General features: G+C 38.7%; 2 protein-coding genes and 1 long non-coding RNA gene across 4 annotated transcripts; all 3 read left to right on the plus strand.

Annotated features, from left to right (window-relative positions):
- The first annotated feature begins 4935 nt into the window (after nucleotides 1–4935).
- On the plus strand, nucleotides 4936–18857 carry LOC117595710 (NLR family CARD domain-containing protein 3). 2 transcript variants are annotated; one of them, XM_053237037.1, is made up of 9 exons: nucleotides 4936–5049; nucleotides 5150–5330; nucleotides 5791–5907; nucleotides 6345–6399; nucleotides 6631–6835; nucleotides 7464–9228; nucleotides 16172–16345; nucleotides 17229–17405; nucleotides 17560–18857. In XM_053237037.1, exons 2-9 carry the CDS (start codon nucleotides 5278–5280, stop codon nucleotides 17624–17626), a joined length of 2613 nt encoding a protein of 870 aa, XP_053093012.1. In that variant the 5' UTR covers nucleotides 4936–5049; nucleotides 5150–5277; the 3' UTR covers nucleotides 17627–18857. The 2 variants fall into 2 exon arrangements, with proteins under 2 accessions (XP_053093012.1, XP_053093011.1); XM_053237036.1 differs by having other exon boundaries at nucleotides 5209–5330.
- Nucleotides 18858–25654: 6797 nt separating this feature from the next.
- Nucleotides 25655–26628, plus strand: LOC117597953 (uncharacterized). Its single transcript, XR_004578689.2, has 3 exons — nucleotides 25655–25944; nucleotides 26041–26198; nucleotides 26289–26628. It is a non-coding gene; the product is annotated as an uncharacterized LOC117597953 (long non-coding RNA).
- Nucleotides 26629–31319: 4691 nt separating this feature from the next.
- LOC117597958 (NACHT, LRR and PYD domains-containing protein 3-like) lies at nucleotides 31320–46217 on the plus strand. Its single transcript, XM_053237025.1, has 12 exons — nucleotides 31320–32282; nucleotides 32448–32540; nucleotides 32700–32821; nucleotides 33282–33398; nucleotides 33822–33876; nucleotides 34128–34332; nucleotides 34526–36293; nucleotides 38127–38300; nucleotides 41498–41671; nucleotides 44150–44323; nucleotides 44548–44724; nucleotides 44888–46217. The coding sequence occupies exons 3-12, from the start codon at nucleotides 32769–32771 to the stop codon at nucleotides 44922–44924; spliced, it is 2934 nt and encodes a 977-aa protein (XP_053093000.1). The 5' UTR covers nucleotides 31320–32282; nucleotides 32448–32540; nucleotides 32700–32768; the 3' UTR covers nucleotides 44925–46217.
- Nucleotides 46218–51369: the final 5152 nt, after the last annotated feature.

Raw genomic sequence — 51369 nt, forward strand, 5'->3', positions numbered from 1 at the left:
CATGTGGCATCTTGGCATTTCTGTAGAGTTCTTTCTCTTTTCTCTTCCTCATCCTCGATTATATTTCCATCATTCTCTCTGAGGGCCTTTATGCTCCTCTTTTCCCCGCGGTTTCTCAGTCTTTAATACTGAGAAAAGTGGCTTTCCGGTGGAGGTCGTGTCCAGGCCAGCTTGCAACTGAACGTTTCAGAAGAAATCCTCCTTTAGCTTTGTTAACTCCCATTTCATTTTCTACACACAGTCATCTTCCTCCACATTTCTATTCTGTTTAGACTGAAGTTCAGCAGATTCTGAGAGAAGTTTGCTGTGCTAGTCCTTCTTTGCTTTGTTAAGTCACTTACATTTTCCTTTAAAGAAGGTTGTTATGTATTTTTTTTAAACTTCCCACATTTTATTAAATCTTTTAATAGTTTTATTGGTTGAATTTCTTTTGCCAGTTGGTCTGTAGTTTCTTTATGTAGTAAACATGTGGGATTTAGTTTCCAGAAGCTTCTCTTGCCGTGTGACTCCATCATTAGCTTCACTTTCACAGATCAGTGATCCGAGGCTACTGAGTGATCAGGTCTGTAATGTGCTACTCGGATGGTTTAGAGCTGGACATTCTGTCTCTTCTTATTATTATTTTTGAGTCGAAACAGTGAAACCAATGTCCTGAGGGAATTTCTGTCTAAAAGACTCTTTCAGTTCATGTGTTTCACAAACCTTTTGGAGTAGTTTCCCTTCTCTGGATGTTGGTGTGTTTGTATTGGGGAATTTATCCTTTTCATGTGTAATGGGATTGAAATCTCCATATAAAATAATATTATATCCCACATTTAACACTTCATATAATTTATAAAATATTCTCATTTTACCAGCTCTATCTGAGGGGTTTACACATTAATAATTCTCATGTTTACTTGTTTTATTACATTCTGTGGGTTTTCTGTGTGATTTATATCAAGACCAGTCTGGAGCTGGACATTTAGGAATAATTCCTCATTTATTCTGCATAATTCAGATTTTATTTTGGAGAAGAAATCATCATCTTCCACATTTTTGTTCTGTCTGGTTTGGAGTTGGACATAGTCTGAGACAAGCTCATTATAATGCTGCTTCTTTTACTGATTAAGTAACTTTACATTTTTGTTTTAAGGAAGCTGTTATTTATTTTTTGAAAATATCCCACATTTCAGTGCTTGATCTCATTAAAACCTTTAACTGTTTAATGTGTTTGACTTCTTTGGTTAATTCATGAACAGCTTGTTTGTTTGTAAGAATGTTGTATTGAGTATTGAGCTCTCTGCTTGTTTATGTTTAAGTTTATTCTCACTGAAACAGCTAAATGATCTGATTCAACTCAATACTCTGTTTTATAGGATTTCTACTCTGAGTTTCTGTTCCTGTGTCACATTCTTACAAAATGCTTTCTTTCATTTATTCCCTAATTCAGCTGCATTCAGTCCTCCTTGTTCTTTAGTTTTAAATAAAACTTCTCTCTTCATCACCTCTCTGTTATTTCCCCAAATAAAGCTCACATTTTGTTTAATGGCTGATATTTTTATCATCAAGTGGAAAAATGGTGATTAAAATAAAAGCTTAGATAATATAAACACTCCACTTTATTAGGAACACCCCGTACTCATACATACACACCACTTCATTAGGAACACCCCTTACTCATACATACACACCACTTTATTAGGAACACCCCTTACTCATACACACACACCACTTTATTAGGAACACTCCTTACTCATACATACCTACACCCCCACACCATGTGTACACCACCTCAGTGTAAGCGGTGATCCAAAAGAAAAATCCAAAAAGTAATGGCACTGATTTCATATTACACATTCTCTGAATTATAGAACTGTTTTAATATACAAGCTCCTTTACTCTCCAAGGGTTCTACATAGAACCATTCTTTTGGGAAAATGTTCTCTTGGCCAAGTACAGAACCAGAACAAGTAGAGAAACTGTGTTGAATGTATCGTGTGATTACACTCATGTGGCCACATTTCCAAACTTGACTCTCTGCATTTGCAGTAAATAACTTGGTTCAAATAATGAAATGATTTAATAAATTAAATGTATGAATGCATGTTGGTCTTTATTTGGGGTTTAATCAGAAAAATGTCATTGATGACAGCTGTATGATAATTACTTTTGAACATGAGATTGAATGTGATTGGTTCATTCTGAAGTATGTGTTCTTGTTATAAAAACATGTTTATCTTGATTTTGTGTACTTTGTTGTCTGTCATTTGTTTTATTCACGTCTCACAGTATTGTATAGAATCACTTTGTATCTACATCACTGGCCCTTTTTTAAATCAAATAATCCACCTTATAGGTAATGAATGTAATGCTCAGTGAGTCCAAGATGGGCTACATGGCAAGACAGGTTGGATAGACAATATCTGAACACATTATCTTCAATGTTCATCTCTGTCTATTAACTGAATTAAGGCCTCCTTGCTTGGGTAATTAAGCTGATTATTTGTTTCTGGTCACATTCTCTCAACTGTGTGGCTCTGTTGGAGGAAAATGTTGCTTAATATCATGTGCATATTAACAAAATAAAACATTCTATTGATATAAACCAAAAAATATACTTTCTCACTTTTTATACACTTTCATCCAGCAATCCCAAAATCACCTGTGCTGACTGAGTTTGCAGATAAGGCAGACTTGCTTGATTGTGGCTGTACTGTGCAAGCTGTTCTTGGATAAAAAGTATGAGATAAAACTCTTTCCCGTGATCGACTCTTACTTGGTCCCATGATCCAAAGGAGAGAAGTGCTGGTCTGCAGCACATAACAGGCACAGGCTTTCTGAATGGGATTACTAAGTCCAGTACAAATTTAACTGGAAAATACAACATTTTGATTCAAGTCTAGACTATAAGATTGTGGTGGTTAGTAGAGTAAGCCTGTTGTGTTGTTCATCTAAATGTGTAACCAAACGATGGCAGATGACCTGTAGACTTCTCTGTATATTGTGAGGTTATTCTTTACAGGCAGTGTAGAATACACCACAGTTTTGCTGCTATATCCATCAACTGCAAGGACGTGGGTCACCCCAAACATCCCAAGCTTTTCATTTTGATCCAAATGGATTTTATGCCCCATGTACTCAGCACTGTAGGGCACAGGATCGAGACTTCTTGCACCTTCAGTAATAAATCTAATCTTGTATTTAGCATGAAATAGTTCTGCTTACAGTCTAGCTATATAATGTAACTTTTTATATGCAGAATAAGTGTGTAGCCTGCATGCAACTATACACATATTGTAAGGGTTAGATCAGGATTTTATTCCATAAGTGTGTTTAAGCAAACAGCGCTGATTCAGAGATTTGACACAGGCAGGTAAATCCAGGCTCGTGAGACCATCAGACCTCAACTGAACACCTTTATTTGTGAATCCTGATACACACACTCATTTGGTGGGAAAAAAAAAATTGTCAGTGTTATATTTCTAAGAAATAACAAAACATGAAAATAAATAAAATAAATACACAATATAGAAAAAAATATACAGGAAAGGAAGTCATATTTCCATTATTTTTGTAAAATATTGGAATATGGAAATTGGATAGCTTAAGTAATACATTTTCTATGCTGTAATTACAAAATAAAAAGATTAGAGAGCCCCACTGTGAATATAAAACAAGTTTCATAACATGTGAAAATGCATGGTTCTATTTTTACTGTTTTCCTGCAGTCCAACAATCAGTTGTTGTGGCAATGTATGCAGCCTTCTTCATTGCTTCCTTCACCTGCTCCTTCATTGTTATTGTGACTGAATCAGTCTTGCACCGCACAGTAGTTCAAGACATGACCACTGGCTGTAAGTCCAGAACTAGTCTTTGGAATGATGGCTGTTCAACAAGAGAGAAGGGCTGGAGACCCTGAACTATGAAGCGGAGTATAGCATTGTCCACAGATATTTCAGACACCTGCTTTGTTTCTTCAAGCTTCATCTGTTTGGAGTTTGAGGAAGATGTCCCAGCCTCATGTTTTCTCTTGCAGGCAGCTGTAGTCAGTTCACTATATTTCTTCAATTGACATCCATTCTTCCTCTTTAAAAGACAGTGTATAATTTCAGTTAAAAAAGCCTCAAATCAACTGAGACTAGCATTAAAAAACACATTCAAATATATTGACCTTACAAGTCATCAATAATCAATAAGACTTACGGTAAATAACATGTAACTAGAGCTGCACGATTCTGGATAAACGGAGAATCACAATCTAATGATCTTTCAAATAAAGATCATGATTCTCCCACGATTCTGAACTAAACAAAATAACCTGTAATTTACTAGAGGTTCTGACAAAATATTAATTGCTGCAGTCTATTTAAAGATGTTTGATTTGAATGAATTATTTTTAAAAAATCTGTTTGAATGATTCCATGACTCACTCATAAATACTTCACTTGACATAGATGTCAAAATGACATACATTTTTTTAACAGTCACTTGTCGCCACCTGGTGGCGAAACAATGTAATCGGTACAATCATTATTTCAAGCGTCAAGTTCCTTTCAAAAGGTGTTTGCCCTGTTTTGATGGTAGACATCAGTGTTTATATGCCAACTGTAAACATTTATCCCAGTACTTCTGTGATCATTTGAATATTTGTAACGCAGAAAGAAATAATGATACTGTGGGGTTGAAAAGACTGTTTATGAAGCTGTTTCATACCTGTACATGATAACTGCTCTCTCTGGCGCAGCGGCAGCACCAACGCAGATCTGAATGTTCCGGTGGGATTTTTGTCAAAGGTTTAATAAACAGGCGAATCGTTATCATTTAGCAAAGAGATCGTGTGGGTGTCTGAATCGAAACTATACTGAAACCTTAGCTCTTTAGAGAGAAAAAAAAGATACACACATAAAAGATAAAAAGACATTAAAGACACACACACACACACACACGTCACACTGCCCCTCCCCCTCTGCAGAATAAACAAGTAGACGGAAGAGAAGGTGAAAGTGAAACTCAGCAGCGCCATTTTGTGACGAGGGAAAAATACACAATTTCTGGAGTAAAAACACAGTGAGTATCTAAATCTAAAGCTATAATATATAAACACACTGAAGTGACACTAGATGCAGAAGAGTTTTGTGGGTTTGTACTGAAGGTTTAATGTACACAGGTTGTGTTAGGACTTGATACCGTGACTATTTCCTGTAAGCGAACTCTGTGCTGATACAGGGTTTGATTTAACACACCGATGTTGGAGTGAAGTAAACGTGTGTCCTGCTGTAATCTGGAGAAGGAGACATGACCTCCAACATGAGTGTGTCTGGAAAACAGGACTTAAAGAAAGACGAGAGGTGAGTTACTTTTCCATTCACCAGCAATAAATACACACCGTCTCATGGGAACAGATCTGTATCTCTAAACACTCACTAGTTAACAGAGGAACTAAACTTTGCTTTAAGGTGTTTAATAGCAGTGAATATATCACTGATCTGATGTAAGAACAGTTTAGAGAAATCATTCACTGAGAGAAGAGTAAAAAGGACTGTGTAATGTGTAGCATAAGAGCAGCATAGCTTTGAGTCAGTGAACTCTACAGGCTTTAAGACCCAGCTGAGTCAGTTAGCTGTGATCGGGACTCCTGACATCAGAGTAATTCCTGAGGTATGAGGCGAGTCTCCTGTTTGAATAAGTGTGCAGACTGTAGCTGAATTAAAAAGATGGAATTATTGGTGTTTAATGATGAACACATTGTTTAACAGTGCTGAGACAGCAGAGTATTAATTATTGCTGATATTTCTGTTGTAATTCTAGAATGATGAAGAGAAAGAGATCAGACTCACCAGAACCCAGCTGTGTGTCCATGAAGAGTGACGCGTCAATGAAAGATCCACTATACTTCAGAGACAGAGACAGTTCTACTGATGTGAGGTCAGTATAGTGAGGTGTTTTACAGCAGTGTTCCACCTGATCAAACTCACTCGTCTCATTATGAAGCCCTTCATGAGCTTTATCAGGTGTTGAAGCAGTAAAACACTAAACTGTGCAGTGCTGCAGCTCTCGGACTGGCAGTGAGGAAAACTGCTTTAAGAGTTCAGTTCAGCCTGCAGTCCCTGAGCTGGAGGGTCTGTGGTGCTACAGAAGAACATTTACACCTGGGAGATTAATGACTGTATAACTATTTTATTCATTCATTCATTCAAACATTTGTCTCTAAATATGTTAGTGTCAGTTAGTAAATTCTGAAATCAGTGTATTGTGTTAAGAAGAGAGTGTTAAATATCTTTATCTTTGTATTCATTAGTGTGTGTTGTGCAGCTATGAATACATAGAGTCCATATTACATGATGTGTTTTTTTTGTTCACAGACCACAAAAGAAGAAATCAAACATCAGCAGAAATCAGTTGGAGTCCATATTCATGGTGTGTGTGTTTCTAATGTGTGTAACTTGTGTGAGCAGATTGCAGATTTTTATTCAAGATAATGACAATTTACAGATTTATCAATGTGCACCAGCATTATGGATAATTAGACAGAATTTCTGATGTAACTGTGGTGATAGAAAGAGACTTTTCTTCTTTTCATAAAATAAAAGCATGTCTCACTGTGTAACATTATAATATTTAGATCTGATCCTGTGTGTTTCTAACCAGGAGCTGGAACACAAAGTCATCACTCTGATAAAGAATGAGCTGAAGAGGTTTAGGAAGATCCTGAGTCCAGATTACCCAGCATGCACTGAGAGGGAGGTGGAGGATGAGGAGCATCTGCACAGTGTCAGAGAGGGAGCGCTGAAGATCACACTGCACGTCCTGAAGAACATGAACCACACAGATCTCGCTAACACACTGCACAACAGTAAGAGCTCTGAGTCATGACTTTATTCCATCAGGTTCACTTTAGAGAGAGGAAATTGTTTTAGATATTAACACTTTTAGTTTTAAGTTTGATTTTAGTATCATGTACTTCAGATGCTTTTCTGTTCTGTTTGTGGTCCAGCTTGTGGTTACTCTGTACAATGGTCCAATAAAAGCTCTGGACCTTCAGTTTAACACTGGTCCATAGTTAACACAATGACGTGTCATTCTTTAATAAATCCTGACTGCTGTGGTATAAAAGGAATAAAATCCGTATGTGCTGTAATAGGAAATGACTCAGCTTCAGGGAAGTAACTGTAACTCTGCTTCATCACATCACCACATCACTCAGAATTTTACTGTAAAAGAAACACACAGTGTCAATTACATGCTTATCAGATTAATATTAATTTAAAATCAGTTTTTACTTCTGTATTCCTGATGAATGCATCAACAGATATCAGAACTTTATGATAAATATGGGCTGCTGTGTCAGAACAATTTAATAGGTCATAGAGAATTTATTTTGTATTGTGGCTGTTTGTTTCATTGAGAAGATAAATTAGGGAGGTACAGGAGTTTATTCCTTTGTTTATTGCAATAAAAGTGTTAATTCCTTCATTGCTTAGAGTCTCTGCTGCCTGAGTGTCAGGACAAACTCAAATTCAACATGAGAGAGAAGTGTAAAAGAATTAATGAAGGAATCTCACAGCATGGAAGCTCAGCACTTCTGAATGAGATCTACACAGAGCTCTACATCACAGAGGGTTGGAGTGGAGACATCAATAATGAACATGAGGTGAGACAGATTGAGACAGTGTCCAGGAGACCAGCAACACAGGAGACACCCATCAAATGTAATGACCTCTTTAAAGACAAGTCCATCAGAACTGTGCTGACTAAAGGAGTTGCTGGAATTGGAAAAACAGTCTCTGTGCAGAAGTTCATTCTGGACTGGGCTGAAGGAAAAGCAAATCAGGACGTCTTCATGTTTCCATTTCCCTTTAGAGAGCTGAATATGATGAAGCATCAAAATCTTAGTCTGATGAATCTTCTTCATCACTTTTTCCCAGAAATGAGAAAACTAGAATTAATAGACTCCTACAAAGTGATGTTTATCTTTGATGGTCTGGATGAATGTCGACTTCCTCTAAATTTCCAGAGCAATGAGAGATTGTGTGATGTGACAGAGTCAGCCTCAGTGGATGTGCTGCTCACAAACCTCATCAAGGGGAATCTGCTCCCCTCTGCTCTCCTCTGGATAACCTCTCGACCAGGAGCAGCCAATCAGATCCCTCCTGAGTGTGTAGACCAGGTAACAGAGGTGCGAGGCTTCAGTGATCCTCAGAAAGAGGAGTACTTCACGAAGAGGATCAGTGATCAGAGCCTGGCCAGTAAAATCATTACACATATGAAGTCTTCAAGAAGCCTCTACATCATGTGCCACATCCCAGTCTTCTGCTGGATCTCAGCCACTGTTCTAGAGAGAATGTTGGGTGAAGCAGAGAGTGGAGAGATCCCCAAGACTCTGACTCAAATGTTCACACACTTCCTGATCTTTCAGATCAAACACAAGGACCAAAAGTACCATCAGAAATGTGACCCTGATCCTCCACAGACCAGAGAGCTCATCCTGGCACTGGGAAAATTGGCTTTCCAACAGCTGGAGAAAGGAAACCTGATCTTCTATGAGGAAGACCTGAGAGAGTGTGGCATTGATGTCAGAGAAGTGTCCGTGTACTCAGGAGTGTGTACCCAGATCTTCAGAGAGGAGTTTGAGCTTCACCTGGGGAAGGTGTTCAGCTTTGTGCATCTGAGTGTTCAGGAGTTTCTGGCTGCTTTGTACGCATTTCTCTCCTTCATCAGCAGAAATGTAACAGAACAAAAAAACACTAATCTGTGTGATCTTTTCACAAAGTCAAACATGTCAGATTTCCTCAGGAGTGCAGTGGACAAGGCCTTAGAGAGTGAGAATGGACACCTGGACCTGTTCCTCCGCTTCCTTCTGGGTCTCTCACTGGAGTCCAATCAGACACTCTTACGAGGCTTAATGCCACAGACAGGAAGCAGCTCTCACAGCAAACAGGAAACAGTTGAGTACATCAAGGAGAAGATCAGGGAGAATCCATCTCCAGAGAAATCCATCAATCTGTTCCACTGTCTGAATGAACTGAATGATCATTCTCTAGTGCAGGAAGTACAAACTTACCTGAACAGAGGAGATTACAGTCGTCTCAGTGGAAGCAGACTCTCTCCTGCTCAGTGGTCAGCTCTGGTGTTTGTGTTACTGAACTCAGAACAGGAGCTGGATGTGTTTGATTTGAGCAAATATGACCCATCAGAGGAATGTCTTCTGAAGCTGCTGCCAGTGGTCAAAGCCTCCAGAAAAGCTAAGTGAGTATTTTTATTTATAAATGTATTACTCCATGGTTTGTTATTTTAATGTAGCACTGAACCGTACTGTTTGAATTAATGTTAATAGTTGCTCTAATCATCTTTAAACAAATCTCTAGTGCTTTTACAGAAGATCGTTTCATTTTTTACACTATAACATTATGTCTGCACTGAGGACTGAGTGATATGGACAAAATCTTATACCACAATTTATTATGTTTCCTCTAAGATTGATGAAAAAATTATTTACAGAAAATAACTGCAACCATTCATGACTGCTTTTTGATAATTTTGATCTAAAAACCCAATCAAAAAAAAGAAGAAAGACTCTTCCACCGACCCAGAGGATCTACAGACCACTGAAATAGAGGTTAGACTCCTGGCAAGTATTAAAAAGAAACCCGACTTACTGACATCTGTACACGAAGAACTCAAAGAACACCGTGCTAGCTTGGAATATGCACATAACCACATTCAAACCATAGAGAAAGCAAACACTGAACTACAGTCAACTGTCGAATCATTAACTGAACAAATTGGAACAGTAAAAAAAGAAAATAATCCAATGAAGGAAACTATGTTGGACTTACAAACAAGACACATGCGGGATAATTTGATCTTTACAGGTATACCCGAAAATTCGTCCGATGACCCTGAGACACTGGTGAAAGACTTAATGAAAACACAGCTAAAACTCCCACCAGACATTATCGATAATATAACATTCCATCGAGTCCACCGCCTCTGTACAAGAACCCACAAAGGACCCAGACCCATCGTTGCCAAATTTGAACATTTTAAACAGAAATAACTTGTGAAAAGCAACGAAAGAGAATTAATGACAGACTCAACGACCAATTTCCAAGAAAAATAAATGAACGGTGGAAAATACTCTACCTGATTCTAAAAGACAACAGGAAAAATAATAAACACGTGTATTTGGTTGTGGATAGGCTCTTTATTGAAGGACAGCTCTTCTGAAACTCAAAGATCACCCCATGGCTCTTCTAGACCAAGAATTAGAACAATATTGATGATGACTATATAAACCTCATGCTGGTTGTCTTATAGGGGCACATGGACTATGACTCTGCCCCCTGCTCACACAAAAACATACATAGACTACATCTCTCTATCCTACTCCTTCTCATAATGGACTAAACAGGATTTTTTTTGTTTCTCATTCACATTCTCACTAAACACACACACAGACACACACACACACATCTATCTCCCAGTTACACAAATGTCAGGTTATTTTTCCCCACTTTTCTCTTCCTCTACTCTGCTCTTCTCTTTCATACCTATTTATCCTCTTTGCTGAATACTCGGCTTATTATTATTATTATTATTATTATTATTACTTTCTACTGTGGTGTTATGTTTTGTATTATGATTACATGTGCACAACACAACTTTAGTCATCTGTTGGACAAAACAGGGCTAACTGAGAAATGGGAATAGATTTTGCATACAGTATTCAGATATAAATTTAACAAACATAGATTTAGCTTTAATAAGTAGCAATTCCAATACTCAACCTGGTAACATGGAATGTGTGTGGGATTAGAACTCAAGCTAAAAAGACAAAAATCCTCAACCATCTTCTTAAGTTAAACTCGAATATTTGTTTATTACAGGAAACTCATCTGTCAAACTCAGAATTACAGTACATCAAATTTGACCAATATGATCAAATATTCTCAGCAACATATAACAGTAGACAAGGAGGTGTTTCAATTTTGGTGCATAAAAGATTAACGTTTAATCTACGTTTAATTATTACAGATCCCCAGGGGTGGTATGTCATTATCACTGCAACTATATATAACACTAAATTAACTATAATATAACATATATGGACCTAATAATGATGATCCTTCTTTTTTTCATTCCATATTTTCACTATTGAGTGAAACATGAAATATTATAATCAGTGGAGACTTTAATACATTTCTGAATCCAAAAATAGATCATACTAAATACGACTACTCAAAGATCCAGAATTTATTACATTAATACGAAGAGAGTGGACATCCTTTATGGAAGTGAACGACTCCCCAGAGTCTACAGCATCAGTATTATGGGAAACAGCAAAAGTAGTATTCTGAACAATAATGTCTTATTCATCATGTAACAAGAAAAAACAATTGGAATTAGAAACTCAGCTGGAACAGAAGATTAAGAATTATCAGGTAGATACATGGAGAACTTAGATGATCAAACACTCTCTGAATTGAGGAATGCCCAAAACCAACTGGAAGAAATTATACAAAAAGAAAACAAAGTATATTATACAGCAACTCAAATATAATAATTTTGAAAGCAACAATAAATCAGGTAAATACTTGGCAAATCTTTTACAATGTAAAAAAGACAAAACAAAAATCCCATCAATAAGAAATTCAACAGGAGAAATCACCCAAGATCCGCTAGAAATGGACAATACCTTTCACACATTCTATAATAACTTATATTCATCAGAACAAGAACCAAATCTAGGAGAAATGCAACCATTCTTACATAACCTAGATATATCTCAACTATCCAAAGAAATAGCTAACACTCTCGATGCTCCTCTATCACCAGAAGAACTTCACAAAGCCCTCTTCCAGATGTCAAATAATAAATCACCCGGAACTGATGGTTTCCCTGCTGAATTTTATAAACACTCCTGGGACTTATCAACATTATTCAATGGACTGACAAAGGAAATCAAACACACATCTAAAATCCCTTTGCATAAGAACACGGCAGCTATAAGTGTTACTTAAACCGAACAAAGACTCAACGCAACCCATCAGTTACCGACCCCTCTCATTAATGAATACAGATCTGAAAATAATTACAAAAGCTTTAGCCACCAGACTAGAAACAGTGACCCCCACATTAATCCACCCCGATCAGACAGGCTTTAAAAAAAAAAACAGGTACTCTTCAGATAACATCCATAGATTATTTAACCAGATAAATATTTCTCAACAGTCCAAAATTAATACAATCATTGCATCACCAGACACTGTGAAAGCATTTGATAAGGTCAATTGGACATTTCTATTCCACACATTACACAGATTTGGCTTCAGGGAGTCGTTCATCCACTGGATAAAAATATTGTACACTGCACCAAATGCCACAGTCACCACAAATGGGATCACTTCGCCCATATTTACACTTCACCAAGGAACATGGCAAGGATGTCCACTTTCCCCTTCACTGTTTGCCATTTTCATAGAACAGCTTTCAATAGCTATAAGACAGAATAGTAAAATCAACAGAATTCATACCATGAACACACAAGTTAAAATTAGCCTCTATCCGGATGATATCTTACTGTATATACAGAGCCCTAAATCTTCACTTCAGGAAACATTTAAAGTTATCAATACTTTTTCCAAAATATCAAACTACACTATAAACTGGAATAAATCTACCATCTTCCGCTCTCTGATGAGGCTTGGGATTCCGCAGCTGAGGATTAATTTCTTCCACTCCGTGTTGGAAATTTTAAGTATTTAGGCATTAACATCTCCTCCAGGCTGTCCGAGTTGTTCTCACATAACTACACTTTACTGCTTAAAACAATAACTGATGACCTTAGATGTTGGATGAATCTTCCTCTTTCATTAATAGAACAAATAACAACTATCAAAATAAAAATCTTCCTCAGATTAATTATCTCTTCTCACTGCTCCCTGTTATGCCTACAGAAAAATGGTTTCAGTCGCTTAATTCTTCAGTCTCTCATTTTTACTGGAGGAATAAAAAAGCAAAAACTGAATATTCTACATTACAAAAAAATAAATCTTATGGTGGTTTAGAAGCACCAATTTTTTGTATTATTATCTGGCCAATTAACTGCAATATTTAGTGAAATGGATTCATCAAAGAAATAACAATATTTCATGGATTCAACTGGAAGAAACATACTGTAAAAACCTCACACTTGCAGATTTGCCATTTCTCAACACTTAACTCAAGAACCACACCTGTTTTAAAAACAACAACAACTCTGACAGCGTGGTGGAAAGCTTTGAGAATCACCAATTCTACTCTAACACCATGTAAATATACCCCATTTGGCACAATCCAGACTTCCACCTTTACAAGACTCCTATTTACTACCACACATGGGAACAGAAGGGAATTATACATCATCATCTCTTCCACAGTAATCACTTCCTGTCATTCAAAGATTTAGCCCAGAAATTTTTCAATATATACAAATTAAATTAATTATTAGAAGTAAAATCGACATAACAGATAATACCCTCCAAGATATTAGATGACATAATCCCATTTAAGGATCAGAAACAAATAATTTCTAAATTATACAAACTACTAGTCAATACAGATAGCACCATATATGTCCCTAAAATTAAATGGAACCGTGATCTTCTTCTACCTCTCCCACATTCAATTTCTGGACAGGTATCTGTAAAAACACATTCACAATGACAACAAACACTAACTTACAGCTCATCCAATACAAAATCATTCATAGAATACATATTACACAATGTAAAAATTACAAAATGGGATTAGTAGATACTGATCTACTCACAATGTACCATGGGTTTCACAGATAATTATTTACAGTTGTGCTCAAAATTATTCATACCCTTGGTTCTTTATAGTGTTTTTGAGTTGTCTTCTGTGTTGAATGAGTTTTATAATACTTTCGTATATTTAATATGTGACAAACAACTGAGAGAATAACAACATGTGATATTTCAAGAAATATGACATTTCATGGGTTTTTATTGACAAATATTCAAAAATCACCATGTTCAGAATTATTCATACCCTTTATATTACAATGTTTCAATAATCAATAGAAAAGCATTTGTTCTTAATGACGGCCTGCAAACGCTTCTTGTAGGTCTCCACAAGATTTCTACAGGTCTGCTGTGGAATGTTTCCCCACTCTTCCTTCGCAAAAGCCTCCAGTTGTTGGAGATTGGAAGGCTTCCTAGCCCTGACCCGGATCTTCAACTCTCTCCACAAATTCTCAATTGGGTTCAGGTCAGGGCTCTGATTTGGCCACTCCAGAACATTTATGTTGTTGTTCCTGAACCATTGCTTGACCACTCCCGCTTTGGGTCATTATCCTGCTGGTAGGTCCAATTCTCTGGCAAGTTGAGCTTATGTGCTGACGCCACCAGGTTTTCATCAAGAATCTTGAGATAGTCCTCCTTTTTCATGATGCCATCTATCTTAACAAGGTTCCCTGTACCACTGGCAGAGAAGCATCCCCACAGCATGATGTGACCACCGCCGTGCTTGACCGTTGGGATAGTATTCTTAGGATTGAAGGCTTCTCCTTTCTTACGCCAAACATATGCAACATCCATATGTCCAAAGAGCTCCAGTTTAGTCTCATCTGACCAGAGGATGGATGACCGGAAGTTCGGATCTCTATCTAGGTGACCCCTTGCAAAGGCCAGGCGCGCATCCCAGTGTCTCTGGGTAAGGAGTGGTGTCTTTCTGGGGCAATGTCCATGGAGACCACCTCGATGCAGAATTCGCTGAACGGTGGATCTTGATACCGTCTCCCCTGCTTGGTTGAGGGTGTCTATTAGAGCTTTGGTGGTGATGCGGGGGTTGTTGTTTGCATCGCGGCAGATCTTTCTAGCGACTCTAGTTCTTTCGAAATGGCCTTGTAGCCTTTGCCTCCACTATGGGCATTGACAACACGTGTACGAAGATCATGACTGAGTTCTTTCTTCTTGGCCATGGTGATTGTGACTGAGAATAATTAAAGCTTTGCCCCCTTAATTATACTTTACAGAGCAGGTGTTACCATTTAACATTATTAGGCCTTAATTGATTAGACCTAAATTGATTAAATTGATTATAGTCATTGGAGTGTGAAACCATGTGCACTTTCACAAAAGAAGGATTTTTTTCTGAGATTGGGAATAGGGTATGATTAATTTTGAACAGGCTCAAAAGAGAATCTCTGGGCATATCTATTGGTATACAAATTAAGTTTAGCTAACACATATGTGGGGTTGTGCATAGCCACTAATATATATTGAATACAATGGAATTTTCGCCAAAGTAGTTTTTATAATTAAAAAAAAAATTTAAAAATATTGATTTGTCCAAGGGATATGAATAATTTTGAGCACAACTGTACATGCAATTTGGGGGTGTCCACCGGTCCAGAAATTTTGGTGGCCGGTCATACAAAAACTTTTGTCTATTTCAGCTAATTTCTGATTCATTTTTTTGTCATTTTTGTGCTCTGTCAGTTGCTGATTCCCTGTTTCCCTCACTGTAACATGAGTATTTAAAAAAAAAAAAAATACTCACAAAAATTATGGTCTGATTGTCATTCAAGTAATGCCGGAAATAATATTAGACAAAAAAAAAAGAATAAATAAATAAAATCGGTGGTCCTGAGGTGACAGATTTGTGACTGTATGAGCAAAAAGAACAACACACACCAACTGTTTTAACATCTCTGTGAAATTCAACATATAACTCATTGTAAAGTACGACTATATTGGCATGTTATTAACTGGCAGTGTACAGAAAATAAATAATTATAGAATTGTACACTGCCAGTTAATAACATGCCAATATAGTCGTACTTTACAGTGAGTTATATGTTGAATTTCATACAAACTTTAATATTGAATTTCATACAAAACCTTGTACACAGATCAGAGTGTAGTGTTTGTAGGCTGCTTGCTCTCACACGTGTGTGTTATGTACATGACCTAATGGTCTTATAATAAATTGTAGCTGAGAGATTGTGGAGTGCAGAAAGACGTCCCTGCTCCTGTAAATGTGCTGATGTGGTGTCCTGTCCTCTGATTTGTGTGTGTGAGAGAAACACATTGACATTTCTGTTACATGTTAAACTTTAGCTGTATTATGGCTGTGTTTGTGTGTTTGAGATCAGTGTTCTGATATTTCCTCATTTCTCTTCCAGGCTGCGTGACTGTAATCTGACAGAGGAAAGCTGTAGAGTTCTGTCCTCAGTTCTCAGCTCAAACTCCTCCAGTCTGAGAGAACTGGACCTGAGTCTCAATAAACTGCAGGATTCAGGAGTGAAGCTGCTCTCTGCTGGACTGGAGAATCCACACTGTACACTGGAGATACTGTGGTGAGATAATCACACACACACACACAGACAGAGGTCTCATTATCATTTCATCAGAAAATATTACATATAGAAATGATTGTGTATTTTTATGTAGCTGTAAATTTTAGAATATGATTTAAATGTTTGTAAGAAACTGAAATGTGTTTGTGAGAATCAGATTTACTTTCTAGATTAATTCTATATCATAAATAAATAAAAACTGTACTTATGAATTGTAAATATAGCTGTTTAGATCTTGTGTATCTGCTAGAGGTGTAACACAATGCTATTATCTGTATCTGTTTAGTGCACAAAATATTCATAACTGTTTTCATATTTGGGTTTAAACAGGAAGTGGGTGTGGTCTGTACCAGAGGGTTTTTCATGTGAACCCTATCAACATGCCCTGAAAAACAGTGAAAATAACAGGGTTTCTGTAAAAAGGAAACATTTTTCATTCACAAATTCTAACACATTAATTTATATTTATTTATTTATTTATTAGGATTTTTTTTAATTATATAACTTTATTCTACTCCTGAACCAGACATCCTGTGGAACTTTCTGGAATGCTAATGTGACTGAGTAAAAAAGCTATGTTTCTTAAAAAAGTAAAAAAGCTATGTCTTTCCCAAAAGAAACTGTTATTTACCAAATACAATAACAGCTAGCTAATTTTACACACACACACACACACACACACATACACTGAGCAGAGTTTTAATAAATGCAGCAACATCCAGTTTTCATCTGTGGTAATTGTAATTGTAGTGATCTGATATATTTTCACTGTTGTGTGTGTGAGATGGAGAGTAAATGTACTGTATATAAAGATTTTGTGTAGTTCATGTTTTCAATGCTAAAACTGAGTGTGTTAAGTGTGAGAAGGTTTTCTTTCTTGCAGGATGTATAACTGCAGTATTACAGATGAAGGTTGTGAGGCTCTGGCTTCAGCTCTGAGGTCAAACTCCTCATCACACCTGAGAGAACTGAATCTGAACGGTAATAATCCAGGAGAATCAGGAGTGAAGCTGCTCTCTGATATACTGAAGGATCCACACTGTAAACTGGAGACACTACAGTGAGTTACTGACTTACTGCCTCTTTACTGTACTGTATGATATTGAATAATATTCACTGTGTACTGTATAATATTGTCAGTTTTGTTGTGTGTGTGTGTGTGTTGGTGTTTATTCTTATGTTTGTTTACACTGATTCTCTTCTCTGTCTTTCAGCATTAAGGATCGTAAACTCACCAGGAGTATGACAGGAGTCTCACCTCAAACCTCTTTTCCAGGATAAAGCAGTTTTGGTGAAGCGTTAGAACCCGTCCCACATTTCCAGCAGTTTGGGAGCTGAATCATTCATATTCAGATGTAGAAGTTCCATAACAATAACCGTGACTGATCACATCCTTTTATCCACTCAGCTACAAGTTACTTCAGGCTTTAATAACATATTTTACAATCCAAAGTCAAATCCTTCAGCATCTACACACAACACAGAGATATCATCACATCATCACACTGATTACACAAATACACATCCATGTGTTGTAGCTGTTTATAGCTTATTTTTAGCTCCTTATTTTTATCTAACATTTGTTTCTCCACATATGATTGAGGAACAGTTGTAATATTCAATTAATCCTTTCTATTAAAAAAAAAGTTCCTTGTTTGCTAGTGTATTTTAATAGTAACCATGGTAACAGCTCTGTTGATTGATTTGTTTTTATAGTGATAAAATGACCTCACTTCTATCTGACCAGTTCCTTGGGTCCAGACCAGCAGGGTTCTTGTCCCAGACTTGAACAGTTTTTGCTGAACAATAACTAGATATTTTCTGGTGAAAAGTACAGAATGGTTCCAGCACTGGTACCTTATTTCAGTAAAAAAACATACACATTATCTGATTCTACACGAAAATGTGTGTCTTGGGTCTAAAATGTAAGCTCACATCACTGAGCATGACATCACTTCTTGTACGCATGACTACAAAAACCACCTGAAGAATGTAGACGCAGCTGAAATGTTATGATGTCAGATTGTAGACTGATTTTTCATGAAGAACAGAAGCGTGAAATAAACCTCTGCCTTCCTTCCTGCTAATAATCATTATGATGACGTTAAGAGATTAATAATGTTCTTCTCTGGTGATCAGTTCACAACATGCCAGGACTTCATTATTCTGTAATCTCACACCAGCTAATTACAGTAAACATGTATATGAGTGTAAGTAAGCTCATGTGATAAAACAAGTGAAAGAGCTGAACTAGAAAGTAACATGTATCACTGCATCTAAGTTTGACTGTCTAATATATTTTGATTTAAAAAACTGTAACTGAAAAGCTTTAAGTACATGCAATGTATGTATTCCTGTCATTTAATACAGTTTTGTATATAAGTTGTATACACTCACTGTCCACTTTATTAGGAACACCTGTACACATTCATGCAGTATATTGGCAATTTGTAACATGAAATATACAATATGTATAAGCAAATAAGCAAAAAATAAAGGTGTTTTTAATTTATTTATCCTCCTGAGACTCCATAGTGTTTACTGTGAGACATTGAGCCTCATTTTCTGTTTATTAACTGTAGCAAACCTTACGGGTTTGGGCGGAAATGAGGAAGCAGGAGGCAGGCTTGAGAACAACTCAGGCGTTTTATTCTCCAGTTTCACTGCCAACGCTGCCCCACCCCCGGCCGAAAGAGGAAATCTGCCATGCCATCTGCACCACCGACCTTGAACTTAAATGGCTGAAGTAGCAGATATGAACGAGTGATTCGCGTTGGCACCCTTCATGCGGTGGAGTCCCTGGAGAGGAGCGTGGTCCGAACAGAGGGCGAAGGCATGGAGAGCTTGCGGCTGATGTACAGCACGGGGCACTCCTCCCCCTTCCCCAACTGGGACATCATGGCCCCCAGCCATCTGTCTGATGCTGCAGACTGCAAAATAAAAGGGAGAGAGAAGTTAGGAGAATGCAAGAGCAGTCCACCACAGAGTGCAGCTTTTACCCGAGTGAAAGCTTGCTGGCACGGCTCCGTCCACTGGACCGGATCTGAGGCTCCCTTTTTAGTGAGATCAGTCAGCGGGCTGGTGATATTCAAATAATTAGGCACAAACCTACAATGATAGCCAGCCAACACCAGAAACGGCCTTTTCTTGGTCTTGCATCTCGGGCAGGCCACAATCGCTGCTGTCTGATCAATTTGGGGACGCACCAGCCCATGGCCCAAGGGGAATCCAAGGTATTGTACTTCCACCCTCCCAATCGCACACTTCCCTGGGTTTGCCATGAGTCTCGCCCGCCTCAGCGATCTCAGAACAGCCCTCAGGTGCTGCATGTGCCGCTGCCAATCATTACTCTAGATAATAATGTCATGCAAATAAGCAGTGGCACAAGCAGCGTGTGGACTGAGGATCCTGTCCTTGAGTCGCTGGAACATCGCGGGGGCCCCGAACAACACAAAAGGAAGGGTCACGAATTGGTGTAACCCAAACGGCGTGGAAAAGGCCGTTTTTTTCTTGAGATATTGGAGTCAAGGGGATCTGCCAATATCCCTTTGTCAAATGCAGTGTCGAATAAAAGCGAGCCGCCCCTAACCGATTGAGCAGCTCGTCAATGCGAGGCATTGGGTATGTGTCAAACTTAGACACTGCACTGACTTTACTAAAGTCCACACAAAAACGGACAGTCCCTTCGGCCTTGGGCACCGAAACCACTGGGCTGCTCCAGTCACTGTGGGACTCCTCGATTACTCCCATGTGAAGCATAGCCTTGAGTTCATCCCGAACCACATTTTTCTTGTGTCCGTGCAGACAATACGGGCGGCTGAGTGCTATCACCCCTGGGGTTGTCTCTATGTGGTGCTGTAAGAGATCAGTGAGACCGGGGAGAGGCGAGTAATGGGGACAGTGAGAAAGCCTAATGCCACGTATTGTAATAGAATGTTCCTGTGGGCAGGGATTTTTTTCTTTTCCTTAAGTATGTGTCATGTTAATGTTGCTACCCTGAATCTGAATGGTGCTAGAGATATGCACAAAAGAGCTTCATTATTTGAAGTAATTCATCAGAAAAAAATTGATGTCACTCTGTTACAGGAAACACACACTGATGTTAATAATGCTGCTGATTGGGCAGTAGAATGGAATGGGATTGCTGTTCTAAGTCACAATACTTCACTGAGTGGTGGAGTTGCTATTCTTTTTGCTAAGAGTTTCAGCCCACGCTCTTATCAGATTGAAGAGGTTATTAAAGGGAGACTTTCGAAAGTAAGAGCCTCTTCTGAAAATGTTGTATTTGTTTTTATTTGTGTATATACACCAACTTCAGCTGTTGAAAGAATGCTATTTCTAAATACTTTGTGCTCTGTTTTACAAAATGTTGGTGTTGATGAATATTTATTTTTGGGTGGTGATTTTAATTGCACAGAGTCCAACTTGGATAGAAATCACATTGAACCCCATTTACCTTCACGTCAACGTCTTGTTCAGCTAACAAAAACACATGAATTAATTGATATTTGGAGACAGCTTAATGGAGAACAAAAGCAATACACTTGGACCCATGTTCGTGATAACACGATTTCATTGGCAAGACTGGATAGGTTTTATGTTTTTAAACATCATGGTAGTATTGTTCAGAGTTGTGTTATTATCCCATCATGTCTTTCAGATCATAGTATGGTGCAGTGCTGTATCTTTTTAAACTCTATTAAGCCAAAGAGTGCTTATTGGCATCTAAATACCACTTTATTGGGTGATAAGTGTTTTAAAGAAAGTTTTAAAAATTTCTGGGATGTTTTTAAAACTACAAAGAATTCTTTTAGAACACTGCAGCAATGGTGGGATTTTGGGAAAGTTCAGATAAAACAGTTTTGTCAACAACACTCCCAGAATATCACTAGAGAGATAACCCTGACTTTGAACACCTTAGAGACTGATATTTTAAAATTGCAAGAATTGGCTCACTTGCCTGGGAATCAAAGTGATGTGGAGTCTCTCATAAAAAAAAAAGAAAACTCAGTTGTCTGATCTACTAGGGGTTAAAACACAGGGTGCTCTGGTCAGGTCGCATTTTTTAAGTGTAAATGAGATGGATGTACCCTCAAGGTTTTTTTTCAGTTTGGAAAGAAAAAATGGACAGAACAGGGTTATTCATGCTTTACGTTCTGAATCTGGGGTATTGCTGACTGACCCCAAAGACATTCGTAAGAGAGCAGTCACTTTTTATGAGTCTTTATATAAAAATGAACGAAAAATGAACTGAGTCCAGATTATAGGCATGATAGTGATTTTTTTGACAACCTTCCTCAAGTGTCAGAGGAAGTTAACGCAAAGATTTCAGGTGCCTTGACCATGGGGGAACTCTGCAAGGCCCTCCAAGGTATGGAGCTGGGAAAAGCACCAGGGATGGATGGCCTGCCAGTCGACGTCTATAAGTCATTTTGGTCAGAACTTGGAGAAGACTTGCTGGAGGTACTGAATGACAGTTTAGCCGGAGGGCTATTGCCGTTGAGTTGCCGCAGAGCAGTCTTGACTCTCCTACCCAAGAAGGGTGACCTGACGGACATCAAGTGCTGGCGGCCGGTCTCCCTCCTGTGCAGTGACTACAAGCTGCTCTCTAAGGTTTTAGCTAATCGGTTGGCAGAGGTTATGGACAAGGTCATACATCCTGACCAGACATACTGTGTCCCTGGTAGGTCAATCTTTGATAATGTTTCCCTGATTAGAGATCTTCTCGATGTCTCTAAGGTGCTAAATCTAGATTGTGGTTTAATATCATTGGATCAAGAGAAAGCCTTTGATCGTGTTGAACATGTTTATTTATGGAGAGTTTTGAAAGCCTTTGGTTTTTGTAAAAAATTTATAGATCAGGTGAAAGTTCTCTATAGTGATGTTCAGAGCATTCTCAAGGTCAATGGTGGTTTGTGTGCTCCTTTTGGAGCCTGTAGAGGTATCAGACAGGGGTGTTCACTTTCTGGTATGCTTTATTCTTTGGCCATAGAGCCTTTGTTACAACAAATAAGAATGAAACTTCATGGTATATCTTTGCCAAACTGTGATGGCAATTTCTTATTATCAGCGTATGCTGATGATATAGTAGTTATGATCAGTAAGCAAAATGATGTACAGGTTTTATCTGAATTGCTTGGAAAATTTAAAGTTTTATCTTCTGCTAATATAAATTGGAATAAAAGTGAAGCACTACTGATAGGAAGCTGGAAAAGTGGAAAACCGAAACTTCCTGCTGGTTTACATTGGGGAAAAGAAGGTTTTAAATATTTGGGGGTCTTTTTAGGCAATGACACAACAGTGCAGAAAAACTGGGAAGGTTTAATAGAAAAAGTCAAAGGACGCCTAGAAAAATGGAAGTCTTTGTCCCCAAAATTGTCATACAGAGGACGCATTTTAGTTATTAATAATTTGGTGGCATCTTCCTTATGGCATAAGTTTGCCTGTGTAGATCCTCCTTTGCAGCTGCTATCAAAAATCCAGGCTACCCTGGTGGACTTTTTTTGGGATAAATTACATTGGGTCTCACAAAATATTCTGTTTTTGCCCAAGGAGGAAGGTGGTCAAGGACTAATTCATCTCCAGAGCAGAATTGCAACCTTTCGTCTGCAGTTTGTGCAAAGACTGTTGGATGGACCATCACGTTTTAGCTGGCGTGCTGTTTCATGCCTGATTTTACGTAGTTTTGCAGGTTTGGGGCTGGACAAAGCACTTTTTTTGATGGATCCCCTAAAACTGGACACCTCCACGTTGCCAATTTTTTACAAGAACATTTTCAAAGTTTGGAGTCTCTTTGCTGTTCAACGACCAGAAAACTCACATTCTCTTCATTGGTTACTGGAGGAGCCTTTAATCTGTGGCTCCCGGTTGGACCTAACAGACAGTTCCTTTTTCCCTGGACTTAGTAGGTTGCTGATTGAACACAACATTATTACTCTGAGTCAGCTACTGAACACTGTAGGGCCGGATTTCAAGAACAAAGCAGCATTAGCTCAACATTTGGGAATCAGGTCTATTCGTCTGGTTACCCAGTTGCTCATGAAATGGAAAGTGGCGTTTAAGACAACTGAAATGGACTTGCTAGCAGAGTATTGTGCTGGTTCCCGAGTTCCTGATCCTAAAGACTCTTTTCCTTGTCTACTACTGTCTGTAAATGTTGAAGGGATTACATCTCCTTTCATTGAAAATGTTACATCTCTGTGTAAAGACTTCTTTTTAAGTACTGGTAAATCTTTGTACAGGTCTTGTGTTTTGGTTTTTAGCAAAAAGGTTTTAAATGGGAAAGTTGATACTCCCTGGCGTGATGTTTTTAAACTGGATCAAAACACAAAACCTGAGTGGAGATCCTTGTATAAACCACCGTTGACCAAGAGAACAGGTGATTTGCAATGGAGAATTATTCATGGTGCTGTCGCGGTCAATGCTTTTATCTCAGTTCTAAACCCTGAGGTTACTTCTACATGTCCTTTCTGTTCTGACAGAGAAACCATCTTTCATGCTTTTATGAATTGTTGTAGATTGCAACCTCTATTTCTAGTTGTAGGTAATGTTTTCAGGAGTTGTAATGAGACCTTTTCTCTGGAGACTTTTATTTTGGGGTACAAATATGTGAGGAAGAAAAGATTTGTCTGTCAACTACTGAATTTTGTCTTAGGCCAAGCAAAACTGGCCATTTATACAAGTAGGAAAAAGAAAATAGAACAAAACTTAAATCAGAACATAGTAGCCTTGTTTTTTAACTTGGTGAAGTCAAGAGTTTTGATTGATTTTCTTTATTATAAGTCTATTGATGATTTTGTCACTTTTGAATGTATTTGGTGTTGTAATGAGGCTCTGTGCTCTGTTTTTGAGGGTGAACTGATTTTTATGCATACTTTGTGTTAGATTAAGACTGAAATCCATCATTGGAAAGCTGCTGAATTAGAAAACTAGGATTCAAATAAGCAAGACCTTGAAATGATGTAAACTGATGTTTTTAGCTGCCATTTTCCCTCCCGACAATAAATGCAGAATGAAATTAAACAAGCTTTGCGTTGGCTTTATCTGGGGCAATAACAGGGAAGTAACGAACCGGGAGCTTTTCTACAAACCTACAGCTTCTGCTGGACTTGGGGCCATCGACATAGGGCTTCAATTAAAGGATCCTTCTGTCCAAATATCACACAAGCTATAAAAAGAAGAGCAGATTGGATAGGGGACATAAGAACATGGCAGAAAAAAGCAGGCAGAGCCAGACACTAACTCCTTCTTACAAATTAATATACGGCCATTTTAAAGACAAATATAAACACTTACAAATAGACTGGGACAAATTAGCTAACAAATCCATATCTGAGGAAATAAACGAGGATGAATATGGGGAGGTTTTTAGGCAATGGATCAGAAATATGAAGAGCAAAGGCATGTGTGAAAATGGGCTGGTCAGTGGGGTAGAGTCGCAGTTAGATGTGAGGTGAAATGGAGCTGTTTTGGAACAAAGAAAAAATGTCCTGTTCATGATTGTGATGAGGATGAGACAATAGACCATTGGAAAATGTTACTGATGATCTTACTAATAAAATGAAGGGACTGTAACTTGTTTTGAATAAGTTTGTTGACCTTACTGAGTGTAACTAAGCAATGACAACTTTTTAAACTTTTGTTTTATTAAACTCAACAGATTCAATTAACCTCTACTTAAAATAATGAGGGTTTTGAAAAGTTGTGGGGGTCATGCGCAGTTCTACCTGTAGGTGGAGTCGATTTGGAAGCTGAGGGGAAAAGCATATTGTTTGTCCTAGTTTTTAATTGTTTAATTGGTAAATTGGTCAATTTACATTAATCAACCGTGTAACAGTCATATTAAATGAGTTAGTGTTACACAGTGACATTGGATGTGGTGGGATTATAATCAAATTGCTGGATTGTGTTGATGGAAATTAGCAGTTTAACATTTGCTAGAATTCGTGTATCCTCCGTTTATTCCATATGGGGGAAAAAAACAGAAAAAATGAAAACCTTAAAGCTCTGTTTTAACCAAGAAACTACTTTACCTCGCCAACATTAGCGAAGGTGACCGGCAGGGGGCGCAAAGACGCGGGGAAGACAAACACGTTCATGCGGAGCGTTAAAAAAAGATTAAAAATATTAAAGGCATCTTTAGTAGGACATGATTATTTTTTTCTGTTCACATTTTAGTTTTGAGAAGGAAGAATGAGAAAATGTAAATGGAAGCGCGTTGTGAAGCTCGCGCGAGAGGTGACGGTCCTCTGTGCTTATACACGTCACTTCCTGCGTGAGCTTCACAACGCGCTTCGGTTTACATCAAGCGTGAACTCGACCCTCACGTGAACGCGCGTGAGACACTTGGCCGGAAGCGATGTTTTATAGTTAAAGTTTAAAACATGAGTATTTTTCTTACACACACTTATCGTTTGGCTCCAGAAGACACTGATTCATCCACTGGGGTCGTATGGATTACATGATGGCTGTATGAACTTTCTGGAGCTCATTCGCTTGTATTATATGGACTAACAGAGATGGATAATTTTTCTAAAAATCTTCATTTATCTTCATCTGAAGAAAGAAAGTCATATACATCTGGGATGGCATGAGGCTGAGTAAATGATGAGAGAATTTTCATTTTTGGGTGGAGTTTTCCTTTAACACTAACTAAAAACCCAATAGATCTTAAACTTTTCTTTTTCCTTTCATAGGTCATTGCAGAGTTTAATCGCTTCACAAGCAAAAGCCTCAAGCAAGATTTCTTCTCAACACTTGATCAACATACAGCTCGTTTTCTGGAATTTTTTTAATCAAAGAAGGGGCAGTTGGAAAGAGGCTTTCTGAGATCTTTGAGCAAATTAAGTCTATGGTAAGCTTGTAAGTGTTTCTTTCTTGCAAACTAAATTCTGTTACTGTTTTACCTCAACTTTTAATTGATTCTATGTTATAATTTTTTCAGAGCACTGACATCACTGCTAAGCACACAGCAGTTCTCCATGGCCTTCCTCTCATTCTGGAGAAGAAACCACTGACATCTTTAAATATGGGAATATCAACACAAACGAAAAGACAATAATGTATGGAATATTTAAACAAAAAATAGCCAAAAATATAAACATTGGCTTTAAGTAAAAAATGTGGAAAACAAGGAGCACAATGATCAGTAAGCAATGCCATCTCCCAGCTGAGACGCTTTTTAAACTAATCTTAAATGAACTAAAAAGACAAAGGACAATGGAGTGAAGATCTAAAAATAAATCTCCATGGTCTTTATTAAAAATATGATCTCTGTAAATATTTAAGGGAAATAACTATGTAGATATAATAATATGATTGGACTCTGTTGTAAATAGTTATTTTTGTATATATAATAGTTTGTAATGTTGAAGAATTACTGTAAAAAAATTGTGAAATATTTAAACTGTGTAAATGTGCAAGAGTTATTGTAACAATTGCGAATGTTGAAGATTTATTGTAACAAATTGTGAATTATTCAATAAAGTTTGATTTAAAAACGCAAGACCGGCATTTTAATTTTATTTATTTATTCATTCATTCAAGCGTTTTTAACAATGGACTTTTTGTCACAAACCAGTTGTTACAGATATCCGGATATAAAAAGTAAATATAAACCTTTTTTTCTCTTTTTTAACATTTCCATGTCAAGTGCTGCGAGGCATGAAGATATGTTCTTAAAAAAGGGATAGAAAATAAAATTAAAATACTACTACTACTACTACTACTACTACTAATAATAATAATAATAGTAAAGAGTAGAGAAGAGGCGTGTGTTGGAGTTGTTATGGCAGAATAATCCAGTGCACAGTAATAAGGCTGATGAGCTCTGTGTCTGTGGGAAGGACACAAGGCCTACCGGCTGTTTGAGGCGGCGCTGCGTGTTGTGCTGGATGGAGCTTGACCCAGGAACTGCAATTTCCCACAATCACTATTCTGTTATGAAGTATTTTATGGCGGTGTTTATAAGTCTACACTTGTAGTAGTTAGCCGGGGGAGAGTGGAGAGAACTGTTAGAGAAATATTAGAGAAATGTTAGTGAATGCTCCCGCCTCCTCCCCTCCCTTTTTCCCTTTATGTTTTACTGTAATAAGGTATATATTGGCTTTATCTGTGTAATCTTCTTCCCTAGTTGTGGAGATTGTCGAGTGAAATAGCTGAGGCCACGTACGGAACATATGAAGCTCCACTGAAGCAGTGATGAGACTGAACATGACTTTTGGTGCTCATGATTGAATATGGCAGTTTTATTAGGAACCCTAAACATTAGAGAAGGAAATATTGAATGTGAAGTGTAGTAGTGCTAGTGCTTGTGAATAGACTCTCAGTTTAGATAGTGACCCTGAACAAAACTAACATGCAGTGCTTTATTAGGGTGCTGATGAAGTTGGAGTTGAACTGGTAAGAAAGCTATTATAGAGAGGCCTCATTAGACTCCCGAGGATGTTCAATCAGAAGCTGCCCCAAACTCCCCTGATTCCAGCCATCAGCTGGAATGAAGCAAAGCGGCCTGCACGAGCTGAGGCGGGGGTTGTAGAGAAAGCAGATAAAACACTGCCATGTGTTAGATAAGGGCTGGGAAACTGGGCTTTACTCACAGGATTTAGAGGACACAGCTTTGGAGTTAGTTTGATTACAGGTTGCTATTAGGTGCGTGTTGAGCCACCAAGCGCTTGCAAAATGCCTGTAGCCTGTGTTTTACTCTTCAACCTTTCCAACATGTATTCTGCCTTCCAAGAGGAGGATGAGCAGGAGGAAGAAGAGGCTCATGAAGCAGAAGTGGATCCGATTCTTCAACAAGATTTACTACAGGCTGGATTTACTGTCACACACGCCATCGCCACTGCTCTCTTTCATTAGTAGTGTAGCAGTAAGGTTACTCATACATACAGGCCACTTTATTAGGAACACCCCTTACTCATACACACCACTTTATTAGGAACACCCTTTATTCATACATACACACCACTTTATTAGGAACACCCCTAACTCATACACACGCCACTTTATTAGGAACACCCCTTACTCAACTTACTTATAAACGATGGGGAAAGTCAGGTGTTGTGTGTAAATCCGACTGCCCGGCTGGATCCTACACCCCCCCTTCACGTGCACGCGCACAGTACCATCGTGTTTCCTGTAGATGGCAGTAAAAACACAAAGTTCACTCAAAGGCTTCAGTTTTCATCCAAACGTTCAGTTAGATGGAGAACTTGTGCATTTTCCTGTAGATGGCAGTAAAGACTCTGAAATTTAATTCAATGCTTTTCAAACCTCATCTCAAAGGATATTACCAAAGTCCTTACGGCAACAATTCCGCCTGTGGAAAAAAGTAGAGAAAAAACAAAGAAGAAAAGTAAAATAAAAGGAAAAGGGACATGCCAAGCTGGGACTATTCGCAGGGCATGGGTGCTTGGTAAGGCGTGGCACTTGCCCATTTCAGGAGAGACCACTTTGCGCTGCCTTAATCAAACACCGAAAGATAAGAGAAAACAGAAGCTGTTTATGGAGCAGATAATCACTACACTTTTCGATCATGGTAGATTAAAATAATAATAATAATAATAATAATAATAATAATAATAAAACCTATTCTAAACAATTGTACATGCTAAAAGAAAGACATGTAGTAATGAATATTTCACTATAATCAGTAATCATTGTTTCATATTTACTAAAATACCTAATGAGAAATTATGTTTTTAATGTTTTGTTTTTGTTGCCGAGGTGCATTATGGGAGAATTCCAAAGTTCCATTGCATCCTATACGTGTCTCTTAGTTCAATGCTTTGTTCTTTACGTGTTTTTCACACACAAGCGGTAAAAATGTTCACAAAGGGGCTTCAGTACTCTCGAATTAATATCTGTAAAAACTGGCAACAATTTTAAGAAAATTTTAAGAAAAGCCTTATTACTGTGCACTGGATTATTCTGCCATAACAACTCCAACACACGCCTCTCCTCTACTCTTTACTATTATTATTATTATTATTATTATTATTATTATTATTATATAAACTGCTTTAAGTGGGGAAAGTATTGGTTAACACGGACTCCTCTACTGTTTTTAGTTGATCTGAGAAACACTTTCATATCTTCTGCATCATAACTCCTACTTGAGCTCTGCTTGTGATAAGGAGACGCTGGAGTCTGAAATCTCACCATCACTTTCTGTCTCATCTTCTTCTTCACTCTCCGTTATGTTTAAAAAAAAAATTTTTTTTTAAACCAATATGGGACCAAAGTCCTTGTTCCTTGTTTCCTTTTCATTGGTGCTTTAAACCCTTTTTGTTCCTCCTCGTTAGCGTTAGTCATTTTCCCGTCTAGCTGCAGTTCGGGATTTGCTTCAGCGGCCTTCATACTTTCTGAATCTCTTATTTCATTCTCTGAAACTTGTACTCTCGAATTAATATCTGTAAAAACTGGCAACAATTTTAAGAAAAGGACCTCAAAAAAAAAAAAAAAAAAGAACACAACTACAAAAAAAATTAAGAAAAAATAAAAATTCCCGCGGCAGGCGAGAAAACACTCAAAAATATTACCAAGTACAAATGAGGATAAGACAGAAATAATCCTAAAATAATAAAATAACACACACAATAACCCTGTGAATAAATCAGGAGAAGATCCTCAGGCTCCTCTCCACCTTCTTATTCACATAACTCAAATACAGAACACAGAATAAGCAGGTCATGAAGGAACCGAGACAAATAAATAAAAGGAACCGAGCAGAATGTACAAGACCAAACCAAAGAAAAGCAAACCAACAAAACTAAATAAAACCAGGCCAGTAGCACAAGCAGCAGTCAGCCGCACAAAGCGGACAAAACAAAGCAGCAGTGCGGAAAATGGCGCCCTGCAGAATCACTGCACTTCCTTTAACCCGGATTATTCTCCTTCATGTGGACACTACACCCGCGCCTCTACTAGCGCTCCAAGCCGCTAACACACACACACACACACACACACACACACACACACAGCTTCAGCCTGCCAGTAACACCCTGAAACCCGGAAGGGAAACGCCGGGAAACGGCTGCACCAGCGGACCACATCAACAATCTTTCTGCATCAGCCAAAACCTCAAAGCGGAAAAGGGGGAACCCAGAACAGGCGCTCCTGCGGAAATGACGCAGCCCATGATTGGACACCCAAACACTGAGGGCGTGATACAATAACTGGGGAAAAAGATCAGTGCAATGCCCCATATCCAGGCCACTACAATATCCGCTACACTAGTATAGTTTTATCTTACCCATTCCACTTTCCCCTACTTTTAAAACATGTCTCCCGACAACTTATACAGGCTTGGATCAAAAAAAGCATCTGACTTTATCTCACTGGAATATTTATGGAGTGTAATGGACCACTACAGGTTTCCCAAAAACTTACTGGTATGCTTAAAACTCTATAAAAAATCAAAAGTACAAATTAATATCAGTGGATGTTTAACTGATGCTTGTGAAAAACACAGAGGTGTAAAACAAGGCTGTCCTTTAAGCCCAGCACTTTATATTATCACAATTAGTCACTTTTACACAAGATAAAAAACAACCCAATAATACAAGGAGTATTTTGACTTATAAACACCTCCGTAAAACACTTAATAACAGAATAATGGTTGTGGGAAATTGCAGGTAGTATTATACTAGTTACTATGATTAATAATATTCCATGCTATGAGGCAAACAGAGTTTTTGTGTAGTGAGTGAAGTGTGTTGTGCTGGATGGATCTTGGTTACTCTCGTGTGGCCACATTTCCAAACTTGACTCTCTGCATTTGCAGTAAATAACTTGGTTCAAATAATAAAATGATTTAATAAATTAAATGTATCAATGCGTGCTGGTCTTTATTTGGGGTTTAATCAGAATAATTTCATTGATGACAGCTGTATGATAATTACTTTTGAACGGGAGATTGAATGTGATTGGTTCATTCTGAACACAGCCACACCCCCAATTATGCAACCAGGTTAGTGTAACTTTTTATTTTTCCTATTTTTCCCTGAAATGTTTCTGATGGATTTTTACCTATTTAATTTTTAATTCATCACAACCTGGGAAGAAATATTTCTGTTTTCAAAGAATTATTGCCTCTGGCTCCAGGTACAGTTGAAGCAGGTCTTCTGATTTGCTAAGCTTTATGTCACTCATAGTCATCTTTGTGTTGATTGGTTGAAGTGTTGACAGTGGGCGGGGCATGAACTCACAAAGGCGCAGTCACGTGGTCTTCAGCTTAGTTAGTTAATTGTCTCAATGTCTTAATTGTCAGAGAAAATGCTGCAATAACCTGAAAACACAATGGAAATGGTTTACAACAAATTGGAAAAATTTGAGAAGGATGCATGACAAAAGCAGAACTCCTAAGCTGAGTTAGAGTTATCACATTAGCTAAGTTATTCATCTGACCAGTGTGTTTATCTTAGCCTCCTTCATCACTTTTATTCTAAGTAATGTTATTTAATCACATAAAAACTACTTACACAATAATCCTCACTAAGATCAGGATACTCGTTCTCATTAAGATAAAACCAGAAAAAAAAAAAATACTGTAAAAACTTAAGTACATTTATACAGTTTATGAGTTCTGCTTGTTTTCTAATTCTTTCTACTAATTTCTTTTTTAAATTCTTTTTGTAATATGTCTTTTTAAATCAAGCTTTTACATCTGCTGAGTATTTCCAGTACTTCCTGTTATTTTACATTTTTTTATGTTTAAGACAGTTACATGTGCTCAATTTAATGAAGCCACAAGATACTAAATCAAGGTCATGAAATCTGTGATGTAGGAGGTTTTACAACCCTTTTCATTCTCTATTCTCTGTATTTGCAGGTGTTTTCAATATTTGCTGCTGTTTCCAGAAATTGTATGTCATTGGCCTGATTAAATACTTCAAATAAATCTGCAAACAAATTCTGATTACAAAACTTGTAAAAGGTAAGGAGCTTGTTTTGTGTTTTATTTACGTGATTTTGTTTAGACGAGCTTTATCATGGCTTTTGCTCCATGGATCAGAGTGCTGTCTGATAACAATCTATATTCATAGTCATCTGGGTGTGTGTTTATTACCTGTCCGAAGTTACTGCCCTTTGCTCTCTGCAGTATAAACCAGTTAGACAGTATCAGTGAAGGTGAAACTCAGCAACTCCATTTTGTGTCGAGGGGAAAATAAACCATTTCAGGAGTAAAAACACAGTGAGTATCTAAATCTAAAGCTATAATATATAAACACACTGAAGTGACACTAGATGCAGAAGAGTTTTGTGGGTTTGTACTGAAGTTTTAATGTACACAGGTTGTTTTAGGACTTGATACCGTGACTATTTCCTGTAAGTGAACTCTGTGCTGATGCAGGGTTTGATTTAACACACCGATGTTGGAGTGAAGTAAATGTGTGTCCTGCTGTAATCTGGAGAAAGAGACATGACCTCCAACATGAGTGTGTCTGGAAAACAGGACTTAAAGAAAGACGAGAGGTGAGTTACTTTTCCATTCACCAGCAATAAATACACACTGTTTCATGAGAACAGATCTGTATCTCTAAACACTCACTAGTTAACAGAGGAACTAAACTTTGCTTTAAGGTGTTTAATTGCAGTGAATATATCACTGATCTGATGTAAGAACAGTTTAGAGAAATCATTCACTGAAAGAAGAGTAAAAAGGACTGTGTAATGTGTAGCATAAGAGCAGCATAGCTTTGAGTCAGTGAACTCTACAGGCTTTAAGACCCAGCTGAGTCAGTTAGCTGTGATTGGGACTCCTGACATCAGAGTAATTCCTGAGGTATGAGGCGAGTCTCCTGTTTGAATAAGTGTGCAGACTGTAGCTGAATTAAAAAGATGGAATTCTTGGTGTTTAATGATGAACACATTGTTTAACAGTGCTGAGACAGCAGAGTATTAATTATTGCTGATATTTCTGTTGTAATTCTAGAATGATGGAGGGAAAGAGATCAGACTCACCAGAACCCAGCTGTGTGTCCATGAAGAGTGACGAGTCAATTGGACGCATAATCTCCTTCAGAGACAGAGACAGTTCTACTGATGTGAGGTCAGTATAGTGAGGTGTTTCACAGCAGTGTTCCACCTGATCAAACTCACTCGTCTCATTATGAAGCCCTTCATGAGCTTTATCAGGTGTTGAAGCAGTAAAACACTAAACTGTGCAGTGCTGCAGCTCTCGGACTGGCAGTGAGGAAAACTGCTTTAAGAGTTCAGTTCAGCCTGCAGTCCCTGAGCTGGAGGGTCTGTGGTGCTACAGAAGAACATTTACACCTGGGAAATTAATGACAATATAACTGTTTTATTCATTCATTCATTTGTTTGTAAATATGTTAGTTAGGAAATCCTGAAATCAGTATATTGTGTTAAGAGGAAAGTGTTAAATGTCTTTATCTTTCTGTTTATTAGTGTGTGTCTTGCAGCTATCAATACATAAGGTCCATATTACTTGATATGTTTTGTTTGTTCACAGACCACAAAAAAATAAATCAAACATCAGCAAAAATCAGTTGGAGTCCATATTCAAGGTGAGTGTCTCTTTTATCGTGTGTAAATTGTGTGTAAGTTGGTTTCAGAGTTGTTGTTTTTTTTTTTTTATTAATTATTTAAGATAATGACAATTTACAAGTTTACTGATGTCCAGCAGCATTAGGGGTAATCAGAATTTCAGTCGTAATGATAGTAATAGATAGAGACTTTACTTCTTTTCATAAAAAAAAGAATGTCTCACTGTGTAACATTATAATATTTAGATCTGTTACTGTGTGTTTCTAACCAGGAGCTGGAACACAAAGTCATCACTCTGATAAAGAATGAGCTGAAGAGGTTTAGGAAGCTCCTGAGTCCAGATTACCCAGCATGCACTGAGAGGGAGATAGAGGATGAGGAGGATTTGCACAGTGTCAGAGAGGGAGTGCTGAAGATCACACTGCACGTCCTGAAGAACATGAACCACACAGATCTCGCTAACACACTGCACAACAGTAAGAGCTCTGAGTCATGGCTTTATTCCATCAGGTTCACTTTAGAGAGAGGAAATTGTTTTAGATATTAACACTTTTAGTTTTAAGTTTGATTTTAGTATCATGTACATCTGGTGCTTTTCTGTTCTGTTCGTGAAAGTATTTTACATTTTATATTGTGCTCAGTAATTTTGCATTAAAACATGTTTATTAGAGTGTGTGGCCTCTGTGCATCAGCCAAAGTTGAAATCCAACCTGAGAGAGAAGTTTAAAAGAATTAATGAAGGAATCTCACAACATGGAAGCTCAGCACTTCTGAATGAGATCTACACAGAGCTCTACATCACAGAGGGTTGGAGTGGAGACGTCAATAATGAACATGAGGTGAGACAGATTGAGACAGCGTCCAGGAGACCAGCAACACAGGAGACAGCCATCAAATGTAATGACCTCTTTAAAGACAAGTCCATCAGAAGTGTGCTGACTAAAGGAGTTGCTGGAATTGGAAAAACAGTCTCTGTGCAGAAGTTCATTCTGGACTGGGCTGAAGGAAAAGCAAATCAGGATGTCTTCCTTTTGTTTCCACTTCCCTTTAGAGAGCTGAATTTGATGAAGCAGAAAAATCTCAGTCTTATGAATCTTCTTCATCACTTTTTCCCAGAAATGAGAGAACTACAATTAATAGACTCCTACAAAGTGATGTTGATCTTTGATGGTCTGGATGAGTGTCGACTTCCTCTAAATTTCCAGAACAATGAGAGATTGTGTGATGTGACAGAGTCAGCCTCAGTGGATGTGCTGCTGACAAACCTCATCAAGGGGAATCTGCTTCCTTCTGCTCTCCTCTGGATAACCTCTCGACCAGGAGCAGCCAATCAGATCCCTCCTGAGTGTGTAGACCAGGTAACAGAGGTACGAGGGTTCAATGATCCTCAGAAAGAGGAGTACTTCAGGAAGAGGATCAGTGATCAGCACCTGGCCAATAAAATCATCTCACACATGAAGTCTTCAAGAAGCCTCTACATCATGTGCCACATCCCAGTCTTCTGCTGGATTTCAGCCACTGTTCTAGAGAGAATGTTGGGTGAAGCAGAAAGTGGAGAGATCCCCAAGACTCTGACTGAAATGTTCACACACTTCCTGATCTTTCAGATCAAACACAAAGACCAAAAGTACCATCAGAAATGTGACCCTGATCCTCAGCAGACCAGAGAGAGTATCCTGGCCCTGGGAAAACTGGCTTTCCAACAGCTGGAGAAAGGAAACCTGATCTTCTATGAGGAAGACCTGAGAGAGTGTGGCATTGATGTCAGAGAAGTGTCCGTGTACTCAGGAGTGTGTACCCAAATCTTCAGAGAGGAGTTTGGGCTTCACCTGGGGAAGGTGTTCAGCTTTGTACATCTGAGTGTTCAGGAGTTTCTGGCTGCTTTATATGCATTTCTCTCCTTCATCAGCAGAACTGTAACAGAACAACAAACTACTGATCTGTCTGATCTTTTCAGAAAGTCAAACATGTCTGATTTCCTCAGGAGTGCAGTGGACAAGGCCTTACAGAGTGAGAATGGACACCTGGACCTGTTCCTCCGCTTCCTTCTGGGTCTCTCCCTGGAGTCCAATCAGACTCTCTTACGAGGCTTAATGCCACAGACAGGAAGCAGCTCTCACAGCAAACAGGAAATGGTCAAGTACATCAAGAAGAAGATCAGGGACAATGCATCTCCAGAGAAATCCATCAATCTGTTCCACTGTCTGAATGAACTGAATGATCATTCTCTAGTGCAGGAAGTACAAACTTACCTGAACAGAGGAGGTTACAAGTGTCTCAGTGGAACCAGACTCTCTCCTGCTCAGTGGTCAGCTCTGGTGTTTGTGTTACTGAACTCAGAACAGGAGCTGGATGAGTTTAATTTGAGGAAATATGACCCATCAGAGGAATGTCTTCTGAGGCTGCTGCCAGTGGTCAAAGCCTCCAGAACAGCTGTGTGAGTATTTTTATTTATAAATATATTACTGTATAATTTGTTATTTATTGTAACACTGAACTACACTGTTTGGATTAATCCTTGTTAATAGACACTCTAATAATCTTTAAATAAACACATTTTACAGTAAGACACTAATGTCTGTACTGAGGACTGGGCGATATGGACAAAGTCTTGTCATGTTATGGATAATTTCATATCCTGAAATTTTATATCACAATATATTCTGTCTTCTATAAAACTGATTAAAAAAGTGTCTATACAAAATAACTGCATGCATTTAAGAGGTAAACAGCTAAAGACCCACCTCTTCTATTAACATTTAACCAACCCATAACTTTTCCCCACTTAAAAAAAAACTGATCTGAACTAAACACCAGTGAAAGGCATTTTTTAATTTCTCTTTTTTTGACAACAGAACTATCACAAATAAGAACACGCAAAACATAATATAAAAAGTAAATACGAAATATAAAAGGTAAATATTAAAACCCTCTATTCACTTTCATGTAACTTTTAAGTACAAGATACAAGATGATGTTGGGAGTTTCACTCTGTCACACAGAATAAAAGATTAGGATCTTGTACTCAAAAGATACATGAAAGTGAATAGTGTTTTAGTATTTACTTTTTATATTTTGTTTTCATATTATGTTTGTTCTTATTTGTGATGGTTCTGTTGTCAAAAAAAGAGATAAGAAAAAATGCCTTTCACTGGTGTTTAGTTCAGTTCAGTTTAGATTTTTTTTAGTTTTTTTTTTTTTCACTCTGTCATGCTCCTCCATGCTTGTTGTTTTTTTTTTTTTTTCCCCAGTTTTCTCCTTAATTTAGTCATGGCTGTTTCTCACCCTCCAGTTCAGTCTCCCCTGTCACACGACCCTGTCCCCTACCAACCTTCAGCACAAGTGATGCCACTTTTTGCACTGCTCATGCAACATAACACACTTGGAGGAAATCGGTATCTGCCCACTTCCAAATGCATGAGCTCACAGACGCCCATGATCAGTTAGTGTCACTGTGATTGATAGGGGAGAGAGAGTATGCCACCCCTCCCTCCCTGAGAGCATGGACTCACCTGCTCACTTGGACTTCCGGCCACTGATGTCTGTGGCATCATAGGGATTTAAATGAAAGATCTCTGGAAAATAGGATGAACACTTTTCGGTTGCTCCACTCAGGAGCCTTTTTTCTTGTCACAGCGCACTGCTAGTAGCACCGTCCTTAGTGACGCAAATCAGTTGCCAAAAAGTAGATTTTGTGACATTGGCAATATAGAGGATACAAGAAAATATTTATCAATAGACATTATTCATTATTCTATTTTCTTGTCCTATGATATTTATTACCAGATCGCACAGCCCTATCTGCACTGAAGGACAAGTGAGAGAGAATAGGGATGGTTTCACACCTAATTTGTTTGGTTTGTACAGATCAAACGACCGGTCCACACCAAAAACCTGAACCAGTGTCTGTATAAAATCCGAGTTCTCGAGGTGGCAGATTTGTAACTGAGAACAACACACACCAAATGTTTTACGTCTCTGTGAAATTCAACATATAACTCACTGTAAAGTACGACTAGTACTGGCATGTTATTAACTGGTAGTGTACAGTTATATAATTCTTTATTTTCTGTAATAAAATGCACTATATCTGCAGTGTTGGTGGTAGAAACTTGAACACAGATCAGAGTGTATCTGGTGAGTCCTCTGATTTCTGTGTGTGTGAGAGAAACACACTGACATTTCTGTTACATGTTAAACTTTAGCTGTATTATGGCTGTGTTTGTGTGTTTGAGATCAGTGTTCTGATATTTCATTGTTTCTCTTCCAGGCTGTGGAAGTGTAATCTGACAGAGAAAAGCTGTAGTGTTCTGTCTTCAGTTCTCAGCTCAAACTCCTCCAGTCTGAGTGAACTGAACCTGAGTGACAATAAACTGCAGGATTCAGGAGTGAAGCTGCTCTCTGCTGGACTGGAGAATCCACACTGTACACTGGAGATACTGAGGTACACACACACACACACGCACACTCAAACATTAAATATGTTAATAAATAAAAGTGCTAATAACAACAATAATAATTTAATTTATATGGGATGTTGGATATAAAATGCAGCTCAAAGTCCTTCACAATGGGAAATATATAATAAAATAATAATAATAACATAAAATTAAAGATAAAAATAAATTATTAAACCTAAAATGTTGTTACAAAATAAATATAAGTAAACAAACAGAAAGTCAGATTTTTTGGAAGGAAGCCAGCATTTGTTGATGTTAAAAATGATTTGGGGTGAAATCCATCAGGGATTCTGCTAAGTACACAGGTGCAATGCCATTAAGAGTTTTAAAACTAATAAGAGCACTTTAAAATCGACTCTGGATGTCACAGGTAACCAGTGCAGTTCCTGCACAATAGGAGTAATATGGTCTCTCTTTAGTTTGTGTTAGAAGCTGAGCAGCTGCATTTTGTACTGACTGTAATGGATAAAGCTTTTTGGGAAGTTCATGAAAGAGAACACAAGTACTATAGTCCAATCTACTTGAAATAAATGCATGGATGAGTTTTTCTGCATCTTCTTTAGATAAAAATGGATGAACTTTTGCAATATTCCTCAAATGATTGAATGTGACCTTAGAGATATTATTGATGTGAGGAACAAAGCTGAGATCAGAGTCGACTATTACACCCAGATTTCTAACCTGTAACCAGCTCATTTTTCAATAACTATTCTCTTTTCTGTTTATCTCCTACAATTAATGTCTCCATTTTATCCTGGTTTAACTGTAGAAAGTTCTGTAACACGCAGTCAGATATTTCATTCAAGCATGTAATCAGTTTGTTAATTGGCTCTTGATTACTCAGTGACACTGATATATAAAGCTGTGTGTCATCTGCATAACTATGAAAACTGATTTCATGCTTTCTAATAAGTCCAGCAAGAGGTAACATGTAGAGGGAGAAAAGCAAGTGTACTAAAATAGATCCTTATGGAACTCCAAATGAAATATCATATTGTCTTGATGAATGACTTCAATATCCCAAATTATCATAAAACTGTCTACCACACAAGTATGATCTGATCTAGTTTAGCCCTACCAATGTTCAAGTCTGTGTAGAAGAATATCATGGTCTACAGTACTGAAAGCTGCACTCAGGTCAAGAAGAACAAGAATGGAAATGTGATCAGAACTGGCACTTAGCCACTTAAAACCCTGACCAAATGCGTGCACACAACAGCTCATTTGTAAGAAAATGGTTTGACATGAAAGGCGAGAAAACGAGATCTAGACTGTAGCCAGGTGATCATGGACACTGAGCATCACACAGAGAAACTGCTGTTTTAAATAATTTAAAGTGTCTCAGTGACTGTTGGTCAGAAATCTCTCACACTGATGCACTCTTCAGCCTCTCACGCTACACTCAGTCACTTCTCTCTGTTTGAAACGTGACAATAACAAGAAATCCAAGCACTGATAAACTTGGACATGCACAGGAATGGCACAAGGTTGTTGTGTTGGTTAAATTAGTGCTGGCTCTAAAGTGTTGAACAGCATTTAAAGAAGATGCCGTGACAAACAGAAGTGATTTATAAACCACCTTTCATCCTCCAGAACAATCATACTGATCTCTAAATATCTAAATATCTCTAACAGTGTGCTCTAAATCTTCTGTCAGCTGAGGCGTTTGCACCGTGTCAGCTTACGGCTATACACAGACAGACCGGCCCGTACTCCTTTATACAGACACATTTCTTTTGTCTTAACTGAATGACTCGTCTTATTTGTCTTAATAACACTCAGTGTTGGCTTGCTTTTAAAAAACTTTTTTTTTTTCATATTTTTCAATATTTTTTTAAATTAATGCCATTAATGTGAAACTGAGTTTCACCAAAAGTTCATTAAATTGGTGTGTAATTGAAATAAATACTGAAAGTAATTTAAATTTGACAGTGTAATCCGTTTATAAAATTGCAGTAATTTACCGACAATCATACAACTTGAAGCTTCACCTTATTTAGTTTTGTTTTATCCATAAATTGACACAAACTAAGTAAAGTGAGACCCCTAGCACACAGGAACAGGAGTCCAGTGCTGATGCTGTTTCCCCAAACTCCAGCTCAGTCCAGAACTCGTCCATAAGTGCCTGATGAATGTGAAAGTAGAGGACAGTGAGGTGTTGGTGGAGAAGCACTGGGTTGAGGGTCAGAATAAAGACCAGATAAAGCAGCTATGAACATACACACATTACACAACATTACATTTTTAATTTACACATTCCTGTGTAAATGCTCCTACACACAGTTTATGAATATGAGTTTATATGAGTAAAAAATTAGTGCGTATTTTTATATGGTGTTGATTAGGATTGTTTCTGATGTGGAGCTTTGTGTATGTATGTGTGTGTGTGTGTGTGTGTGTGTGTGTGTGTGTGTGTGTGTGTATTGGGGTGTTACATGAATTGTATCTGTGTGAAAGTTATAAGATTAAGGTCCAAAGAACAATGAACAGCAACTGTTTTATGGTCTCTGTGAAATTCAACTTTGTGTTAATGCTGAAATATCTACATCATTTCTCACATCAGAACAAAGTACATTTATTTCTACAGTGTGTAGATCAGTGTACATTGCACACACATTTACTTTAATAACATGCCAATTCCAGTCGTACTTTATAGTGAGGTCAATAAGCCAGTTTCTCTGATGTTATCTGTCCTCATGGAGCTGTTACCATTTTATAGACCTGTTTCTATTGTTCTATGGGAGCAAAAATATTCTAGAAAATGTTTGTAATGGAAAGTAAATGTGTGCACAATGTACACTGATCTACACACTAAACACACTGTAATGAAGCAGTAAAGGACAGTGTGTAAATGTGTAAATGTTCTCCAGCAGAACTTTCCCCAGAGCTGCTGAACACACTGTATGAAAAACTCTCTGCTAGAAATAAAGAGACGTGTTTGTTCAGAGTGGCCTCTCTGTTATTATCTTGTTTCAGAAAGTTAAATACATCGTCTCATATGAGCTGAGACACATGGATCTGTCCAAGAGCAGTCCAAGTTTATACACAGGCTGTTCATTTTATATTTTTATCCTGACATTAGAACCTTGTGTTCAGGTAGACAGTTTATTTCCACACTGATGGAAACACCTCATTTCACAATCAGAGAAATAAATCAAACATTTCATCATTTCTCTTCTAGCCTGTGTGAATGTAATCTGACAGAGGAAAGCTGTAGAGTTCTGTCCTCAGTTCTCAGCTCAAACTCCTCCAGTCTGAGAGAACTGGACCTGAGTGGAAATAAACTGCAGGATTCAGGAGTGAAGCTGCTCTCTGCTGGACTGGAGAATCCACACTGTACACTGGAGATACTGAGGTACACACACACACACACACACAGGTCAGATTATCACTTTATCACCAAACATTACATAAAGAAATGATTGTGTGTCTTTATGTAGCTGTACATTTTAGAATATGAATTAAATGTTTGGAAGAAATGTGTTTGTGAGAATCAGATTTACTTTCTAGATTAATTCTATATTATGAATAAATAAAAACTGTACTTATGAATTGTAATTTTAGCTGTTTAGATCTTGTGTCTCTGCTAGAGCTGTAACACAGTGCTATTATCTGTATCTGTATCTGTTAAGTGCTCAAAATATTCATAAAACAGGAAGTGGACGTGGTCTGTACCTGAGGGTTTTTTTATGTGAACCCTATCACTATGCCCTGAAAAACAGTGAAAAATATCAGGGCTACTGCAAAAAGAAAACAGCTTTCATTCACAAATTATAACTTATTTATTTATTTGTTTGTTTGTTTGTTTGTTTGTTAGGTTTTTAAAATTATATAACTTCATTCAACTCCTGAACTAGATGTCCTGTGGAACTTTCTGGAAAGCTTTCTATCTTCTATCTAATCTGACTGAATAAAAAAGCTAACTATGTTTCAAAACAACACTGTCTTTCCCAAATCAAGAAACCGTTATTTACTGTTGACAACAACAGCTACCTAATAATATTTGATCAGATTTACTTTAGCCTTTGTGTTCACTGGACACGCTATCAGAATCTGTTATAAAGCTGGACATGGTACCGGCTCCATGAGTACAGATAACATCAGACCCAGATAACAACAAAATCTGGGCGAGATCTGGCTTACTTTAGGCCCTTCTGGTTTAATTCTGGCACAGTTTTTTTTCACAGTCTTGTGTGAAACAGCTTTAGGCTGAGCTCTGGCATGAGTTTGCAGCTTAAGGGCCATTCGAGGGGAGTGGGCCGTGGTGGTATGTGGGCCTAAATTCAACCAGATAAGGCCCACAACCAATTTTGCTATCTGGGGAGAAATTGCCTTATTGACCTCGCTGTTTGAGTTAAGATGCCGGCATTCTCTACCAAAATATGTAGGAGAATAGCAGATCAGCTCAGAAGGGAAAATTTTGCAAACTTAATACTTTAATAGCTGAATAACTATTTGTCCAGCAATAAGTTGAAATTAGTGTATTTATTAATTGTGCATGAAATATTACTTCCATAGCCACTGGCAATAATATCCTAAATATAGTGAAAATGGCTTTGAACAGAGAATGAATGAAATCCAAAGTTTCTGGGATTATACACTGTTTTTCAGAACATCCCTGAACAAACCATCAACTTATCAGTTTAACCTTCGCTTTGTTTAGAAGGGCTTTAAACTTGTATTAAATGCACTGGTTCAGCTTGCCAGGGATTCCCTCATTACGGCATTGTTTGGAGAGGTTTTCCAGCGATGTTGATTGGTCGACAGTCTGGTTGGCCTTAAGTAGCGTCTCGGAAGACCGATAAAGATGATAAACAGAGTGAGAAGCGAACCAGGCTGAGTCTCGTAGGTGGGTTGCAAAGTGTTAATGAGTGATTAACAGCAGTGCAAAGGCAGTAGTTGGAGGCTTTGCAGGAACCGGTCATTACAGACTTGGCAGAGACTCAGAGCAAGCGTTATCTCCTTGTGGTGTCGTGGGGCGAGAACTTCTGGAGCTCCTGTTTGACGAGAATGCCTGGTGATCTGTTGGAAGAGACTCCTGCAGATGTTGATTGAAGAGAGCTCCTGGAGCCATTGAAAAAGACTCCTAGTTGTTAAGAGAGACTCTCGCAAGATATTGGTTGAAGAGAACTCCCACAGATGTTGATAGAGTTTCCTTTATTTCAGGAGGTTTTAACCCTTTCCAGTTGGGCTGACCCCAAAGTGCTTGCTCCATCAGTAGGATCTTGGTGTAAAATGCATTCTCCTCCTCTGGCACTAACTAGCATTCAGGTTTGAAAGGGTTCCTCTTGGTTCATCCTCTGGTCAGGGATGTTCTAATGTTTGCTCTTTTGTTCACAGGATAGTTGAAATTAGGCAGGCGGTAATTCACTCTGTGCCTCAGTGTCTGTGAGCGAGGATTCATTGTTTTATGGTTTTCTTGCTGTCTGTTCACTTAGAAATCCTACATATGACTAGTATTGGTGTGTTATTAACTGATGGTGTACAGTTCTACAGTTCTTTATTTTCTGTAATAAAATGCACTATATCTGCAGTGTTGGTTGTAGAAACTTGAACACAGATCAGAGTGTATTGTTTGTAGGCTGCTCGCTCTCACATGTATGTGTTATGTACATGACCTAATGGTCTTATAATAAATTGTAGCTGAGAGATTGTGGAGTGCAGAAAGACGTCCCTGCTCCTGTAAATGTGCTGAAGTGGTGTCCTGTCCTCTGATTTCTGTGTGTGAGAGAAACACACTGACATTTCTGTTACATGTTAAACTTTAGCTGTATTATGGCTGTGTTTGTGTGTTTGAGATCAGTGTTCTGATATTTCATCATTTCTCTTCCAGGCTGCGTGGGTGTAATCTGACAGAGAAAAGCTGTAGAGTTCTGTCCTCAGTTCTCAGCTCAAACTCCTCCAGTCTGAAAGAACTGGACCTGAGTAACAATAAACTGCAGGATTCAGGAGTGAAGCTGCTCTCTGCTGGACTGGAGAATCCACACTGTACACTGGAGATACTGAGGCAGGCACACACACACACACACACACACACACAGTGCAGTGTTTTAATAAATGCAGCAACATCCAGTTTTCATGTGTAGTAACTGTAATTGTAGTAATCTATATTTTCATTGTTGTGTGTGTGAGATGGAGAGTAAATGTACTGTATATAAAGATTTTGTGTAGTTCATGTTTTCAATGCTAAAACTGAGTGTGTTAAGTGTGAGAAGGTTTTCTTTCTTGCAGGATGCATTACTGCAGTATTACAGATGACGTTTGTGCTGCTCTGGCTTCAGCTCTGAGGTCAAACTCCTCATCACACCTGACAGAACTGGATCTGAAGGGTAATAATCCAGGAGAATCAGGAGTGAAGCTGCTCTCTGATCTACTGAAGGATCCACACTGTAAACTGGAGACACTACAGTGGGTTACTGACATACTGTCTCTTTACTGTACTGTATTGTATGATACTGAATAATATTCACTGTGTACTATATAATATTGTCAGTTTTATTTTGTGTGTGTGTGTGTGTCTTGGTGTTTATTCTGATGTTTGTTTACACTGATGCTCTTCTCTGTCTTTCAGAATTAAGGATCGTAAATTCATCAGGACTGGCGTATGACAGGAGTCTCACCTCAAACCTCTTCTCCAGGATAAAGCAGTTTTGGTGACGCATTAGAACTCGTCCCACATTTCCAGCAGTTTGGGAGCTGAATCATTCATATTCAGATGTAGACGTCCAAAACAATAACCGTGACTGATCACATCCTTTTATCCACTCAGCTACAAGTTACTTCAGGCTTTAATAACATATTTTACAATCCAAAGTCAAATCCTTCAGCATCTACACACAACACAGAGATATCATCACATCATCATACTGATTACACAAATACACATCCATGTGTTGTAGCTGTTTATAGCTTAGTTTTAGCTCCATGTTTTTATCTAACATTTGTGTCTCCACTGATGATTAATTCACAGTTGTGATATTGATATTTTTTTTCCTCTTAAAATGATTTTCAAACCTCTGTTCTTTGTTTGCTAATCTGTGGTAATGGTAACCACGGTAACAGGTGGTTGCTTGATTTGTTGTTATAGTGATAAATTGATCTCACTTCTATCTGACTGGTTCCTTGGGTCCAGACCAGCAGGGTTCTTGTCCCAGACTTGAACAGTTTTTGCTGAACAATAACTAGATATTTTCTGGTGAAAAAGTAAAGAACAGTTCCATCACTGGTACCTCATTTCAGTACAAAAACATACACATGATCTGATTCTACATGAAAATACGTTTTGAGTTCAAAATGTAAGCTCACATCATTGAGCCTGACATCACTTCCTGTACACATGACTACAACGAACACCTGAAGCTGAAGAATGTAAACGCAGCCGAAGAATATAGAAGCAGCTGAAATGTTATATCAGATTGTACTGATTTTTCATCACAGAGAGTCTCATGAAGAACAGAAGCGTGAAATAAAACTCTGCCTTCCTTCCTGCTAATAATCATAATGATGATGTTAAGAGATTAATAATGTTCTTCTCTGGTGATCAGTTCACAACATGCCAGGATTCATTATTCTGTAATCTCACACCAGCTAATAACAGTAAACATGTATATGAGTGTAAGTAAGCTCATGTGATAAAACAAGTGAAAGAGCTGAACTAGAAAGTAACATGCATCACTGCATCTAAGTCTGACTGTTTGATATTTAGATTAAAAAAAAAACTAACTGAAAAGTACATGCACTGTATGTATTCCTATCATTTAATACAGTTTAGTGTAAATGCTGTATACACTCACTGTCCACTTTACTAGGAACACCTGTACACATTCATGCAGTATATTGGCAATTTATATCATCAAATATAATATATATAAGCAAATAAGCAAAAAAATAAAGGTGTTTTTAATTTATTTATCCTCATGAGACTCCATAGTGTTTACTGTGGGACACTGAGCCTCATTTCTGTTTATTAACGGTAGCAAATCTTACTTGTTTGGGCGGAAATGAGGAAGCAGGAAGCAGGCTTGGGAACAACACAGGCGTTTTATTCTCCAGTTTCACTTTCGCTTTCAGCGGTCTATTTTATTTACACACACGGCTCTGTGTTGGTTAATTCTCTCTCTCTCTCTCTCTCTCTCTCTCTCTCTCTCTCTCTCTCTCTCTCTCTCTCTCTCTGCGCATGCGCGGGTGCGAAGGCGCGAGTGGAGCGTCGTGAGCGGGTTTGCGAGCGATTTTCAAAACTTTTTCTTTAAGTGTGTTTTGTTAAAAATTACGAGTGGATGTTTTAGGTGTTGGGTGGTTGTGGGAGTGTGTGTGGGTGTGTGTGTGACGGGTGAGCCTGCATTCGGCACATCTGGCGCTGAAAGCATGGCGAATCCGGGTGATAGCGTTTATGAATCTCTAACACGCCGGCATGGTGTGAGGATTGTGTGCAGCGTTAGTGTAGAGGAATGTCTTTTAGTGGTTGGTAAAGTGGTGGGGTACAGCAACATTTTGGCAGCTTCCCGTATGAACAGTTTTTTAACTCAGTTGATAAAGCAAATGAAATGGTGCAAAACAAAGTGGTTTTAAACGACTCACTTATACCGGTGCTTCCTCTCAGTACTCCGTCTAAGAAAATCATACTGTCAAACGTTCCTCCTTTCCTAAAAAACGAGACAATTGCAAAAGAGCTCTCCCGTTATGGAAAACTGGTCTCTCCCATAAGAAAAATACAGCTAGGAAGCAAAGTGCCAGAAATAAAAAAACTCAAACATAATGTCCTTCAGGAGAATGGCATACATGGTGCTGAGCAACGGTGCGGAGGAGCTAGACCTGGTGATGAAATTTCGGGTGGATGGTTTTGACTATGTTGTATTTGTCACAACAGATGCTGGCATGAAATGTTTCAACTGTGATGAAACAGGCCACTTGGTCCGTGCATGTCCAGAAAAACCAAAGATGGTCCGGGCGACAGACAGGGAAGCTCAGCGGACCAGTGACCCTGGGGGAGATGAGCCCTCTGTGTCCGCTCCCCCTGTGCCTGAGTCCTTTGCAGCTGACCCTCCTGCGGCCGAGCCCATAGCTGCGGCCTCTCCCGCGGTGGGTCCTGCCGAGACCGTTCCTCCTGCGGTCGTGGTAGGGCACAGCGGAGGAGACCCTGGTGCTGCTGTGGCAAAACCCGCGGGGGACAAAGCAGGAGCAACTGTACCTGCGATGGGTGAGAACAAGGATGGAATGAGCGAAACACCATCAGAGCCCCCCATGCAGGCAAACCAGGAGGCGGAAACGGAACGTGGTTGTAGTGTTGACATCAGAAATGACGGAGATACAGATTTTGAGATGGAAGCAGAACTGGAGTTTAAGGTCCCCACCAAAAGAAAGAAAAAATCTAGAAGCAAGGGCAATAAGCAGGTAAAAAAAAATGGGTCAGAGGTGGAGGAAGAGAGTGATGATGGCTCTTCCGATTCAAACTGGTCACATTGTTCACAAGCTGATGAAAGAGAGGTGGTTTACACGGCAGCAGAAATCTCTAGGTTCTTAAAAGATACTAAAGGTAAGAGGGCAGTAAACCTAGAAGAGTTTTTTCCAGATATAGTGCAATTTGTGAAAGACGTTAAGAAACTAATGAGAAATGGAGCCTTTGAAAAGACTGAGATCTACCGTCTTAAAGCAATGGTGACCAAACTTAAAAAGAATGAAAGTACATTTTAGCATGTCTAGCCCTGTTTTAATAAAAAAAAGGGTTGAATTACATCAGATTAGCGCTCGCCTACTACATAATAATGAGTGCAATCACTGCTGTAACCCTTAACATTAATGGTGCTAGAGATCAAAGAAAAAGAGCAGCACTTTATGAACTGCTGAAGCAGAAACAAGCCGACGTCATTTTACTCCAGGAAACACACAGTGACGCAGGGAACTCCTCGGACTGGGCGATGGAGTGGATAGGGCTCTTGTTTTTAAGTCACAACACCTCTCTTAGTGGTGGTGTTGCTCTTATGTTTTCACGGTCTTTTAGTCCACAGTCTTATGAAGTTGAAGAAGTTTTAAAAGGAAGACTTTTAAAATTGAGAGCATGTTTTGAGAATGAGGTTTTTGTTTTTATATGTGTGTATGCTCTTACTCTGAGTGTAGAGAGGATGCTGTTCTTAAACACATTAAGCACTGTAATTGGTTCTTGTAAGCAGAATGAAGTTTTAATCATAGGAGGAGATTTCAATTGCACTGCAGACAGGCTAGACAGGAACCACTTAGAACCTCATGCTGCCTCCCAAAAACGCCTGTGTGAATTAATAGTGACGCATGACCTGAGTGATATCTGGAGGAATTTCCACAGAACACAGAGACAGTACACATGGTCCCATTGTAAAGAAAACATGCTCTCACTGGCAAGGCTTGAGCGGTTTTATGGTTTTAAACATCAGCTGAATGTTTTTAGGTCATGTTCTATCTATCCTGTGGGTTTTTCAGATCATTTTATGGTACAGTGTACTTTTAAGAAAAGTAATGTGAAGCCACACAGTGCGTACTGGCATTTTAATGCAGCGCTTTTAGAGGACCTTAATTTTAGAGAGAGTTTTATGTTTTTTTGGGATACTTTTAGGATTCAAAAGCCAAGTTTTACCTCTTTGCAACAGTGGTGGGATGTCGCAAAAGTACAAATTAAATTGTTTTGTCAACAGTACGCTCACAACGTCACTAAGGGCATCACAAGATCGCTTAGAGCTCTAGAGATTGAAGTAGTGGAACTCCAGGGTTTGGCAGAGTCCACAGGAAATCGAGGCCACGTTGAGGCTCTCAAGGGGAAAAAAATGCGTTGGCTGATTTGTTGGGCACAACAGTGCAGGGGGCACTGGTCCGCTCACGCTTTAGAAGTGTAACGGAGATGGACGCTCCTTCCAAGTTCTTCTTTGGTCTTGAGAAAAAAAACAGACAAAAAAGGTTTATACATGCTGTGCGAACAGAGTCAGGGGAGCTTGTAACTGAACCTACTGAAATTCACAAGCATACAGTTGGCTTTTACTCAAAGCTGTATAGATGTGAGCTCGCAGCTGTGCAAGAGGTGGAGGAAGGTTTTTTCAAAACCTTCCAAAACTAACTGAAGGGTCCGCAAGTGAGCTTGACAGGGAGCTGACTCTGGAGGAGGTAGAGGCTGCACTCAACAGCATGGCGAATGGTCAGTCACCTGGAATTGACGGCCTTCCAGTAGAGTTTTACAAAGCCTTTTGGTCGGTGTTAGGGTAGGACCTGCTGGAAGTGCTGAAAGCCAGCATAAATGACGGCAGGCTGCCGTTGAGTAGCCGTAGAGCGGTCCTGACCCTACTACCTAAGAAAGTTGACCAAACCGACCTCAGGAACTGGCGCCCTGTCTCGTTATTGTGCACAGACTGTAAGGTGCTCTCAAAAGCGTTGGCAACAAGACTGGGGAAGGTAATGGAGCAAGTCATCCACTTTGACCAGACGTACTGTGTGCCTGGCAGGTCAGTCTACGGCAATATACATTTGATTCGTGATATTTTGGACATCTCTAGTCTATTGGGTGTATAGACTGGTCTTATATTTATGGACCAGGAAAAGGCTTTTGACCGGGTTGAACACCAGTATTTATGGAGGGTTCTAAAGAATTTCGGGTTCAACTCAGGTTTCATGGCCATGATCCAGGTTTTGTACAGTGATATTGAGAGTGTACTGAAAGTTAACGGTGGTTTATGTGTACCTTTTAAAGTGTATAGGGATATTAGGCAGGGCTGCTCTCTGTCCGGCATGCTATACGCCCTAGCCATAGAACCATTACTATGTCATATAAGAAGTAAAATCACTGGTCTATTGATACCAAGCTGTAATACCCCATACTGTGTATCAGCCTATGCTGATGATGTTGTAGTCATGGTGAATGGACAGAGAGAGATTGACATTTTAACTGGTATTATAAAAGATTTTAATGTCTTATCATCTGCAAAAGTGAACTGGAAAAAAGGTGAAGCCATTTTAGTTGGGGATTGGAAGGGTGGGGAACCATGTCTCCCAGATAGTCTAACATGGAAAACTGGAGGTTTTAAGTACTTGGAGTGTACCTGGGAGACAGTAGTTATGTAGAGAAAAACTGGGAAGGCATAAGTGAGAAAATAAAAGGACGTTTAAATAAATGGAAATGGCTTGTTCCACAAATGTCATATAAGGGCAGAACCTTGGTTGTTAATAATCTAGCTGCATCAACGTTATGGCACAGACTGGCCTGCATCGATCCACCCCCAAAACTACTTGCAGATCTACAAGCCATGATGGTGGACTTTTTCTGGGACAAGCTGCATTGGATATTGCAGAGTGTGCTATACCTACCCAAGCAGGAGAGTGGGCAAGGACTTATTCATTTATCCAGCAGGACTGTAGCGTTTCGCCTCCAGTTTGTACAGAAGCTCCTCACCGGCCCAGAGAGTCTCTCATGGAGAGCGGTGGCAAACAGAATACTGCAAACCGTGGGAGGATGGGGTCTGGACAAGTCACTGTTTCTAATGGACACTAAACAACTAAACCTAGCAGGACTACCTGCTTTTTATGAAGGACTTTTTAAAGTTTTTAACCATTTCAGAGTGCAGAGAGAGGACTGTCCATCACCACGCTGGCTCCTTGATCATGGTGCTCGCCTGGATGTAACAAGCAGGACTAATTCGGCCTTAACAAGAGCTTTGATCTCCTCAAGGACCGTGACTCTGCGACAGCTGGTGGAACTGACAGGACTGGACTTTGCTAGCCCAAATGACTTAGCAACACGGATAGGGGTGAAGTCTGTCCGTGTGGTCACACAGCTTTTACGGAGGTGGAGGTCTGCACTTATGTCAGAGGAGCACATGCAGCTCAGGGACTACTGCGCTGGGGTGGTCAGGCCCGAGGACGGTGAGCCCACTCCAGGTTTAACTATTGAAGCCAATCTGTCAGAGGTCTCAGGTCCCCTCCTGGGGGATGGGGAAAAAACAAAAATAGCCCTTAACACAGCCTCTGGTAAGGCTTTCTATGGGTTATGTGTTAAAGTGCTGAATAAAAAATGGTTGGACAGGAGGGTAGACAGTGCAGTGT

The sequence above is a fragment of the Pangasianodon hypophthalmus genome, chromosome 9 (assembly GCF_027358585.1).
Source record: "Pangasianodon hypophthalmus isolate fPanHyp1 chromosome 9, fPanHyp1.pri, whole genome shotgun sequence".
Taxonomy (NCBI): Eukaryota; Metazoa; Chordata; class Actinopteri; order Siluriformes; family Pangasiidae; genus Pangasianodon; species Pangasianodon hypophthalmus.

What these genes read in the sequence shown, in the direction of transcription:
- LOC117595710 (XM_053237037.1), top strand. Translation starts at nt 5,278, where the DNA reads ATGACCTCCAACATGAGTGTGTCTGGAAAACAGGACTTAAAGAAAGAC. An exon ending in GACTTAAAGAAAGACGAGAG is followed by an intron (nt 5,331 to 5,790) that starts GTGAGTTACTTT and finishes TTGTAATTCTAG; the next exon opens with AATGATGAAGAGAAAGAGAT. An exon ending in AAAGCCTCCAGAAAAGCTAA is followed by an intron (nt 9,229 to 16,171) that starts GTGAGTATTTTT and finishes TTTCTCTTCCAG; the next exon opens with GCTGCGTGACTGTAATCTGA.
- LOC117597958 (XM_053237025.1), top strand. Translation starts at nt 32,769, where the DNA reads ATGACCTCCAACATGAGTGTGTCTGGAAAACAGGACTTAAAGAAAGAC. An exon ending in TGTACACTGGAGATACTGAG is followed by an intron (nt 38,301 to 41,497) that starts GTACACACACAC and finishes TTTCTCTTCTAG; the next exon opens with CCTGTGTGAATGTAATCTGA. An exon ending in TGTAAACTGGAGACACTACA is followed by an intron (nt 44,725 to 44,887) that starts GTGGGTTACTGA and finishes TCTGTCTTTCAG; the next exon opens with AATTAAGGATCGTAAATTCA.